The 72,089-nt window shown below is 39.8% G+C and overlaps 3 protein-coding genes across 3 annotated transcripts; 1 reads left to right on the forward strand and 2 right to left on the reverse strand.

The window, feature by feature from the left end:
• Positions 1 to 23,779: 23,779 nt before the first annotated feature.
• On the reverse strand, positions 23,780 to 25,108 carry LOC127078830 (uncharacterized). Its single transcript, XM_051019253.1, has 2 exons — positions 24,176 to 25,108; positions 23,780 to 24,085 (listed from the first exon to the last, which is right to left on the reverse strand). Exons 1-2 carry the CDS (start codon positions 25,106 to 25,108, stop codon positions 23,780 to 23,782), a joined length of 1,239 nt encoding a protein of 412 aa, XP_050875210.1.
• Positions 25,109 to 25,261: 153 nt separating this feature from the next.
• Positions 25,262 to 26,542, reverse strand: LOC127078831 (uncharacterized). The gene is made up of 2 exons (XM_051019254.1): positions 26,012 to 26,542; positions 25,262 to 25,834 (listed from the first exon to the last, which is right to left on the reverse strand). The coding sequence occupies exons 1-2, from the start codon at positions 26,540 to 26,542 to the stop codon at positions 25,262 to 25,264; spliced, it is 1,104 nt and encodes a 367-aa protein (XP_050875211.1).
• Positions 26,543 to 54,299: 27,757 nt separating this feature from the next.
• On the forward strand, positions 54,300 to 55,181 carry LOC127078832 (uncharacterized). The gene has a single exon (XM_051019255.1). The coding sequence runs from the start codon at positions 54,300 to 54,302 to the stop codon at positions 55,179 to 55,181; it is 882 nt and encodes a 293-aa protein (XP_050875212.1).
• Positions 55,182 to 72,089: the final 16,908 nt, after the last annotated feature.

A 72,089-nucleotide genomic window follows, 5' to 3' on the forward strand; every position in this document is an offset into this window, starting at 1 on the left:
ACGGTTCCTTCGTCTAGGACTTCCTTTTTGCATGAGCATTCCTAAAACACAACAAACTCATTGATTTTTATTCTCCTAAGAACACGTTAACTCCTTCTACTACAGGCGAGTAAGTCTCCAAAGGTCGAGCATCTGGTAGATTGCGTAGTAACGTCATTCATCTAAAAAACACAACCCTTAACCCCTAGTTAGCCGAACTACGCCCTGCTCTGATTCTCATTCCAGATGAGATACGTAGGCATAAGACGCGATGTCTTAGCGAGCACACTCCTCTTTAACCCATAGGTAGCCGAGCTACGAAGACTCTGATTCTCATATTCAGATGAGATACATATGCAGTGGATGCAAACTCCGTGCGAGTCATTTTCTTTTGACCCCTCTTTTAGTAAATAGTACATTAGATAAACCCACACCCTTTAGATGAGAACAACAAGAGTGGATCCCGTATAGTACTACGGATGCGTAGGGGTGCTAATACCTTCCCTTCGCATAATCGGTTTCCGAACCCGAAATTTGGTTGCGAGACCTTGTCTTTTCCTTTCCGTTTGCCAGGTTTACTTCAAGCGTTTCCTTTCCCTCCTTTGGGATAAATAACGCACGGTGGCGACTCTTCTGTCTTTTCTTTTTTCGCCGGTTGTTTTTTTGCATCCCCTTTTTTAGGTTGCGACAATATGGCTGAATGAAAATGCAGATGAATTGAGAAATGCTCTTGATCTCTTAATCATCAGATGATAAATGATATGAGAAATGCTCTTGATTTCTTAAATTCTATGAAGATGAGTTAAGAAATACTCTTGATTCCTTAATCATGAATGAAAATGAATTGAGAAATGCTCTTGATTTGTCATATGACATGCAGATGAGTTAAGAAATACTCTTGTTTTCTTAATCATGAATGTAAATGAAATATGTATGAGTTAAGAAATACTCTTGATTTCTTAATCATGATAATGCATGTGAATTAAGAAATACTCTTGATTCCTTAATCATGAATGTAAATGAGAAATGCTCTTGATTTCTTAGATGACATGCAGATGAGTTAAGAAATACTCTTGATTTCTTAATCATGAATGTAAATGGAATATGTATGAGTTAAGAAATACTCTTGATTTCTTAATCATGAATATAAATGAATTGAGAAATGCTCTTGATTTCTTATATGAAATGCAAATGATTTAAGAAATACTCTTGATTCCTTAATCATGAATGTAAATGAATTGAGAAATGCTCTTGATTTCTCAAATGACATGCAAATGACTGGGGATAAGAGAATCACGTTCAGTTGCTCTTGACTGAGATTATGTCTCTGGGATGGATCTGTTATAAGGTAACATGCTCGACTGGTCTTCAGACGTTCTTCGTTGAAGGCAGACACTCCTGGGGGAATAAATGATCATATTCAGCTGCTTTTGGCTAAAGATGTCATATTCAGCAACTCTTGGCTGAAACTGATGCATTCAACGACTCTTGGTTGAAGCAAAAACTGTAAAATAAAATAGTGTTCAGCTGTTTTTTACTGAAACCACTGCATTCAACCGCTCATGGTTGAAGCAAAATTGGGAGATAAAAATAGTGTTCAGCTGCTCTTGGCTGAAACTACTGCATAAAATAAAATGGTGTCCAGCTGCTCTTGGCTGAAACTAATGCATTCAACTGCTCTTGGTTGAAGCATAAACTGTAAAATAAAATAGTGTTCAACTACTCTTGGGTGAAACTACTGCATAAAATAAAATGGTGTCCAGCTGCTCTTGGTTGAAGTAAACTGCTGGAAAATAAAATAGTATTCAACTGCTCTTGGCTAAAACTAATGAATTCAACTGCTCTTGGTTGATGCAAATTGCTGGGAAATAAACAAAATGCTTCCTTTGGGGAATAACCGCATGTTCAGCTGCTCTTGGCTGACATAAGACTCTTTTGGGGAATGAGAAGATCCCAGAGACTTGCTAGGGAGTTCATGAAATTTTGCTGGAGAAAATACAATGTTGGAGAAACTCTGTGTGGAGTTATCTACTGGGGAAACCAAGCAGAAATTCCGTTGACACCAGAGTTCCAATGGGAGAACATCAATCACCTTGCTGGGGAAGAAAATTGCATTGAGAATCAACACTAATAATGATCAAATTCTGAAAGTACTTACTGAAGAAAATGAATGTTCTACACCTGAGAACACCCCTTGAATCTTCATACTGCTGAGGATTACACTGAACTTTCTTGAGAGGTTGCTGAACTCGACTGAGGTTTATGCATGATCTGTTTTTGTACATGATATGCAAAATGAATGTGAATGCATGAATATATTAGTTTATGCATTTTGTGGGTATCAAGATCGGATTCCCCAACGCCTTCTCTTGGATAGTGTTGTTATCATGAAGATGATTTTTTTGTTGCAAAAAAAATCTGATTTCTGCTTTTCCGCCAAGCGGGCTTCAATGAGGACTTCTTGCTTCTGGAAGAAAATCCATTTCAAACTCGCTTTAGATTATAATGATCTAGGAAATGTCCCACGTCTTGTGAACCAAATGCATTATTGTAAACCAACAAAAATTCCTTTTATACTTTCAAAATCAAAACAAATTAAAGTTTTCAAAAGCTTTGTCGTTTCCACTATTTAATGTTTTTATCTTATCAAAAATAAAAGCGACATTAAGCAGAAAAACAGAAATAATTGGTAAATCAATGTTCAACTGAACAATTTTATTTGATGAGAAGAATAACTCATACATGGGATTCATGAAGATGTAAACCCCTCTAAGAGGAGATTACAGAGAAAGAAGGCAAGTAAATGGCAACAAAAATTCAACTGATTTTCCAACGAAATACAACTTTGCTATTTTCCCCTATGTCCTCTAGTCCTCATTACTTAGCTTCTAGAGATGGTAATTGGACTGTTTTCTTCCATCTGAGCTTTGTTGCAGTGTTGACTTGTGTCGCTGCAGTATTATGCCTTTGGATATTCCCTAACTTTTGCGCGAACTGCTCCTTAAGAGTTTCAGTTCACCGAGAGATTTTACCCTTTTTTGCTTAAGCCGCCCTTTCGGGTTTTCGACTTACCGGGCTTAATTTTTGTTTATCCCTAATTTTTGCCTGAGCCACCCTTTCGGGTTTTCAACTCACCGGGATGCTCATTTTTTTTGCCTAAGTTGCCCTTTCGGGTTCTCAACTTAGCGAGCTTTTATTATCCATCTCTTTTTCTTAGGCATAATACTTTCTAACTGCATCAAAATTGACGGGGTGTGTCAACTCTTCTCCGTCCATGTTCGTGAGAACTAAAGCTCCACCAGAGAAAGCTTTCTTCACCACAAATGGTCCTTCATAGTTTGGAATCCACTTGCCACGTGAATCCTTCTGGAGGGAGATTATCTTTAACAAAACTAGTTCACCTACATTAAACTCTCGAGGTCGAACCTTCTTGTCAAATGCCCGCTTGAGCCTCCTCTGATATAACTGACCATGACACAACATTGTCATCCTCTTTTCTTCGATTAGATTGAGCTGGTCAAATCTGGTTTGAATCCATTCTGCTTCTTCTAATTCTGTCTCCATCAAGACTCTCAACGAGGGGATCTCAACTTCTATCGGTAGCACAGCCTCCATGCCATAGACTAGTGAGAAAGGCGTTGCCCCTGTTGAAGTGCGAATAGATGTTCGATATCCGTGCAAAGCAAAGGGTAGCATCTCGTGCCAATCTTTATAAGTTTTCACCATCTTCTGAATGATCTTCTTGATATTCTTGTTAGCTGCCTCTACAGCTTCGTTCATCTTTGGCCTATAAGGTGACGAGTTATGACGTTCAATCTTGAAATTCTCGCACAACTCCTTCATCATCTTATTATTTAGATTTGATCCATTATCAGTGATAATCTTGCTAGGAGTTCCGTAGCGACAAATTATCTCTTTCTTGATAAAACGAGTGACGACTTGCCTTCTCACATTGGCATAAGAAGCTGCTTCTACCCACTTAGTGAAGTAGTCAATGGCAACCAGAATGAATCGATGTCCATTTGCAGCTCTAGGCTCAATCATACCAATCATGTATATGCCCCACATTGAGAATGGCCATGGAGCTGATAAAACATTCAGAGAAGTAGGTGGCACGTGCACCTTGTCAGCATAAATTTGGCACTTGTGGCATTTCCTGGCATAGTGGTAACAATCTGTTTCCATTGTCAATCAATAGTAACCAGCTCTAAGGATTTTCTTCGCCATTGCATGTCCGTTTGCATGAATGCCGAAAGAACCTTCGTGGATTTCTTTGATGAGTAGGTCGGCTTCGTGTCTATCCACGCATCTGAGCAGAACTAAATCAAAGTTTCTTTTGTATAGAACACCACCACTTAGGAAGAAATTGGCTGATAACTTTCTTAAGGTCTTTTTGTCTGTGATGGATACATCATTTGGATACTCATGCTTCTCAAGATATCGCTTGATGTCATAAAACCAAGGCTTTCCATCTATTTCTGCTTCAACTGCTAAGCAATGTCCTGGCTCGTCTAGACGTTGAATTGTAATAACAGGTGATTCGTTAGCCCACTTGACCTTGAACATAGATGACAGAGTAGCCAAGGCATCGGCTAGCTGATTCTCCTCCCTAGGAATATGATGGAAATTAATCTCATCAAAGTAGGGGATTAGCTTCATGACATGCTCTCGGTATGGGATCAAATTGGGATGGCGGGTCTCCCAATCTCCTTTGATTTGATAGATGACAAGTGCTAAGTCCCCATACACTTCAAGAATCTTGATTCGTAGGTCAATAGCTGCTTCAATTCCCAAGATACATGCTTCATACTCCGCCATGTTATTGGTGCATTTGAAACACAACCTTTCCGTGAAGGGAAGATGAAAATCCTTTGGAGAAGTTATAACAGCCCCAATTCCGTTACCCAATGCATTTGAGGCACCATCGAACACGAGCATCCACCGAGATCCTGGTTTAGGTCCTTCTTCCGGGCCTGGAATCTCATAGTCTCTTATGTACATGACGTCTTCATCTAGGAAGTCGAGTCTCATCGATTGATAGTCCTCCACTGGCTGGTGCGCAAGGTACTCTGATAACACACTACCCTTAATGGCCTTCTGAGTTACATACTGAATGTCATATTCTGATAACAACATTTGCCAGCGAGCAATTCTGCCAGTTAATCCAGGTTTCTCGAAGATGTACTTGATGGGATCCATCTTGGATATCAACATTGTTGTATGACAAATCATATACTGTCTCAGACGACGAGCAGCCCATGCTAATGCACAACAAGTCTTTTCTAGCATGGAGTACCTGACTTCACATTCTGTAAACTTCTTGCTCAGGTAGTAGATAGCATGCTCTTTTCTACCCGTCTCATCGTGTTGCCCCAGTACACATCCCATGGATTCATCGAGTACTGTCAAATACATAATGAGAGGCCTTCCTGGAACTGGTGGCACTAAGATTGATGGTTCTTGTAGATACTACTCGATTTTATCGAATGCACTCTAGCAATCATTGTTCCACCTAACGGCTTGATCTTTTCTTAACAACTTGAATATTGGCTCGCAAGTGGCTGTCAAATGCGAGATGAATCTGGAAATATAGTTCAATCTGCCCAAGAAACTGCGAACTTGCTTCTCTGTCCGAGGTGCTGGCATCTCTTGAATAACTTTGACTTTGTCAGGATCAACTTCTATGCCTCTCTGGCTCACAATGAATCCTAGAAGCTTTCCAGATCTGACTCCAAAAGTGCATTTAGCAGGGTTTAAGCGCAATCTATATTTCCTCAATCTTACAAACAAATTCTTCAGATGAATAACATGCTCCTCTTCTGTCTGAGACTTGGCAATCATGTCATCCACATAGACTTCAATCTCCTTATGTATCATATCATGGAAAAGAGTCACCATGGCCCTTTGATAGGTTGCCCCAGCATTTTTCAGGCCGAAAGGCATTGCCTTATAACAGAAAGTGCCCCATGGTGTAATGAAAGTTGTTTTCTCCATATCTTCGTGTAGGTGTTTAATTGGCTGCATAGTATGGTAAAACACTAATGTCTTGACTGATGTCGTGACATGTATATGTAACTACATTGTAGTTACTGCAGGACTAGCTAACACAGGATTATTGAATGCTGTGACATTCATACCTGTCAACAGATACTAAGGAACAGAAGCTCTGTTAGAACTTAGTATTCATTTGCAGTCTGGTTATCAAGGAAGAACCAGACCTGGCATAAGGCCTACTGACTGAATGTCAAACTGGATGTTGTGACATTCATCATTGACAGCAGCTACTGAAGATTGGGCAGAGTGGTGTTCTGCTATACTTCAGCATTTTAGTTAGTTTGTTCTTCAAGAGAATTACAGAACTAACTTAAGGCCAACTATGTAAATGTTAAGTTGGACACTTTGACATTTACTAATGTAAGCTGGTACTGTAGTATGGTCATATTGATCATGTACAGGTCAGCAGTTTTGTACAGTCTGGTTTCTGGGAAAACAGACTCAGCATATGGACCTTGATGTCGAGCTGAATGTCGTGACATTCATGCCTGACAGCATATGCTAAATTGTAGGTTGTTCAGTTTTCTGTTACAGCTTTCTCAGGCTATTCTTTAGGAAGTCAACAGCTTAGAGAAAATCCAGGAAATCAACAACCAAGCTACATTCAATGAACCTAACAAATAGCCTATTTGTTAGCAACCTAAATATTGAATTTGAGGGAACGTATGTGACCTAAAATTCAGGAAAATACAGGTGCAAAAGCCCAGGTGCTGCAATATAAAAAGGAAGGCATTCCTCCATTCAGTTTCAGGGATTTTGAGGCGTGAAGATTTAGTGTGTCCATCATACTTCACTGCTGTATTTTTGTGAGTCTAGAATTAGACGTATCTTGTAAGCCAAGTCATTATCAAATAGATGATTGCTTTGGCATAGGGTGTTCATTGAGTTGTAAGTGTTGTGTCACTCAAAGCTTTTAAGCGTGAGTGCTGTGTATCTTGGTTTAAGCTGTGAAGCATAACCAAGAGTTGTTTTTGAAGTGTGACTTCAAAGTGTTTTTAATATCACTGAGGTGATTGAGGGGGAGTGAGTAGGAACTCTGATCTTAGGTTAAGATTGAAATTGCATTGGGTAGGGATTAAGTGATAAGTTGTAAACGGGTGAGTTTAGCTTTGAATTGATACTACTAATAGTGGATTTCCTCCCTGGCTTGGTAGCCCCCAGATGTAGGTCATGTTGGACTGAACTGGGTGAGCAATTACTTGTGTTATTTATTGCACTTACAGTTAAGTTCTGCATAATCCCTGTCTGTGCAGAATTGGATGTCATAACAACCAGTGTGACATCCAAAGTCTGATAACTAGAATTTCAATTGGCATCAGAGCAGGCACCCTGCCTGTGAAGTTCTGGGTGAGATCTAGGGAAGTTACTTTCTAGTACCATGGACAAGGATTTAGGACACTCAAACAGACCACCCATGTTGGATGGATCTAATTATGATGACTGGAAGCCTCGCATGACAGCCTTCTTAAGGTCTCTAGACAGCAAAGTCTGGAGAGCTGTCAACAAGGGATGGGAACATCCAACGAGGACTGATGAAGATAGAGTCAGTGTGCAGATTCCTGAAGAAGATTGGGACAAGGAACAAGAGGCACTAGCTCTTGGAAATTCCAAAGCCTTGAATGCACTGTTCAATGGAATCACTAAGAACATCTTCAGGCTGGTGCACCATTGTGAACTAGCTAAGGAAGTTTGGGATACCCTCAAGGTAACTCATGAAGGTACCTCCAAGGTGAAGATGTCAAAACTTCAGATGTTGACAACCAAGTTTGAAAATCTGAGGATGAAAGAGGATGAGACTATTCATGACTTTCACATGAATATTCTTGAAATTGCAAACACCTCTGGTGGACTAGGTGAGAAAATGACTGAAGAGAAACTTGTAAGAAAGATTCTCAGGTCCTTGCCTAAGAGGTTTGCTATGAAGGTCACTGCCATAGAGGAGGCTCAGGACATCAGCAATATGAAGGTAGATGAGCTCATTGGTTCTCTCCAAACCTTTGAAATGGGCTTAGGTGAGTATGCTGAGAAGAAGAAAAGCATAGCCTTTGTATCTAATGCTGAAGAGGAGGCAGAAGAAGGATATACTGGAGGTGATGAAAGTATATCAGAAGCCTTAGCCATGCTTGGAAGGCAATTCAACAAGTTCATGAAGAAGATTGATCAAAGAGGTAGACCCAATGTCAAGAACATCCCGTCTGACATTAAGAAAAGATCAACTTCTGAAGAAAAGTTCAACCATGGGAAGGGAATCCAGTGTCATGGTTGTGAAGGGTATGGACACGTCAGAGCTGAATGTCCTACTTACCTCAAATTGCAAAATAAGGGGCTAGCTATCACATGGTCTGAAGGAGATTCTGAAAGTGAATCTGAAGGAGAATCTGCCAAACATGTCACTGCACTAACTAGTGTGTGTGTCTCTGAAGATGACACAAGTGCAGATGAGCTGACCTTTGATGAACTTGCTGCAGCATATAAGAAGCTGTGTACCACCAGTGCAGAAGTGCGTGCACAAGGTGAAAAGCAGAAGAAACTCATCAAGGAACTGGAAGATGAGAGACAGAAACAACTGTCTGCCATAGAAGGGCTGAATGATGAGATAGCCCTGCTGACCTCCAAGCTGAACCAGATGACCAAATCCATCAGAATGATGAATAAGGGAACGGACACCTTGGAAGAAATCCTAAAGGTGGGACAGCAGTCTGGAACCAAATCTGGGCTAGGATTTGGAAAAAGAGCTGAACACAAACGCCCAAAGGCTAAAGTTCAGAAGCTCAAGCAGATGTCAAAACCGATGTCTCAACATCGAGGAGCTAGGATGAATGATCATCAGAAGAGAATATTCCAGAATTGGAGGTGTCACCACTGTGGCAGGCTTGGACATATAAAAGCCTTCTGCTACTGGATTCATGGCTTCCCTAACAGAGCCTCACCTGTCAGACCTAAGCATAACACACGCAAGCGATGTGTTCCCATTAAGAAACAACAATGGTATGCTAGGATAGCACACACTGCCCTAAGGGCTTCTTCCAGAGAAGACTGGTACTTTGACAGTGGATGCTCAAGACATATGACTGGTATGGAAAATCTACTGGTAGACATTCAACCTCACACCACCAGCTATGTGACTTTTGGTGATGGTGCCAAAGGAAAAATCAGAGGTGTGGGCAAACTGGACTGTTCTGGAGTGCCAAAACTGAACAATGTGCTGTTAGTAAGAGGACTAACTGCAAACCTCATCAGTATAAGTCAGCTGTGTGATCAAGGTTTTCAGGTTCAGCTTACTAAGGAGCAGTGCATTGTGACAAATGGTGACAATCAGGAAGTTATGAGAGGAACCAGGTCCAAAGACAACTGCTATCTGTGGGAACCTGACCTCTCTAACTTTTCCACAACTTGCTCCTCAGCCAAGGAAGAACAGGAGGTAAAGCTGTGGCATAGAAGACTTGGTCATCTCCACTTACGTGGAATGAAGAAGATCATATCCAAGGAAGCAGTCAGAGGAATGCCAAAGCTTCTGATTGATGAAGGAAGAGTCTGTGGAGAATGCCAAGTGGGCAAGCAAACCAAGATGTCACACCCAAAGCTGGGACATTCCACAACCTCCAGAGTTCTGGAACTGCTGCACATGGACCTAATGGGACCTATGCAGGTTGAGAGTCTTGGTGGGAAGAAGTATGCCTACGTGGTGGTTGATGACCATTCCAGATACACGTGGATAAACTTCATCAGAGAGAAGTCAGATACATTTGATGTCTTCAAGGATCTGTGCATAAGACTTCAAAGAGAAAAGGACAGTTGTGTGGTCCGGATTAGAAGTGATCATGGCACTGAATTCAAGAATTCCAAGTTTGATGAGTTCTGCTCATCTGAAGGAATAAGCCATGAGTTCTCCTCCCCTATAACTCCTCAGCAGAATGGAATAGTTGAAAGAAAAAATAGAACTATTCAAGAATCTGCCAGAGCAATGATTCATGCAAAGAAGCTCCCTATGCACTTTTGGGCTGAAGCAATGAATACGGCGTGCTATGTTCACAACAGAGTCACCTTGAGAAAAGGAACCTCCTCCACTCTGTATGAAATATGGAAGGGTAGAAAACCCACTGTGAAGTACTTTCATATTTTTGGAAGTAAATGCTACATTCTCACAGATCGTGAACAGAGAAGGAAGCTAGATCCCAAAAGTGATGAAGGCGTATTTCTGGGATACTCCACGAACAGCAGAGCCTATAGAGTGTTCAACTACAGGACCAATGTCCTGATGGAATCCATAAATGTCATTGTGGATGATAAAGAGGAAGGAACCGATGTCATGGAGGATGTTGAAACATTCCTTGATAGTCCAACTGACAGTCCAGTCAAGCCTGAAGAAGTACAGGAACCTCCTCCTGAATGTGAAGTAGAAGCACCTACCAAAGTGCCATCTATCAGAATTCAGAAAGACCACCCTAAGGATCTTATCATAGGGGATCCCACCAGTGGTGTAACTACCAGGTCAAGAGGAATAAACTCAAATTCCTGCTTTGTTTCCAAGGTTGAACCAAAGAATGTGAAAGAAGCCCTGACTGATGAATACTGGATCATTGCCATGCAAGAGGAACTCGAGCAGTTCACAAGGCATGAAGTATGGGAGCTGGTTCCAAGACCTGAAGGGTCCAACATCATTGGTACCAAGTGGATCTACAAAAACAAATCTGATGAGAAAGGAGTAATTACTAGAAATAAAGCAAGACTAGTAGCTCAAGGATACACTCAAGTTGAAGGAGTAGACTTTGATGAGACATTTGCTCCTGTGGCTAGACTTGAGTCCATCAGATTGCTGTTGGGGGTAGCATGCATCCTGAAGTTTAAGCTATTTCAAATGGATGTGAAGAGTGCATTCTTGAATGGCTACCTGAATGAAGAAGTCTATGTGGAACAACCCAAAGGGTTTTGTGATCCTAACCAACCTGAGCATGTATACAAGCTGAAGAAAGCCTTGTATGGGTTGAAGCAAGCACCCAGAGCTTGGTATGAAAGGTTAACCGAATTTCTGACCACAAATGGATACAGAAAGGGTGGCATAGATAAAACCTTGTTTGTGAAGGATGAGGAAGGCAAAATCATGATAGCTCAAATCTATGTGGATGATATAGTCTTTGGTGGAATGTCAGAACAAATGGTTAAAAAATTTGTTCACCAGATGCAATCTGAGTTTGAAATGAGTCTAGTGGGAGAACTGACCTATTTCCTTGGAATGCAAGTAAACCAAATGGAGGACTCCATGTTTCTCTCCCAAAGCAAGTATGCCAAGAACATAGTTAAGAAGTTTGGTATGGATCATGCCAGGCACAAGAGGACTCCAGCTCCTACTCATCTGAAGTTAACCAAAGATGATGGAGGACCCAGTGTTGATCAATGCCTGTACAGAAGCATGATAGGTAGTCTGCTGTATCTAACTGCAAGTAGACCTGACATTTCCTATGCAGTTGGAGTGTGTGCCAGATATCAAGCAGAGCCCAAGGTGAGTCACTTGAATCAAGTCAAAAGGATCCTCAAGTACATCAATGGGACATGTGACTATGGGATGCTGTACTCACATGGGTCTGAGCCTGTCCTATCTGGGTACTGTGATGCTGATTGGGCTGGAAGTGCTGATGACAGAAAAAGCACATCAGGTGGATGTTTCTTCTTAGGAGAAAACCTCATATCATGGTTCAGCAAGAAGCAGAACTGTGTCTCTCTGTCCACTGCAGAGGCTGAATACATAGCGGCTGGAAGCAGTTGCTCCCAACTGGTTTGGATGAAACAAATGCTCACTGAGTACAATGTCACTCAAAATGTCATGACATTGTTCTGTGATAATCTCAGTGCCATCAACATCTCCAAGAATCCCATCCAACACAGCAGGACCAAACATATTGACATTAGGCACCACTTCATCAGAGATCTGGTGGAAGACAAGGTGATCACTTTGGAACATGTAGCCACGGATCTTCAACTGGCTGACATATTTACAAAGGCTCTGGATGCTACTCAGTTTGAAAACTTAAGGAGCAAACTGGGAATATGTCTCTCTGAGACATTATAGCAATCACTGATGTTTGGGATAAACTGTTTAATATCTCTGCCTATTAAACAATTTGTACTAGGCTATGATTGGTCAACAGATCATAGCTATGCTGCTTGCAACAAGGGTGGATACAAGAGGGTAAGGAGGCACCCTACAGAGAGAAGGCCACTGTATCTGCAGGAGTTCAAGGATGCTGTTCATGCAGGAGTGGTTCTGGATGTCAGAAACAACATCATGGCATCTGATATGGTGGTACCTACTGTAAAGCAAAAGTGGGTGATCACTTGATCGAAGCTGTGAAGCAAGATCAAGTGGATGTGAACTTGGTTGAAACTGTGAAGTAAAACCAAGTCTGGAACTCTGTCATTGTGCTCTGACTATGTTGTTGGCTTTGGCAACATTTGTGACAAAAAGGGGGAGTAATAACCACCAATACCCCTGACAAACAGAGTGGGTCTCATGACAGATCTGAAGATTCCCCCTTGCAGCTGATGTTGAAGTTTAGGTGCAACTTCGAATATATGTGTGCTGCTATGTGAAGTTTTTATTTAACTTCCATGTGTGTGAGTGTGCTGCCACTCTGAGTGTATTAGCTAGTTTTTTTCCGCTGCCATGAACTCTGTTATGGGGATCAAAGTGTTTTAGCCAAAAATTTGCCAAAGGGGGAGTTTGTAGGTGTTTAATTGGCTGCATAGTATGGTAAAACACTAATGTCTTGACTGATGTCGTGACATGTATATGTAACTACATTGTAGTTACTGCAGGACTAGCTAACACAGGATTATTGAATGCTGTGACATTCATACCTGTCAACAGATACTAAGGAACAGAAGCTCTGTTAGAACTTAGTATTCATTTGCAGTCTGGTTATCAAGGAAGAACCAGACCTGGCATAAGGCCTACTGACTGAATGTCAAACTGGATGTTGTGACATTCATCATTGACAGCAGCTACTGAAGATTGGGCAGAGTGGTGTTCTGCTATACTTCAGCATTTTAGTTAGTTTGTTCTTCAAGAGAATTACAGAACTAACTTAAGGCCAACTATGTAAATGTTAAGTTGGACACTTTGACATTTACTAATGTAAGCTGGTACTGTAGTATGGTCATATTGATCATGTACAGGTCAGCAGTTTTGTACAGTCTGGTTTCTGGGAAAACAGACTCAGCATATGGACCTTGATGTCGAGCTGAATGTCGTGACATTCATGCCTGACAGCATATGCTAAATTGTAGGTTGTTCAGTTTTCTGTTACAGCTTTCTCAGGCTATTCTTTAGGAAGTCAACAGCTTAGAGAAAATCCAGGAAATCAACAACCAAGCTACATTCAATGAACCTAACAAATAGCCTATTTGTTAGCAACCTAAATATTGAATTTGAGGGAACGTATGTGACCTAAAATTCAGGAAAATACAGGTGCAAAAGCCCAGGTGCTGCAATATAAAAAGGAAGGCATTCCTCCATTCAGTTTCAGGGATTTTGAGGCGTGAAGATTTAGTGTGTCCATCATACTTCACTGCTGTATTTTTGTGAGTCTAGAATTAGACGTATCTTGTAAGCCAAGTCATTATCAAATAGATGATTGCTTTGGCATAGGGTGTTCATTGAGTTGTAAGTGTTGTGTCACTCAAAGCTTTTAAGCGTGAGTGCTGTGTATCTTGGTTTAAGCTGTGAAGCATAACCAAGAGTTGTTTTTGAAGTGTGACTTCAAAGTGTTTTTAATATCACTGAGGTGATTGAGGGGGAGTGAGTAGGAACTCTGATCTTAGGTTAAGATTGAAATTGCATTGGGTAGGGATTAAGTGATAAGTTGTAAACGGGTGAGTTTAGCTTTGAATTGATACTACTAATAGTGGATTTCCTCCCTGGCTTGGTAGCCCCCAGATGTAGGTCATGTTGGACTGAACTGGGTGAACAATTACTTGTGTTATTTATTGCACTTACAGTTAAGTTCTGCATAATCCCTGTCTGTGCAGAATTGGATGTCATAACAACCAGTGTGACATCCAAAGTCTGATAACTAGAATTTCACTTCGGGAGACATTTTGATCTGATTATATCCTGAGAATCCGTCCATGAAGGAGAATATAGAGGACTGAGTTGTGTTATCTACCAATACATCAATGTGAGGTAAAGCAAAATCATCTTTGGGACTAGCTCTATTCAGCTCTCTATAGTCTACACACCTTTGAACTTTTCCATCTTTCTTCAGAACTGGCACAATATTAGCAATCCACTGCGGATAAGTTGCAACAGCTAGAAAACCTACATCAAACTGCTTCTTGACCTCTTCTGTGATCTTGACAGCCATGTCTGGTCGAGTTCTTCTCAACTTCTGCTTGATGGGCGGGCATTCCGACTTCAACGGCAGCTTGTGCACAACTATGTCGGTGTCGAGTCCTGGCATATCCTGATATGACCAAGCAAACACATCCACATATTCATGTAGTAGCTTGACTAGTTCCTCCTTCACATTTTTTTCAAAGCAGTTCCGACCTTGACTTCCTTTCTATCCTCCTCAGTCCCCAGATTGATCACATCTACTGGTTCCTGATGAGGCTGAATCATCTTTTCCTCTTGTTTCAAAAGTCTGGTCAACTCTTCTGGAAGTTCGCAGTCTTCCTTACCATCCTCTTCAGCTTGGTTAATCAGGAGGTCGAAGTCATAGGGAATTATAGCATTGTCGTGTTCAATGGATCCAGTTATTAATGATCTGCATGGAAATGGTTTTTCTTTTTAGAGGAAGATTTCGAAAAATGAAAGTGATGTGAAATAAAAATTGCCATTTTTTTTGTTGTTTATTTGTTTGTAAATAAATAAATAAATTAAAAAGATGAAAGACAGGGATCTCAAAAAATGTGCTTTGTATTGATGATAAGGCTTAAATATTAACACAAAATGGTGAAGGTGAGAAAAACAAGAAAGGGGGGGTTTGAATTGTTTGAAAAATAAGCGCTTTTGCAATAATGAAAATCACACAATGATTTTATACTGGTTCGCTTATAACACAAAGCTACTCCAGTCCACCCGGCCAAGGTGATTTCGCCTTCAACAAGGACTTAATCCACTAATCTTGAAAGATTACAAGCAACCCCTAAGAGAGAAGAAAATCTCTTAGTCCTCTCAAGTCTACAGACTACAAAGAGTCACTTGAGGAAATCAAATAAACATTAGATACAGGATGTGTAATCTAGAGTGCTTCTAAGAAAGCAAATATTACAAACTTAAGAACAAATTTTTCACTTGATAAGCAAAAGCTTAGTGAAAATCTTTGAGGAACAAAGATGTTTTTCTTGAGCGTGATATAATTTCAGTATAGTTTTGGCTAGTTGATTTCTTGCTTACTGAAAGTTGATTTCTTCTCTATTTATAGGAGTTGAAGTAGAGTTGAAGTAGCGTTGAATCTGTTGGATATTGAGATGTAGTTACGCCATTCCATTAATAGCTTCTGCAGTAGACTTTTTCTCTTAGAAGTGACTACTTACCACAATTAGTATCTTCTCTCTTGGAAGTGGAGATTAACGTCTCTTTCTAATTGAGGAAATCCATTTGCAGAACTTTAACTTGGCTTAAACGTTACTTCATCATGATTAACAATTCTGATTAGAGTCTTCGTGTATCTGGAGAATCTTGCTTCTGATGTTATTTCTTGAAAGTTCAGATGGCGCTGATAACTTCCAGAGTTTACAGAGGGCATTAGTTCAGAGTCAGAGCTTCTAGACTTTACTTCATGTTCAGATGCTTCTGATACTTTGTAGTTTTGTCCAGAGTCAGAGCTTCTTGAATGAGATTCCTCTTTAGATGCTTCTGATACTTGAGATTTTGCATCTGATCTTGTTTTGCATCTGATGACATCATCAGATTTATTTCTTCTTTCTTTAGAACCCTGCACACTTAGAAACTTTTCGTTAGGGTGCCATTTTTGGTTTCATCCTTTGTTATCATCAAAATCATGGAATCTGTTGTAGAACAATTTTTGTTCTTACAATCTCCCCCTTTTTGATGATGACAAAACAAATAAAATTATCAGATGAAACATGCAAAATATTAGATCAGATAGACAAAAGCTCCCCCTGAGTTAGTACTAGGGAGTTCAGAAGTTCTTACCAGAGCTTTCCAAGCAATGAGATTTCTGAAAACTTTCTGCAATTTCTTAATTTTAATGTTAGAGTTATTTAATCAGAGCTATTATTTAATCAGAGCTATTTATATCAGAACTATTTCTATAATTGTTGCAGAATGCTTAAGGTTTTAGACATAATTTTCATCAGAGCTATTTAATAATTTCTCCCCCTTTTTGGCATAATCAAAAAGGCATAAAAAATAAAAAGAATAAATAAAATAAAAAAATAATAAAGAGAAAAACACTTCATTAAAAAGCACAAAGGCAAACAGCAGTCAAAACATCAGATTCAACAGAATATCAGAGCTAAAAAAAGAAGACAGAAGCAAAAAGACTAGGCAAGCAAACAAAATAAATCCTAAGTGCCTAAGGGTTTGGAGGTTGAGGAAGTCTCTGAAGCAACATGGCAAACATGTTCTGGATGTTTTCATTCAGAGCATCTTGCTTGTCCATCCTGGCACGAAGCTCATTCTGATCTTTCTTGATCTCTTGCTGATCTTGCTTTATCTCTTTCAGAGTGTTAAGAATCAGAGGGATCGCAGAGGAAGACTCCCCCTGAATCAGAGCCTGCTGAGCTTCAGCTTCAGCAGCAGCTTGGGCTTCTGCATCTGCCTGAGCCTTGGCTTCAGCTTCCCGAATCCTTAGAAGTTCTGCTTCCTTTGCCAGTCGTTCTTCTTCCAACCTCTGTGCTTCTTCTTCAGCTTCCCTAGCCAATCTTTCCTCCTCTAATCTTTTGGCCTCAGCTTCTCTAGCCAGTCTCTCTTGGAGTCTTTCCTCAGAGTCTCTGATGTAGCCATTTCTGACTTGTTCAGAGATACTCTTCAGCCTATAAGACTCAGAGGTCATCCAACTAATGACTCTGTTCCAGTGTGTCCTAACAGATTTAGGATCATCACTTACTTCAGAGTTTTTAGCCAGAGACTTGATCTTCTGGACTGAAGCTTCTGCAACCTGTATAATGGCCTCCTCAAGGGTAGGTATGGTAAGTTCAGGTTCAGGTTCAGGTGAATGAGGTGGAGAGTTTTGAGGGCTGAGATTTAGAGAGGGAGGTTCAGTTTGTTGAGGTTCAGATTCTGCTTGAAGTTCAGAATCTGCGTCTGGTTGAAGACTAGGGGATGAAGCATATAGTGGATTTAGGTCTAAAGGGTCAGAGTCTGGTCCAGGTACAGCGGGAATAAATGGTGGAGTGATATTAGAGGTGAAGGGATCAGATGGTTGAGTTTCAGAGGGTAAGGTTGTTGTTTGTTGTGGTGGAAGTGAAGTTTGGAGGGGTGAGGTTACTTCAGATTGTGTTGAGGGTTGTGGAGCGAAATTTTTAGCATAAATTTCAGCTATTGTTGGGGAGTTTGGGTCAGAGTGTTCTTGGTCAGAGGACTCTTGTTCAGAAAACTCTTGGTCAGAAGAAGGGGAAAGGTAAGGGGGTGATTCATATTCAGAGGATGAGGAAGAAGAAGTTTGTTTGTGAGTTTGTATAGGTTGAGAGGGAGGAATGAAGGTTCTGGCTATGTTTAGAACTGGTGTTGGTTGGAAGGTTCTGGTGATTGAGGGTGGTATTTCAGCGGTGGTATATATTGGTTGAGAAGAGAGAGGGTTAGAGGAAGCCATTATAGATGCAGAGGAGACAGGAGGAATAGACTTACCAGAAGAGACATTCGGAGGTGCTGAAGTTTTGCTGCCAGAAGTTTCTCCAAGTCTGGCTTTCTTTGCTCTCCTTGCCTCAGCAGCTATCTGTCTCTCAGAGACACCTCTCTTGTATCTGACAAGATCTTCTACAGAGTCCAGACAGTCTTCAAGGCGGAAATCAGAAACATCAACACCTTCTTCCAGCATACGATGAAGATAGAGGGCAACAGCGTCTCTGGGTTCATCCTTGAAGAACCTGGCAAGGCCATGAGGCATCTTCCTCTGATCCTTCAGAGCTTCCCAGGTCACATCCATAGTGGGCTTGACTCTGATGTCTTTGATGATTCCCATACTCTTCAGGTTTCTGGCATTCAGAGGCTTTCCCACGTCAATTGCCAGATCATCCATACATCTGGTCTTCTCCAGATCATCTACCAAGCCATGCTCAATGAAGACATCAGAGAGCAATCTTCCCAGAGGAATGTAGGATCTGGGCTTCATATTATTCCTCGTTTCTCTGACTGAATCTCTCAGATATCTGAAGAGGAGAGTAGGGAGGTTGATCTTGATACCTTTCTGGATGCAGTACAAAATGCATTTCTGATCTGCATTTATGTAATCTGAAGAGTTGGAGGCTGGACGATGATGGATTGTTCCCAGAATAATCTTCAGCCAAACTCGGAGGTTCTGATGAAGCTCCTTGTTCTTAGAGGGGTTTCCTTCAACATTAGGTTTAAAGATTGTAGGGTTGATGACTTCAGTGATGCGTTTTGACCTTGGAGGAATATTGTAAATCCTTTTACCTCCACTACTTTCCATATTCAACAGAGAGGCAATGGATCCTTCTGTGATCACTATCTTCACTCCCAGAACAAAAGAAACAATGAACTGGTCATCAGCATCTGCACATCTCCAGAACTCTTTGACCAGAAGAGGGTAGATTGGACCATAAAGCCTGTCGAAGTAGTTTTCCCAACCTTGCTTGCGAAGATCTTCAGTAAGATCAACACCGTTTCTTCTCAAGTTCTCAAAATCTACCAGCGATTCACACAGTACATCCAAACCTTCAAAGGGAGTTGAAAGATGAATGTGTTGTTCACGGTCAAGAATGTGAGGTTCTTTGTAGACTGGGGTCGTGGTGACGCTTATAACCGTGGGTGTTTGAGTGTTTGAGGTTTGGGGATTGGAACTGGCTTCCATTTGTTGGGAGAAGTTAAAAACTTCTTGCTCTTGAGGATTCATGAAGAAAATTGATGAAGAAGATGAAGAACTGAAGGAGTTGCAGAGAAAAACTTCGAGAGAGGGTTTAGGGTTTAAGAGTGAGTGAAGAGTGATAAGTGTGTGAAATGTGAGAAAAGTGTTTATATACTAAGGGTAAAAACACATGCAAAACGACACACATACCAGCGTTAGCACAAAACTCAAAATGGCACGCTTGGGGGGAAAAATGATTACAGCTCATAAATGAATGTCTAATCCCACAGTTTGCACACTGCTCGAGGAAAAACTCAAACGTCTGCCTTTTGAATTTCTTGACAGCTGTCTAGAAGTTCTAAAGTTTGACGCTTCAGAGTTCCACGCGTTGATGTATCTGATCTTCAGGAATACCAAGAGATTGGTTCTGAAGATTTCTAACTCAGATATCTTCTTAACTTGTAGAAGTATCAGAGTCAGAGGCAGAAGTGTATTTGTTTTTATCAGATTCTCATTTTACATGTTCAGAGCCAAATTTTACTCAGGGCAATTTTTAATGTTCAGATTTTCTAAGATGAAAAGAAATCTATCTTCAGCTAGAGGCTTAGTAAAGATATCTACCCATTGATGTTCTGTATCAATGAACTTCAGCGTTACTATTCCTTTCTGAACATAGTCTCTAATAAAATGATGTTTAATTTCTATGTGTTTGGCTCTGGAATGTAAAATAGGATTCTTACTCAAACAAATAGCAGCAGTATTATCACAAAGGATAGGAATGTTACTCTCAAAGATTTGAAGATCTTCTAGCTGATGTTTCATCCAGAGCATCTGAGTTGTGCACAGTGACGCTGAGATATATTCTGCTTCTGCAGTTGATAGAGCGATAGTTGACTGTCTTTTGCTAGCCCAGGAGATTAGATTGTTTCCCAGAAGCTGGCAATTTCCAGATGTGCTTTTTCGTTCTATTCTATCTCCTGCATAATCTGCATCACAATAACCAGAAAGCCTATACTCTGATGTTTTCTCATACATCAGGCCCAGGTTAGGAGTTCCTTTCAGATACTTAAGAATTCTCTTAACAGCTGTTAAATGAGATTCTCTAGGATCTGATTGGAATCTGGCACAAAGACAGACACTAAAGAGAATATCAGGACGAGTAGCAGTCAGATAGAGAAGAGAGCCTATCATACCTCGATAGAGCTTCTGACAAACCTTGTTGCTTACCTCTTCCTTCTCCAGAATGCAAGTTGGGTGCATAGGAGTCTTTGCAGAGTTGCATTCAGTCATGTCAAACTTCTTCAGAACATCTTTAATGTACTTGCTTTGATGAATGTACGTGACTTCTGGAGTTTGATTGATTTGAATTCCCAGAAAGAACTTTAGTTCTTGCATTAGACTCATTTCAAATTCTGCCTGCATTAGCTTAGAAAATTCTTGGCAAACAGAGATATTAGCAGAACCAAAAATAATATCATCAACATAAATTTGGCATATCATGAGATCATTATTAATGTTTTTACAGAAGAGTGTAGAATCAACTTTCCCTCTGATAAAATTTTGTTCCAGAAGAAAATTGCTCAGACGTTCATACCAAGCTCTGGGGGCTTGTTTTAGTCCATATAAAGATTTTTTAAGTTTGAAAACATGTTCTGGAAAGTTTGAATTTTCAAAACCAGGAGGTTGATTAACATACACTTCTTCTGAAATATAACCATTAAGAAATGCACTCTTGACATCCATTTGGTATAATTTGATAGAATGATTAATAGCAAAAGATACAAGGAGACGAATAGATTCTAACCTCGCGACTGGAGCAAAAGTTTCATTATAATCAATACCTTCTTGTTGACTATAACCTTGAGCTACCAGTCGTGCTTTGTTTCTGACAACTTCTCCTTTCTCGTTCAGTTTGTTTCTGAAAACCCATCTGGTTCCAATGACATGAGTGCCTCTGGGTTTAGGAACGAGATCCCAGACATCATTCTTGGAGAATTGATCTAACTCTTCTTGCATAGCTGCCACCCAATCATTATCTTGAAGAGCTTCATCACAGGACGTAGGCTCAATCAGAGACACTAGTCCCAGAGGAATATCTTCAGAAGTTCTGAAGGTAGATCTGGTTCTAACAGGTTCGTCTTTGTTTCCCAAGATCAAATCTTCAGATACGTTAATGCGACTTTTAACTTTCCTTGGAATTTTTGGAGATTTAATTTCTTCAGAGTCTGGAGTGACAGTTGCTTCTGGAGTTTTCTCAGATTCTACCAGAGTGATCTCTAAATCTGCAAACTTTTCAACTAGCTTTGACTTTTCAGGGTCAAGCTTATCATCAAATCTAACATGAATTGATTCCTCCACAATTTTGGTTTCTGTGTTGTATACTCTATAGCCTTTAGAGCGTTCTGAGTATCCTAACATAATACCTTTCTGTGCTTTGGAATCAAACTTGTTCAGATATTCTTTAGTATTTAATATAAAACAAATGCATCCAAAAGGATGAAAATATGAAATGTTGGGTTTTCTTCCCTTACACAGTTCATAGGGAGTCTTATCCAGAATAGGTCTAATAGAGATTCTATTCTGAATGTAACACGCTGTATTTACAGCTTCTGCCCAAAAGTGCTTTGCTACATTTGTTTCATTGATCATGGTTCTGGCCATTTCTTGGAGTGTCCTATTCTTCCTCTCTACAACTCCATTTTGCTGTGGAGTTCTAGGGCAGGAGAAATCATGGGATATTCCATTAGAATCAAATAATTCTTCAAAATCTTTATTTTCAAATTCTCCACCATGATCACTTCTGACTCTAACAATTTTAGAGTCAAATTCTTTTTGCACTTTAGAACAGAAACTGGTGAATACAGAGTGAGACTCACTCTTGTGCTTTAGGAATTTTACCCATGTCCAGCGGCTGTAATCATCAACGATTACTAGTTCGCTTATAACACAAGAAAGGGGGGGTTTGAATTGTTTGAAAAATAAGCGCTTTTGCAATAATGAAAATCACACAATGATTTTATACTGGTTCGCTTATAACACAAAGCTACTCCAGTCCACCCGGCCAAGGTGATTTCGCCTTCAACAAGGACTTAATCCACTAATCTTGAAAGATTACAAGCAACCCCTAAGAGAGAAGAAAATCTCTTAGTCCTCTCAAGTCTACAGACTACAAAGAGTCACTTGAGGAAATCAAATAAACATTAGATACAGGATGTGTAATCTAGAGTGCTTCTAAGAAAGCAAATATTACAAACTTAAGAACAAATTTTTCACTTGATAAGCAAAAGCTTAGTGAAAATCTTTGAGGAACAAAGATGTTTTTCTTGAGCGTGATATAATTTCAGTATAGTTTTGGCTAGTTGATTTCTTGCTTACTGAAAGTTGATTTCTTCTCTATTTATAGGAGTTGAAGTAGAGTTGAAGTAGCGTTGAATCTGTTGGATATTGAGATGTAGTTACGCCATTCCATTAATAGCTTCTGCAGTAGACTTTTTCTCTTAGAAGTGACTACTTACCACAATTAGTATCTTCTCTCTTGGAAGTGGAGATTAACGTCTCTTTCTAATTGAGGAAATCCATTTGCAGAACTTTAACTTGGCTTAAACGTTACTTCATCATGATTAACAATTCTGATTAGAGTCTTCGTGTATCTGGAGAATCTTGCTTCTGATGTTATTTCTTGAAAGTTCAGATGGCGCTGATAACTTCCAGAGTTTACAGAGGGCATTAGTTCAGAGTCAGAGCTTCTAGACTTTACTTCATGTTCAGATGCTTCTGATACTTTGTAGTTTTGTCCAGAGTCAGAGCTTCTTGAATGAGATTCCTCTTTAGATGCTTCTGATACTTGAGATTTTGCATCTGATCTTGTTTTGCATCTGATGACATCATCAGATTTATTTCTTCTTTCTTTAGAACCCTGCACACTTAGAAACTTTTCGTTAGGGTGCCATTTTTGGTTTCATCCTTTGTTATCATCAAAATCATGGAATCTGTTGTAGAACAATTTTTGTTCTTACAAATGGGCCCTACAAAGCTATCCATATGCCTTGGGCATGACATTGGATGTTTTAGAAAACAGTAAATTACTTTGAACAAGAAACTATATCCGGAACATCTGTTGCCTTCCAGTTAGTGAGAACGGCATCCGGAGGTCCACAAAACACCATCTTGGACAAATCTAGATCTTCATCTTCAAGAGCATTCACTTGATCATCACTTCGGAAACCAACTTTGGAGAATATTTCCTGGATGCTAGGAACCTTCCCCTGATGTATCTTCTGATCTTTGAAAAGTTCAATAGACGGTTAATATCCTAATCCACACTTGTCTTTCTTCTTTGGTAGTTCAATCATTGTGCCCCAACTTCCAGGGCAACCAGCTTCAATTGCAGCTTTCACACTCTTCCACGAGGTCATGACCCCCTTGGGTTCTTCAACAAGTTTCGGCTTAGTCTGGACCACATTGACCACTTCAAGGGCTTGGAGAGGAGTTTCAACAATGTCTTCACCTACTTCAATGTATCTGAAAGAAGTCAAATGGCTTACGAAAATATCTTCCTCTCCGGATACTGATACCAGCTTACCAAAAGTAACAAACTTCAGCTTCTGGTGAAGTGTCGAGGTGACAGCTCCAGCAGCATGGATCCAAGGTCTACCTAACAGACAGCTATAGGCAGGCCTGATATCCATTACCTGGAAGGTAATACGGAAAGTTTGAGGGCCAATTAGGATTGGGAGGTCAATCTCCCCAATAATTGTTCACTTAGACCCATCAAAAGCTTTCACTATCAAAGCACTGGGTCTCATCTGCACCCTTTCAATATTCAATTGTGCCAGGGTAGTCTTAGGTAACACGTTCAAGGATGAACCTGTATCTACCAGTACTCGAGCCAAAGTGACATCTGTACACTGAATGGAGATATGAAGCGCCATATTATGTTCTCGCCCATTAGGGGGTAAATCATCATCAATGAACATCAAACAACTACTAGCATTGAGATTAGCAACCACATTATCAAACTGAATAACACTGATATCTTCTTCCAGATAAGCTTCGTTCAAGAACTTCAATAGAGCAGTCCTATGAGCCTCAGAACTCATAAGTAGAGAAAGAATGAAGATTTTTGAAGGAGTTTGGTTGAGCTGATCTACGACCTTATAGTCACTCTTCTTGATGATTTTCAAGAATTCTCTATCCTCTTCAGCAGTCCCTGCTTTCTTAGATGAGCCTTCTCCTGCTTCTGGAGGATTCACCTCTTTCCCCTTCGTTGGTTCAACTGTTGGTGCACTTTCTTTGTTTGGGATCACTTCAGGAGCGAAAACCCTTCCACTTCGAGTCACACCACTAGCTCCAGCGATGTTAGTCACATCTGGCTCTTTCAAGATTACTGGTTTGTTACCCACATAAACTATAGGCTCATAGTTCCAAGGCACGGCTTTGGTACTGTCAAATGAGAATGGAGCGGGAACATGGATAACTATGGGCTTAATCTTCTTCACTGGCTCTAGGTCAACATTTCTCTGATAAGGGACCACAAAAGGCTTGGGAAGCCTCTCTTGATCAAACACAGCCACAATCACAGCAACATCCTCATCAATCTTTGCTCTAGTGAACTGAATAACCCGCTGATCCATCAAACGTTGAAGATAAATTTTGAATTCACCACACTGATCAGGGTTGGACGAACACACCACACAACTATCATGTACTCCATTCATCAATTCTGCTTCCATCAATCTAGCATGGACCACTGTTAAAAGAGTCTTCAACTTGAACACATCCTTTATCAATCCATCATCAGCTGAACTTTCTATAGCATTGACACTTGAACTATCATGTTTAGGCAAAGGATTGTTCCCCGCATTTGGAACATCAGCAAAAGACAAAATTTTCTGATCTATCAACTCTTGGACCCGAAGCTTGAACACCTTGCAATTCTCTGTTGTATGACCCTCTGAATTAGCATGAAAGGAACATCTAGCATTCTCATCATACCAAGGCTTATGCGGCTTCGGCATTGGAGGTAATGCCCTTGGCACGACAGTCCCATTCTGAATCAGATACGATAGCAATTGAGTGTAACTCATTGGGATAGGAGTGTTATTCACATTATTGTACTGTTGATATGGCCTCTGTTGATTTGGTCATTGCTGCTGAACTGGACGTGGTTGATTATTCTGTTGATTTATCTGTTGATGTTGAGGTGGAGGAGCCTGGAATTGAGGTTGTGGAGCTTGATATTAAGGAACTGGAACTTGATAGTGAGGTACCGGAGCTGGAATAGGAACAAGAGCAATTGGACGGTAAGGCATGGTTGGATATTGAACAGCTGCTACGTAAGGGTACTGATAATAAGGCACAGAAGCAAAAGCTTTGTATGGTGGTATCCCCCTCTGAGAAGAAATGGCACTAGTCTCACCCTCCTTCCTCTTGAATCCGTTGAAAGGCTTCTTCAAGATTTGTTGACTGCTGGAACCTCCCTGGATTTTACCACTCTTCAGTCCTTCTTCTACTCTTTCTCCCACGATCACCATGTCAGAAAATCCTGTGGACACACTACTGATCAATCTTTCATAATATTGGCTCTGCAAGGTTCCCATGAAAATGTCAATCAATTCACGATCAACCAGCGACGGGTGCACCATTGCAGCCAATTCTCTCCAGCGTTGTGCGTATTCTTTAAAAGATTCATTGTCTTTCTGGGCCGTACTCTGAAGCTGAGTACGGTTTGGTGCCATGTCAGTATTATATTTGTATTGCTTTGCGAATGCTTCAGCCAACTCATCCCAAGTGTGGATATTGCTACATTCCAACTGCATGTACCAGTCCAAAGATGCCCCAGTTAGACTTTCCTGAAAGCAATGGATCATGAGCTTATCATCTCTGGCATAGGCAGCCATTTTTCTACAATACATTTTCAAATGTATGTTAGGACATGTGAGTCCTTTGTATTTTTCAAATTCAGGCGCTTTGAATTTTGGAGGAATCACCACGTCTGGGACTAGACACATCTTCAAGGCACTTAAACGGGTTGAGTTATGTCCTTCCAAGATTCTTAGCTTTTCGGCCAGAGCACGACACATCAAGATAGCCTCAGAATCTTGGGCAGCAGTAGGGATGACCATTCGAGGAGCTCCATTGTAATTCTGCATTTCAAACTCGTCCTGGAGCTCTTCATCAATGCGGGGCATGACTACTTGATTAACTATCGGAGGTCCTTGCACAACGACTCCATCAGCTACTCCAGAAGTATGCGCAGGTGGAGGCATATGATTTCTTTCAGACGGTGGAACAAAGCCTGGAGGAAGACCGTAGATAACGGGATTTGGAATAGGAACTGAAGGTCCTGACTGAAGAGCAACCCCTTGAACTAGAGCATCGTTCCTTGCAGCAGCGGCAACACGAGCCTCTTCTTCCCTTCTAGCCAGAGCTTGTATAGCCTCAAAGATCTGCTCGATCTTGCTTTTGACAGAGTCCATCTCCTCTCTGAAGGCAGCTTGTTCTTCTCTAACTACATCCATGATTCTTCTTGTGTTGGAGCGAGTAGCGTATGCACGTTGAGGAATTAGCTTGAACTACTGGACATGAGGAAAAATGGAATGAGTTTTTGTTTTGAGAAATGAAATGCATGATGCATATGTTAATGCACGTGGATTTAAAAATGTCTTTTATGCTTATGTTCAATTTTATTTTCAGGGAACCGTGTTAGATTCCTTGTAACTTAGCAAGCATTCAAAGAGATCACGGGGAATAAAACAAGAATGGAACCAAACTTTTTTGTACAAAAGAAACTCAAAATCCTTCATTCATTAAATTCAAAATAGAGTACAAGGATTGAGTACAAAATATTCTTTCAAACATAAAGGAAAGTACAACATAAAAAAAGGTCAAACTGCAGGCTTCTGTTTGTTGAGATCTTCCAACTCTCCTTTGAACCTTTTCATCATGTATTCACAAAGATAAATAAATTCAGTCACTGAATGAGGGATGTTGTCATTGTCTATGTCTTCCAAAGCACATCTTAGCATCAAAGGCACATTCGTAGCCATGCCATTACAGAAGTCTATCAAACTGGAAAACTTGTCTTGATACTCATTTCTTTGTTCATGTAAAAACTGGATGGTTTCCTCGCAGGCTGCCAAACTAGCATTCACATTTTCCCTTGCGTTCATCCAATCTTCACCTTCTTGTAGCAAAGAGTCATGTCGGCCTCTCCAGTATCATTCCCACTCATTAGCATTTTCAGCCTCCTGGCACTTTCCTTTCCACATTTCAGGTGTAACCTGAGTAGCAGCCATAGCACTCTCTTTACTGCGGCGTTCTTGTTCTTCCCTTTCTTTTGATTCAAAGAGTGAAACACTGAGGTTGGCTATCTCAGCCTCAAGCGTCTCTCTTATCTCCTTCTTTTGTTTTGTGGCGAGCTTCCACCATTTCTCTTTCTCACGACAATCCCTCTCAGCCTCTTTCATTTGGCTTTTGACGGTATTCAAGCAGCTGTCAGCCTGATCTAACCCCTGTTTGACTCTTTTTCTCTTATATTCCTCCTTATCAGTCCTTTCCACATTTGCTTGAAGTTGTGTTTTCTTCCGCCCAAGCTCCCACTTATGATTATCCCTTTCTTCAGTAATTCGGAGAAGGTTCAACCGTAGCTCTTCATTCTCTTTTTCCAAACTTTGGATGATAACTTTGACCTCTTTAGCTTCCTCCATAGTGACGTGAGTAGGTTCTGGAGGATTTGTATGTATTGGAGGCTCATAAGGGTATGGTAGTTTGTCTTGAGAAGCTCTAGCTTGGACCCAACTTGTATATGGCCCTCTAGCTATACAATTCTTCTTTCCACGCTCCCTTTTTCCTTCTCTACGAACTTTAGTCCAGGCACAACCTATCCTCTTCACCAGATCAAAGTCCTTCACTCCTTCTCCCAGCAAGAAACCTTCTAATAACTTGTCTTCTGGTTTGTCATTCATAGGAAACCCAAGTTACCGCATAGCAAGCTCAGGGTTGTAATTGATGCAACCTCGAGTTCCTATGAGTGGCACTGTAACACCTCAAATTTGCACCTATCATTGTACATACATTTTCATTATTAGGTCATTAACATTTAACATAGTCCACTGCATAGCATTGCATTGTCCTTTGCCCCAAGTGCAAGATCATCAGACAGATTAGGTCAAACTGGTCAGGAGATCAGTCAGTCAAGCAAGCAAGTACAATTTCCAAGGAGACAAGGCCCTAGGATTGGTCCAACATGTTCACATGACCTAGGGATCCTTTGGAAGTGTTTTGGTCAAGGATTGGATGTTCAGAAGTCATCAGTCAATGCACAATTTACCAGAAACCCTAAAAAGTCAACCTTGGTCAACTGGGCTTGATTTTATGGATTTCAAGGTGGAATTTGGTTTGAAAGGGCTCATTCATGTCCATATAGGCCTCATATAACATGTCAAACATCATCATGGAAGAATTTAAAGCCAGACAAGAAATTTCCAAAAATAGAAAGTTGACCTGTAATTGGAATTTGCCAAAAATGGAAAGTCTTGATCCTCAAACTTACATCATGATACAAGCTTCAAATGAATTTTTGCCTAACATGAAAGTTGAAGATCTTGTTCTCCCATTTTCAAAAAGTCCAAGAACACTCAATTCCCATGTATGGTTGGCAAGTTATGATCGAATCATTTTCAGAAATTTTTGAACTTCAAAAGGCCATATCTCTCAAACCATTTGGCCAATTTGGGTGGGGTTTTTTGCAACAAGTCACATTTGATCCCCTCTTTCCAAATATGCAACCATTATTCACCTAAACATCATAGATCAAAATGACATTTTTGAACTTACATGAATTAATTTCAAGTGAGGTTGAAATTTGACTTTTTGAAATAACCATTTTTAATCATTTTGGCCAATTGAGAATGACTAGAAATCATATTTTGGACATGTTCAAGGCCCATTTTCGCAGCTACAGCTCATGCACCATGCCACTTGAGTGAAATTAGCAAAATGACACTTTTTACCAACTCCAAATCCACTTTTTCATTAACCTTGATTAGTACCATTAAACAGAGTATATATACATCATTTTCTCTCTGAAAGAAACCCTAGCAGCCACTTTGATAAAACAGAAAAAGTTGCATTCTCTCAAGAACCCTCATTTTGCATTTTGGATTTTTCTCGATAAAACCTCAAAACCCTCGAGCCAGCTTTAGTTGCTGCATCATATGCTACCATTTTTGAACCCTTTGAAGGCTGGATACCACAACTGTAAGGCTTGCTTTCACTACTGTTTTAAAGAAGCATCACTCATGGCAGTTCAGAATGGAAGCTAAAAGCAAGGCATCTGGGTGTTATATACGTGTCTACTCATCATGTGGGAACTTGAAGCACATCTGTTTTGATCAATCACTGCCAGAAAACCGCTGAGTCATCGCTGCCTTGCAAAATCAGGTGAAAATCGCGTTTAACCATTTCCAAAATCATGAGATACATCGTGTAGATCTTTTATCCATGAACTTGCTGAGCTTTGAATCGTGTGAATTGGCTAGGTATCGAGAGAGAAATGTGAAATCCAAGTTTGATAATCAAATATGTTTCTGCATGTTTTGTTCTTTTTAGCTCGAAATATTGGAAATGATGTTTAGATCATGAATAGGCATTGATTGATGAGTCGTTTGGTATGCTTAAAATTGATTTCCAAGAAATTTGTTCTTGGACCTGGGATTGTCATGATGAAGCTTGCTGCATTTGCCCAGATTTTCTTTTTTTCAATTTCTTTGTTACTGTAGATGCTGACTAGGGTTTGCATGAGGAAGGCGAATTGTGATTGGCCTTTGGAAGTGGGCCATGCAGGCATGTGACTGGCCCGTGCCATCATTGACCGAGCGTTGACCCACCATTTTAAATGAAACGCTGAGTTTCATACTCAGCGAGGGACATTTTGGTCCTTTGGTTTTTTTTTATTAAATCTTTATTCCATTAATCATTTTAATGTTGTAATGTTTATTTCATTTGCCATGCCTAACTTACAAAAATCATATCTCATCCATTTTAAATCCAATTTTCATGGGATTTTTTGCATTAGATTCATCATGATCTCTATTATTTTGTCACATTTTTTCCAGAATTTTTGGACGGTTGGTTTTTAATTGGCATTAGGGATTGTGACATGTATCCATATCTTGTACCTTTTACCAAAACCTTTGTGAAATAGTCATGTTTTATCTTTTGCTCTTGAAATTTTTTGTGCACAAACTAGACACATCCATGGTGATTTTGGTATAGAGTTCATGAATTTATCATCTCTGGTCATTGAGTTATGATTTTTTGAAGTAGGGTGTGACAATTTGTGTCACACCATTGATGTGCAACTTGATGATTTTCATAGCCATGCTTCTTGACCTCAAAATGGATTGAATTTTTGCATGATTGAGCTTGTGTATGTCTAGTTTACATGTGATGTTTTGTGGATTTGTTTATGGCATTTTCCAATTGATTGAGATTTTTGTCCCCTGTTTGGTCATATGTTGACTTTTTGTGATACATGTTCCCATTTGTCTTGTGAAATGCTCATACTTTATTAGATGGACATGAAATTTGACATGTGATTACTAGACATCCTAAGCTTTGCCATGGTTTTAGTCCCATTCATTTCTCATATGCCATCCCTGATTTATGATTTTTTCAAGTAGATGCATGTTTGGTTGACTTCTTTGAGCATGTTTGGAATTTCCTTGCCTTTCTGATTTTCATTGACCACCTTCTACTTGTCCAAATGAGATGAAATTTGACATGCTTACCATGCTTTGGATTATGTTTGACCATGATTTATTTGATGATTTTTGGAATTGTTTATGATTGGTTTTGAGTTAAGTCTTGCTGTTGACTTCTATGAGCTTCCATATGCCATGCTTTGACTTCTTTTGCTTGTGAAATGATGATGATGAATGATATGATTGTGGAACCAATTGAGTTTGTTTCTTGATTGTTTAAATATGATTTTGATTGGAGTTCATTTGCTGTTTTGACTTTCTCATCCCCTTTTGACCCTAGGCTTGTCCTAGTGGTCCTGTTACTTATGTTTGAGCTCATTTTTTCAGGTTAAGCAACAATTACCCAATGAGACCAATACAAATTGATTGAGTGTGCTTGTTTATCATGACTAATCTATTTGTTTTGTAGGTTGCTTGGCTCACATGCCTTGAACCTTGTGCATTGCACATTTATCTGCTTGTGCTGACTGTTAGCCTTTGTTTCATTCTGATTTAACTTTGACTCGTATACTAACTGTGCTTGACTGATTTCAGGTACTTTAGTTGCTTTTAGTTCCTTGTGAACTTTGCTTTGCTTTGCTTGATAAGCAATTTGCATTGAGGTATACCTTTCTATCTTCATGTAGTCTGGAAGACCTGGCCTGTTACTTGGCCAAGCAACTGTCTAAAGTCCTCCTTAAGAGGCAATCCTTGTGACTGTTTACATTTGTCCTTGTATAGAGTCAAAGACCTCCTAAGTGAAGAGGCAATTGGCAGAACCCAAGGGATATGCAATCTATCCCCTGCTATTCTGTGTGTCATCTGCTTCGCTCACACCATTGTGTTGATGCATTGCAGATACAAACCCAAGATCTTGTACAAGTGTACAGTTGAGTCAGTTTCAAATGTGTAGAAGGGTTTCCCCTTTCTGAACCCACACATTCTTGTCTTAAGCTCTCCCAGGCCAGGGATAAGAGCTGTGAAGTCTTATCTTCACTCACCTTTCATCTGCTTCACCTTAGCCCCTCAATGGCAAGGTTAAGAGCTAACACTACCCAGTTCCAGAGGTTTGTTTGTTGAGGTTGATATGACCCCTCGACTAAAACCTAGCCTTGTTTGAGCCCCTTGCTTGTATATAGTGTGTGCTATTTGTGCTTGTGTGTTTGCTTTAGCTTGCTTCCTGTGCGAGTTAGGTTTAGTTTGGCTTGCTTCCTGTGCAGGTCATGGTTAGGATAGGCTTGCTCCCTGTGCAAGTTAGCTAGAAACCTTAACTTAGGGATGAATTTGCATGATAACATCTAGGCTCGAGTCGTAGTCTCCCTAGTTGTGTCTCCCTCTGTTATCTGGTTAGGCTAGTCCTTTATCCCTGCGTAGGGGAACTACGTCGCCCTGATCCTCGTACCAGATGAGGTACGTAGGCAGGAGATGAGCTGATCTCTCCGGGCGCCTGTGTCTTTGTTTTGTCTTGTTGTGTGCTTGGAAGCTGATGTAAGTCCATCGAGTGGCATTTGGGTTCCAATGTGGGTTTGTTGGTTCGGATGCTGATGTAAGCCCAGTGATTGGCAGTCGGGCTCCATGTTTGCCTTTTTGGTGTGTGTTTTGGATCGGATGCTGATGTAGGTCCAGTGATTGGCATACAGGCTCCACGTTTGCCTTTGCCAGTGTTTGTTTGTGTGTGTGTCAGCCGAGCTACGAATGCTCTGATTCTTCTCTCGTCCGAGGAGATACGTATGCATAGGATGCGATATCCTAGCGAGCATGTGTCGTTTCCCCAGTCCGAACTACTTCGACTCTGATGTCTATGCCTGATAGACTAAGTAGGCCCAGGATACGATATCCTGCCGAGTCAGTCTTGTCTGTTTTCTTGTGTCTCCTTCAGCCAGTGTGTGTGTGTGTGAGCAGTGTTTAGCAACCATTTTCCTTCCTATTGTGCGTGGATCCCGTCGAGTACGACGGATGCGTAGGGGTGCTAATACCTTCCCTTCGCATAACCGACTCCCGATCCCATTCTCTCTGGTCGCGAGACCATGTCTTTTCCCAAGTTTACTCTGAGCGTTTCCTTTCCCTCTTTTGGGATAAATAACGCACGGTGGCGGCTCTGTTGTTCTTGTTTTCCCGCCGGTTTTTCGCGTGATGCGACAGGCACATTATGGAAGTTGCCACATTTTACGATTATGTCCATATCATCATAAACACGAGAGTACCAGGTGATGTCATTGGCAGTGAGAGACATCATTTTTTGAGACCACTTGAGGTTATCCTTGTTCTGAATAAAAGGCCCTTCACTTGGTAAGTGAGATAAGAACCATTTGTACAGTAAAGGAGAGCAACATTGGATCATCCCCCCCCCCTTCTTCTCATTTCTCCAATGAATGGAGTGATAAACATCTGCAAGCAAGGTGGGAATGGGATTCTTGAGCAAGAAAATGCGTATAGCAGTCATGTCCACGAAGTCATCAATGTTCGGGAATAAAACAATCCCATAGAGTATCAAGGCTAACACAACATTGAAAACGACCCAATCTTCTTTACTTTTGAAATCTGAAGCTTTTCCCACTAAGAACTTCAAAGTGAATCCCAAAGTGTCTCCTTTTGACCCAATATTAGCTTTGACTTCCGCTTTATCTAGATGTATAGATGAACCTATTTGTTGATGTGTAGGAAAATCCCCTAGACCGGTGTACGGGACTTCATCCTTGATACCAATGTCTGCTATATGTGAGAACTCTTCCAGTGTTGGTGCCAACTGGAAGTCCTAGAATGTGAAACACCGCAAGGGAGGATCATAGAATTGTGCCAAAGTGAAAATGGCCCAAGCATCCACCTCGGTGTTCATGATAGTCAACAGGTCACCATACTCAACACAAAAGTTGTTCCTTCTAATTTTTTTCACATCTGAGATCAACCCCTTAATCAATCCTAGCTTTGGATTCCTGAACTTGAATGAATAAGTAGTTTTTTGATTGCTACCCATGTCTTCTGAATGCCTGCAATCAAACGAGTCTTTAGGTCCCTTGAAAATATGCACATGTCATATGTGTTATGATTATGAAATGTTTTATGTTTATGTATGTATAGTTGGGCAGGTGTTCATTGGAACATTCTGATTAATTACTTCATGGAGGAAAGGTTCCAGGAATAGGAAAACCAAATAGGTAGGCTCTAGGGTTTAAAAGGTTCCTAGAGTCATGGACCCAATTCAAGAATATTATCGTCAGAACGACTAATCGTAAGACAATAATATCTTAAAAAGGATCTATTCTAGGTGAGGTCTTTGTATTAACCCAACGAGTCCTAAGTCTCGTAGGTCAATACTACACAACCATCGACTCCACGGTTCTAGACACGGTTCCCAGAGTCATGGATCACACCTGACAATATTATCGTCAGAACGACTACTCGTAAGACAATAATATCCTCAAAAATGATCTATTCTGAGTGAGGTCTTCGTATTAACCCAACGAGTCCTAAGTCTCATAGGTTAACACTACACAACCATCGGTCATAAAAGTCATAGGTTCAGGGTTCTACAAAAGGTCCTCAGAATCATTGATCGAGGTTGAAAGTATCACCGCCAAAACGACTAATCATAAGACTAATACTTTCAAGGGATCTCATCTGAGTGGGATTCTCGCATCAACCTAACGAGTCCGATGTCTCGCAGGTCAATACTACACAACCACCATCCTAACTTAAGTTTTTCTCGTAGCCACTACGCCAAAAACTAGAATAGACAGCGCACCTTAGAGGGCGCTTTATTACAAAAGCGCCCTCTAAAGTGAAGCGAAAAATAAGGAGCAATAGACAGCGCACTTTAGAGGGCGCTTTTGTAACAAAGCGCCCTCTAAGGTGAAGCGAAAAAATAAGGAGGAGATAGAGGGACAACAATACATGGCGCTTTTTAGAAAGCGCCCTCTAAGGTTACCCTTAGAGGGCGCTTTTAATAAAGCGCTGTTATAAGTTCATGTGCATTTCCAGCTTATAAAGCGCTTATGGAAAGCCTTAGAGAGCGCTTTCATAAGCGCCCTCTTAGGCCCCCTTTAGAGGGCGCTTTGTTTCCACAAGCGCCCTCTAAGGTGAAACGAAAAAATAAGGAGGAGATAGAGGGACAACAATACATGGCACTTTTTAGAAAGCGCCCTCTAAGGTTACCCTTAGAGGGCGCTTTTAATAAAGCGCTGTTATAAGTCCACGTGCATTTCCAGCTTATAAAGCGCTTCTGGAAAGCCTTAGAGAGCGCTTTCATAAGCGCCCTCTTAGGCCCCCTTTAGAGGGCGCTTTTTTTCCACAAGCGCCCTCTAATGTCCCCTTTAGTAAACATTAAAATTATAACATACTGCGCGTTTTGTTATTTCACTATCTGTTATTAGCGTTCTTTTTCACGTTAGGGTTCTGAGGCGTTTTCCTTCCACCTCTGTTAGATCTACATGCGCGTTTCCTCCTTCTACCAATCAAAGGTACACGCTTTTCCCAATTTCTGTTTTACCTTATTACTGCGCGTTTCCTCCTTCTTTTTCATGTTATTGCTTTGTTTTAGCTTTGCCCAATTTCTGTTTTACCTTATTACTGCGCGTTTCCTCCTTCTACGTTTGTTTCGACCATGATAGCGGATGCAATAGGAAATTGACGGTTGGTTTTTAGTGACCATGATAGCGCATGCAATGGGTTATACGACCTAGGTCCGAATGTGTTTGAACTCTTCTGAAATTGTTTTTTGTTTATTCTAATTAGTAATGGATAATACATGGATGTCTTCCAATCGATTGTCGAGAGAGTACGAGAATGGGGTATCAGAATTCGTTAAGTTTGCCGTTGCGCACGCCGAAGACCCCAGTAGAATGATATGTCCTTGCTTGGGTTGTTGTTATGGAAAACGGGTTGACGCAGTTCAGTTGACATCGCATCTAATGAGGCATGGAATTGATCGAAGTTATACATGTTGGAATTTGCATGGTGAGAAAAGTAACGATAATGTTGAACCGGGGGATAGTACGACCTATGCCTCAAACTATAGTGGCGCAGATACATACGATTGTGATCGAGTTGAAGAGATTGCAGAAGCACTTGAAGGAGATCTTAAGGATTGTCCTGAAATGTTTGAGAGGTTGGTAAGTGATGCAGAGAAACCTTTGTATGATGGTTGCACTAAATTCACAAGATTGTCTGCGGTATTAAAGTTGTACAACTTAAAGGCGGGCAATGGGTGGTCGGATAAAAGTTTCACAGAGTTATTAGCCCTTTTGAAAGATATGCTTCCTGAGGATAATGTTCTTCCCAATCGAACATATGAGACCAAAAAGATGTTGTGCTCTATTGGCATGAGCTATGATAAGATACATACATGTCCAAACGATTGCGTTTTGTTTCGAAATGAGTATGCATCGTTAAATGAGTGTCCTAAATGCGGTGTCTCGCGATATAAGAACAAGTTGTCTCCAGCAAAAGTCTTGTGGTATTTTCCTGTTATTCCGAGATTTAGACGCATGTTTCGTAGTGAAACCGATTCAAGACACTTGACCTGGCATGCAGATGAAAGAATTATAGATGGAAAGTATCGACATCCGGCAGATTCACCACAGTGGTTGAAAATTGATAATGATTATCCTGAATTTGGAGAAGAATCAAGAAACCTTCGCTTGGCATTATCTACTGATGGAATGAACCCACACGGTATCCAGAGTATCTCACACAGTACATGGCCTGTGATTATTATGATTTATAACCTACCTCCATGGCTATGTATGAAGCGTAAGTACATGATGTTGTCTATGTTGATTTCTGGACCTAAACAACCAGGGAATGACATAGACGTGTACTTGAAGCCCTTAATCGAAGATTTAAAGATTTTGTGGGAGACCAGTGTGGAGGTTTATGATGGATATAGGAAAGAAAGTTTCAACTTGAGGGCGATGTTGTTTGGCACAATTAATGATTTTCCAGCATACGGAAATCTATCAGGGTATAGCATAAAAGGTCAATGTGCGTGTCCTATTTGTGAAGATAAAACAGATTGGAAGCGCTTGGAGTTTGGTCAGAAGAATGTCTTTCTCGGTCATCGGAGATTCTTAAATTCAAATCATCACTACCGTGGATGGAGAAAGGCGTTCAATGGAGAGACAGAACAAGGCAGAGCTCCACCTATATTGATGGGTGATCAAATTTTTGAAAAGGTGAAAGATTTGGATACTCAGTTTGGCAAGCCTTTTGCCCACACACTTGTCAAAAGTGGGTGGAAGAAGAGGTCAGTTTTTTTTGAATTGCCGTATTGGAAGTCCTTGTATGTGAGACATTTTCTTGATGTTATGCATATTGAAAAAAATGTATTTGAAAGTGTTATTGGCACGTTACTCAATATACAAGGAAAGTCTAAGGATGGCCTTAAGGCAAGAAAGGACTTGATAGCGATGGGAATAAGAACTGAATTAGGACCCTTGAAGAAAGGAAAACGAACATATCTACCTCCTGCTGCTTATACTCTATCTAGAAAGGAGAAAAAAACATTGTGTAAGTTTCTAAGTGAAGTTAAAGTTCCAGAAGGGTACTCTTCAGATATTAGAAGACTTGTGTCTATGAAAGACCTCAAGTTAAAGAGTTTAAAGACCCATGATTGCCATGTTATAATGGAACATTTTCTCCCAATAGGTATACGTTCTATTCTTCCAGAAAAAGTAAGAAGCTCTATAACTAAGTTGTGTTCTTTCTTCAAGTCAATTTGCAGTAAGGTGATCAATCCTGCGATCTTACCAATGTTGCAAAAAGAAATCGTTATTACTTTGTGTGAGCTTGAAATGTTTTTTCCTCCATCATTTTTTGACATAATGGTACATCTAGTTGTTCATCTTGTGAAATAGACACAATTGTGTGGACCAGCTTATATGAGATGGATGTACCCTGTTGAACGTTATATGAAAATATTAAAAGGGTACGTGAAGAACCGAAGTCGACCAGAAGTTTGTATGGTTGAAAGATACATTGTTGAAGAAGCGATTGAGTTTTGTACTGAATATTTGTCTAATGTTCAGTCAATCGGACTCCCCAAGTCTCAGCTTGTCGAAAAGAAAGAAGGAAAAAATCTAATTGGAAATAAAATCGTGGCAGTATCAAGGGTCGAACGGGATCAAGTGCATTTGTATGTTCTGCACAATGAGAATGAGGTTGAGCCGTATGTTGAAATTCACAAGGATGTTCTCCGAGGTTTAAATCCCAATAGAAATGAAAATTGGATAGTACGAGAGCACAATCGATGTTTTATACCTTGGTTTAAGGATCATATTTATTCAAAGTATTATTCAGATCCCGCTTTAATAACAAAAAGGTTGAGATGCTTAGCATATGGTCCAAGTTTCCATGTTTTTTCTTATAGCGCATACGCGATTAATGGATACACATTTTATACCAAAGAACAAGATGATAAAAGTACTATGCAGAATAGTGGTGTCACCGTGGTAGCTGAAGCAATGCACATATCAAGTGTGAAGGATTTAAACCCCAAATTTGCAAATCTGTCGTATTTTGGTGTTATCGAGCGCATTTGGGTGTTTGATTATGAGAAGTTTCAGATTCCTATATTTGGTTGCAAGTGGGTTGAAAATAATAACGGCATTCGAATGGATAAGTCAGGATTTTTGCAAGTGGATCTTAATAGGGTGGGATACAAAGATGAGTCTTTTATTCTAGCCTCTCAAGCTAGACAAGTGTTCTATGTCAATGATCCGAAAAGTACGAAATGGTCTATAGTTCTTTTTTCCAACAAAGTAATTGATGAAAACACTAGAGATCAAGGTGATATTGATGTTGAGATTGAATCGTTTACCATAAATGATCAAGATAAGAATATTATATCAAATGATTCATATATTAGAAATGATCATAATGAGGGTATTTGGATCAATCCAACCGTCCGTGTTGTTAAGAGACATGTAGAACATATTCCAACCAAGAAAAGAAAGAGAACTTAGTGAAAAAGGTACAGGTCAAATGATTTTAATTGTTTTCTTTATTACAGGTAAAATGACTTTTATGATTTTAATTGTTTTTACATTTGTCATCTGATTTTAATTGTTTTCTTTATTACAGGTAAAATGGCTATTATGAAGTCAATTGATATTTGTTTAGGTGGAGATGTTCTATTGTCGTCAAGCCTCATTCGCGTAGATGATGATGCTGGATATTTGAAAGTATCCCTCTACGATAATGGAACATCTCCATCTAAACAAATATCAATTCTATCTTCAAAAGATAAGGGTGTAAAATTTGAAGTACATTGGAGTGCTGAAGACCAGCTAATTGAGCCTAACGGTTCAATGTTGGCAAGTTACATTGGTTTCCTTGTTCGACAACATATTCCGATTACATGTGATAATTGGAGAAGTCCGGACTTGAAGGTTGGCAAAGAAAAAATATGGTCGGAGATACAGGTACTTACCATATATTGTTATATGTTTTTTGTTGCATCAACTTTGCAGCCCTGTATTGTAGGCAGAATTTAGGACTTCTCAAAGTTGATTTCTTGTTGCTTTGTCGTTCATAAAATACACCACTAAATTCTCTGAGTTTAATTTTTAATTTTTTTTCATCAGGCTTGTGTCTCAATAGAGGATGGGTATCTACCTAAAGTTACTTTTGTAGTGGTCCAAAAGAGACATCACACCCGTCTCTTTCCTGTCAACCCCAAAGAGACCGATAGAAGTGGAAATATTATGCCAGGTTTTTTCAATATATTTCTCAACGCAACTGGTATATATTATCATTTGAATTTATCACTTTTTGCTGATATTGTTGTTCTAAATTCTCAAAGGAACCATGGTAGACACCAGCATTTGTCACCCTAGGGAATTTGATTTTTACCGTAACAGCCATGCAGGAATTCAGGTAATATTAGCTATGTCATTTAACTTTATGCCATTGTTTACTATTTGTTGCTCAATCGCCTTTTGACAGTTCTGTGTTATTTGCATTTGGACGTGTTCTTTTTGCAGGGGACTAGTCGACCAACGCATTATCATGTGCTGTATGATGAAAATAAATTCACTGCAGACCAGCTACAGAGTTTGACCAATAACTTGTGCTACACGTAATGGATGTGCGATAGAACTACTAGACAGCTTTTGGATATACAGAACATGTTTGCCACCATGGGTGGATGGGCGTTATTTTGTTTAGTATTTGTTAGAACTACTAGACAACTTTTGGATACAGTGGTCACTGTTGGTTGCTATGTTTTATTCTCTTAAATGTATATTGTTGATCAAAGAATCATATATTAATGTTGTATATATGGAGGATTAATGTTGTATATAAATGGATTCATGTTGTATATATCAATGGATTAATGGTGTATAACATTGGATTAAAGGATGAAATCAATATGAATTTTACACTTTTGCAGCATGCGAACAGGTTACCAATTAAATATATATCCACTGTTTTTCAAACAATTTTTTTAAAAATAACTAACACTTTAGAGGGCGCTTTGTCCAGAAAGCGCCCTCTAAACACTTTACATTGACAACTTTAGAGGGCGTTTTTTCCTGAAAGCGCCCTCTAAACACTTTACATTGACAACTTTAGAGGGCGCTTTTTCCTGAAAGCGCCCTCTAAACACTTTACATTGACAACTTTAGAGGGCGCTTTTTCCTGAAAGCGCCCTCTAAACACTTTACATTGACAACTTTAGAGGGCGCTTTTTCCAGAAAGCGCCCTCTAAGGTGTCCCTTTATGGACCACTCCAGAGGGCGCTTTTTTCTAAAAGCGCACTATAATGTGGCCACTTTAGACAGCGCTTTCTCCAGGAAAACAAAGCGCTGTCTTTACCTATGCCAGCGCCAGATTAGAGGGCGCTTAAAAGCGCTGTTATAGGCCAAAATAAGCGCCTTCTTTTCCCTTATTTGGTGTAGTGAGCTCGGGTATAAAGCTTTTCCTCATACAAATGCCAATAGTCCAGAAAGTTCCAATGATACAATATATCAATAATACAACAATTGGAAATACAGATAATAAAGGCATATATAGATAGAACAAATAAGAAGTAAATAAACAGATAAAAGAAACACTCAAGCACAAAATAAGCTAAACTAGGGTTGACTCGCATAGGAGATCATAAATTCCCTCCCCAGCAGAGTCGCCAGCTGTCGCGGCGCGAAAAATACCCAAGCGTAAGGAACACTCGAAATATAAACGAAATAGAGTCGCCACCGATCTTTATTTATTCCCAGAGAGGGAAAGGGGAAATATCGATAAAACCCATAAAAATCAAAAAGAAATGGTCTTCGCAACCAAATCGGGTTCGGGAGTCGGTTATGCAAGGGGAAGGTATTAGCATCCCTCACATCCATCGTACTCGATGGGACCCATCTAGTTAGTTTCGTGTAAGAGTGTTAGCGTGATATCATTTGCGAACTTCTACTTATCGAGTGAGGAAAGAGAAAGAAAGAAACGAAAGACTTAGGGTTTTTAATATTAATGTGCCTGACAAGATTTCGCAATCCTGCTCCTACGTATCTCCAGGTGCTATGAAGAACTCAAGGCATACGTAGTTCTACCCAAAGAGAACTACTGGGTGAATTGCTTTTAAAGAGAGTGATGCTTGGATCACATTTGAGCGATTAAACCTTTACTTGCTGCTCACTCTCGGAGGCTGAAGTCTTTGTTTGTTTCGCATCAAAATGGATGTTGCATACTCTTTTCTGAAAATGTTTTTGGAGTCGCACAAGGGCGGAAAACAAGTTTGATGAGTTTGAGTTGATTTTAAGTAGAGACAAGCATCTAAGCAGGGAGCTCTACTGCAGTACTCAGATGCTCGAAAAGGAAGAGGCCTAAGCCCAATCACTCTATTTTCATCCAAAAGTTTATTATGAAAATGTATGGCAAATTAGGCCAAAGTTCATTAACGGAAGACGATTAGTCAGACAGAGAGCTCTACAGCAGTGTCCAAATAATCGGGAAAGAGAAGGTCGATACCTAATCAATCTTTTTCTTCTATAAGAGAAATGACCTAATTCTGGTAATTACTGTATGTTAATATGGAAGACGAATGTTTGAACATTGAGCTCTACAGCAGTATCCTAACATTCGAAACAGAGAAAGTCTAAACTTAATCAGTTTCTTCCATTTTTATTTTGAAAAGCTTTTAAAAACAGGGGGAGGACTTGACGTTGGATCAAATTTCAGAAGTTGACTTATGAAAAATAATTTGGATGTGGCGGGGGGTGGTGCTCGACTTTGCAATCAATTTGGATTTGATTTAGGAAAAAAAGACTCGACGTTGGATCGAGTGTTTGTTTTCTGTTCTTTTCTGAAATGGTTGATTTTAATCTTTTATTAATAATCAACTGGTACAGTAAAGTAAATGAAAGCGGTAAATTTATTACACATTTTTGGGACCGGGGGTACAATTTGTCGAATGGGGATACAATACGATAATTAAATGATATAAGTTTTGAAAGACAGTTAAAAAATAAAAGAATCTCGTTGTAAGAAGGCCCAAGAGAAAGCCAAGGGACTCGAAGTAAAACTCAGAAATTAAACTTAAAAAGAAATTTAGCACAATATTAAGCAATTGTCAAGCGATGTAAGAATCACCCTATCCGAGGTCGGTCAACAAAACTCAATGCGTGTAAACAATTTCTAAAGTTAAATTGAATTTTTAACTATAAAATTGCTACGCAACCGTGAAAAAACCGATCAGACAATTACATGATTTTTTTATATTTTTATATTTAATAATTAAAAACGAATAACTAATTAATCAATAAATAAATATGATATTAATAACAAAATTAATAATAATAATAATCAATACAATTAAACAAATAATAATAAATATTGATAAATAAAATTAATAAATAAATAAACAATAATAACAACAATTGATAAGAAAAAAAAAAAGAAATCAATAAATAAATAAATAATAATAATAATAATAATTAAGCAAAAATAAATTAATAATAATAAATAATGATAAATAAGATAATAATAATTAAAAACAAATATCAGTTATAACTAATAATAATGATAATAAAAATCAATAAAATAAATAAATAAATAATAATGACAATAATAATTAATCAACAATAATAATCAATAATAACAATAATAATAATAATAAATAACAATGAATAAAAATAAATAATGATAATAATAATAATAATAATAATAATAATAATAATAATATTTAGTAAATAAATGATAATTAATAAATGATAATAAAAACTAATTACAATAATAAACAAAAAATGATAATAATAGTAATAACAAGAAGTTAGTAATAATAATAATAATAATTAAAATTAATTAATGATAATAAAATAATAATAATAATAATAATAATAATAAATAATAATAGTTACCAACAATAATAATAATATATAATAAACATAATCATAAATACAAATAATATAACAATGCTGTTAGTAATAATAATAATGATAATATAAACCAAAATAAAAATATTAATTAATTAAAGGAAGAAGAAGGAAAGAAAAAAAAAGGTAACTAGAGGGGAATCGCCCCTTTTTACCATCCGACCCATTTTTCTCTTTTTTTTTTGTTTATTAACTTCCTGTTATGGATATGAAATCCAGTAATAAATAAAACTCACCAATATTAATCATTTAAAATCATTAATATTATTAATAACATAATAAAAGACAACATAAACTAAGCAAATAAAAAAAATAGCAGATACGTGATGTTTAGAAAAACAAACACACAGAGAGAGTTATCTATCTCTCTCTCTCTTCCGTTGACTTCCATCATGAGTTTTCTTTTAATGAAACAAAACTAAACAGAAAAAGTGCAATCAAATCTAATCAACATGGTCAATGAGATGAAAAGAGTAAAAGCATAACAGAGAAGGGAAGAGAAACGAACGGAAATGGTGGTGGAGGTTTGTCGTCACGGTGGTGAGCGGAAGTTGTTGTTTCGGTTGACGTCGAAGCGACGAGGAAACGGAAGTGGTGATGGCACGGTTGTTGAGTGGTGATGGTGGATGTTCGTTTGTAGTTTGGATTTTCTTACTGTGTTCTTAGTTTGAAGATAAAACTTAAAACAAAAAAAACACCGGTGAGAAACATGTATTTAAGTGTGTTTATGAAGGGAGATGGTTCATGTGTGTGATGACTTTGTAACAAGGTGATTGCTGTTATGGTGAGAGGAAAAAAATAATAAGAAGTGAAGTAGTCTATGTATGAGTCTTTGAGAGGTTCATGAAGAGGAGAAGGAAAATACCCTACGTGCAAACCCAATTTTTCATCTCTGCATTTCTCTTCTCTTCCCACGACGTGTCCTCTTTTCTCCGGCCATTCATCTTGAGTTGTTAAAAAAATAAGTGGATGAAAAACAGGCCACGTGAGAGGATACATTTTTTATATTTTTTATTAATTAAAAGACTGAATTTTAAAAGCTTAAATAAATAAAAATCATAAAGAAAAAATGTTAAAAACCAAATCTTTAAAAACAAATAAAATCGTATTTAAAAACACAATTCATTTTAATAATTCTACTCATTTAAGAATGTTTAAAAACAAAATATTAGGCGAAAAAAATGAATAAAATCGGGCACAAAAAAAATGCTTAAATAAAATAAAATAATAAACTGAATGCGTAACACTGATCAACGCAAAATAAACTTCTCAGAAGCATACATGTTTTGATCAAATTTTTAAATAATAAAAAAAAATGACCGGTTAAAAGGCTCAGGTTGATTAAAACACAACCAAAAAGTAGTCAAAAAATTTTAACGAGCTCACCAGGTTAAACTATGTGAATCGTTAGAAAAAAAAACTGACGTCCGCAAGCTCAATTTTGAAATTTTTCGACCACTAATTTGATGCATAGTTGAGAAACGATTCAACTGGTCTATCTGTAGATCCGAAAAATTATTTCGAGTGACATTTTAAGTGTTATGCGAAACAAAATGCATTGTTGTAACAAGTATAAAATGCAAACAACTTTTAAATGCATTGAATTCATGACTGAATAATCGTGAGAAGATAACCAAATGCAAATGAATTGCTCTTGGATCATTTACTGCTGATTCTCAAACACAAACAAAACCTATAAAGATTCAAACGATGATAACACTCTTGATTATCATCTTCTGAACCTCTGAAACAAGATGCAACATAATGAATGATGCATGGAGATTTGAGAAATCAAGTTTTTTTTTTATTTCTTAATCAACAGATAACTGAATGAGTGTCATCAAGACCAGATAAAATGCCAGAATTCATGACTTTTCATCTAAACTCTGATAAATGCTTTTAACTTATGAAATACATGACAAAATGGATCAGTTTTACTCTAAGGATGCAAGTGAAAACTCAGGGTATGACAAACTCGTGCTCAAAAGGTATTCTGCCATTCACTCAGACCCACGAGGAAAATGGACTCCCAACTATGAAGGACCTTTCGTCATTAAGAAGGCCTTCTCAGGTGGGTCTCTAATCCTCACAACAATGGATGGGAAAGACTTGCCCTCGCCAGTGAATGCAGACATAGTCAAAAAGTATTATGCCTAAAAAGAAATGATGAAAGCCCGCTAGATTAATCTCAGCAAGATTAATCTAGGCAAAAATGGCTACCCTGATGGACCAAAAAATGAATTGTCCATGCAAAAGTTAGGGAACAAATACAAGGCTTGCTAGGTCGAAAACCTGAAAGGGAGGCTTAGGCAAAAAGGAGCATCCCGGTGGACAAAAAAATAATCAAAATGTCCAAGAAAAAGTTAGGGATAAAGGCATTGACTATGATCCTTGGTCCCATTATGCTACAAGCTAGATATTAGACGGCTGAGGACCGATCCGATCACCGTCAGCCGAAGCAAGGTCTCAGAATTCAGATTCTACAAGTAGACTAAGGCCAATGTTATAATCAATGGAAGAAAATATATATAAAATATTTCCCATTTCCATTTCATTTATTTTTCAATTTTTGAAACACCCTCATCAAGGGTGTCTGTATCTTTGTATAAATCACCATGTACAGTCTCATATCAATAAAATCCAGTTATTCCATCAAATATCTTTCTTTTGTGTTTTGTATGCAAAATAATTGATTTATCTTACTTGCATAATGCTTTAAAATTTTGGGGAATAATAAAAAGCTACACTAAAGAGAAATATTTTGCATTACGATAAAAACCCAATAAACTGGAAAGATGAATGGTGACTCAAAAATGGTTTTACTTGAACACCTGTGACATCCAATCAGCTGGGATGCAGCGTTGGTTCTAGCAGTTCAGTGTTCCTCAACAGGCAGACGATTCCTGGACAACAGTGCTGGCATTACCTAGATTCCACAACAATTATCTTCCAATCTTCGATGACGTGTCGGAGTTCCCATCATAATAAAGACTCATATCCCCCCAAATAACAAATAAGCAAACAAACATGCATCATAAAAGACAAGCATACATCATGCACTACATATATCATCTTCCCCACCATTATACCTTATGTAAACATCAAAAGTCTGGGATGACTTCAACCACTTGTTCAAGCAAATCTTGGATACGTCGATATTTAATCCCCTTCCACCTCGAATACCTGAAAAGCTCCCGCAATTCTTGTATTCAGGTCCAAGAAGATTAAATAGGGGCAACTGTTGTACCCCAAAATTCGCCCTCCCCTTTTCCTAATTATTCATCCAATCACTTGGTCTGAGGATCACTTACGTTCATAATTCATCCACATGCATCATCCCTCCACTAATTAATCATCATGGATTCACAAACCCGGGGCTTGTGAAGCTAGGGTTTGTGTGGAGATCAAGCTTCAAAAGCATGGTCTGCTTACCCATCAAGAATAGGGATGTGAAACCCTAATTGTGATGGTAGAGGCTTGAATTCAACAAGGACTTGTCCAGGGCAATCCTCTAGGGTCTTCAAAACCCTAAATCATCAAGGTGTGATCCCATGGAGCTTCCCTATGCCTTGTCTTGGCCTTCAAACCCCTAATGCAAGCTCACACATTGGAAGACTGATGGTTGGAGCTTATGGCTTGACTCAAAAGACTTACTTGAGGGGTAAGCCTCAGGATAACCCTAATCAAAGAGATGGTGAATCATATGGACTTGGTGGTTTGGCTTTGCATCCATGACACCCGATCTTCACCTATCATGAATGTACTTGGTCTAATCCATCTTGGTCTCAAGGCCCTATTATTGTCCAGTTGATTGTGGATGCATCTATGGTCTTGGTCATCCAAGCAACCAAACTTCTTATGTCACAAGCTAATTACAAGTCATGCCCATTGATTCATGGATGCTTCATTCAAACCCTAATCTTATGCCCTAAGTTCATGGCCTTGTTAACATATGTATTACCAGTCAAGTCATGTTCTTTTCAAATTCAAGCATTCAAGTCATAAAATAAACCAATTTCAAACCATTTGTCAATCCATTTCATATCATTCTAAACCATCACATTTGATTTTACATAAAAATGTACAAGTCTTGACAATTTTGACCAATTGTTGACTTTGGTCAATTATTGACTTTTTGGTCAACTTTGACCAAAGTTAATCCAAAAACCCTAAACCCTAAAATTACCCATAACCATTAATTCAATGTCCATTTACAAAGAAAATTGAATTTTGACCATTTGTTGACTTTGGTCAACAGTTGACTTTTGGTCAATGTTGACCAAAGTCAACTTTCACTTGCCCTTGATCATCCAAACTTGACCTAGCCTTTTGCTTTGATGTGTCACCCAATCTTCATGCTTGGTTGTGGTTTCTTTTGATTGCTTCATTTCCAAGTAAATGACATTATGCACACCATGTTTATTTTGACATTTTGAATCACTAACCATTGGCCTTGGTCTGTCCCAAATCAGTTCCAAAGAGCTCTCTAACATCACAACATTATCCCTTGCTCACCATTCATTGCTCTAGCCAAAGACAATACACTATAGCCAAGGAAATGCATGATTTCACCATGGGAAAATCCATGGTACAACAATTCTGGCCCTGTTGCTGCAGCAAGCCATTCAACATCCTACATCACACCATTACCTTGCTTTGGACCCTGCAATGGACATCACCACCAAGCCTCATCTGAGCCAAAACCTGAGTGGCAGCATGCTGCATAAATGCGCCTGTGAACCAGCACCTGTTACCAAAAATCCAAATGAAATTATATCCAAGCAATGAGGTTACAAAGAAGAACCTACTACCAACTGCAATCATCATGTAGAAGCACCACAATCAGATGGACCTACACAACCATTTTGACATGCTAACACATGCATTTCTCCTTGAACTTATGATGACGAGAAGAGCTCATGAAGGCTGCAGTAATGGAACCAATCTCTCTGCAAAAAACAAAACCAGCCAGAAGCATTAATGCATAATCCATGAATGTGTGTGTCAATGACCAATCTACTGCGGGCACAAGTCAAGCCATGACGGATTGAACCAAATGGAGTTAACCTGCTACAGAACTGCATCCAATCCATTCACATCCTCTGATATCCACAAACTGCAATGCATAGTAATTGTGTTAGGCATACAGGAAATGCACCTGTCTCATTGTTGGATGAAGCAAGTTCATCAATTGGATCAAAGCCTTGTAAACCAGTCCAGACCTGCTACAAAACCTAACAACCATGGTCATTAATACCTGCTTCATGTCCACAAACTGAACTCATGCCAATTATAGCCAAATGGAAACAATCAGACATACTTCATGACCTTGCAGTCCATCAAGGTCTTGGTCCTGTGCAACATCACATCCTGCTGCCACAATCCAAATGGGACCACACCAAGGCATTGGGTTTGCAGGACTTGTCACCATGTTGCATTGGCCTTAAAATCTGCAGACAATGAAGTCAAAAACATATAGAGCTGCAAGACCATGATCCAGGAATTGGGAAGTGAGGTACAATGGAAAATGCATTGGTCCTGCATCCTGCAAGCCACCAGCAAGATCACAACATGAGCTCACAAGCATTCCCCATGTACAACCAGAACATAACCATATCAATGGCAAGCTAACCTATTTCCAACTCAACATGGTTGTTATCTTGCAATTCAAGAAAAAAATCAAACTTAGTAACCTACCACATGCTGAACTGGAAGAAGGATTCAACATAATATGCATTGCAAGGCCAAGTGTGTAGCAGTAGTGCATCTTTATCGCAGTGAAACACACACCTCAAAGCCAAACCTATTCCAAGCTAGCATCAAAAAGCTACCACTGTCAGTTATGGCTAAACACTAATTTGAACTTGATTTGCCAAACACATTCAAGTACGCTACAGTAAAACCAATGAGGGAATGAATACAAGCAGTGAGATTAAACATGTGAGGCATTGAATCAAATCATGAGCAAAGGTAATACTCATCTGTCAAGGACCAAATTGCAATTGCCACAAGCAGCCACTTAAAAGCTCAACCTGCAACAAGTTCAACAGGTAACTAAACCAATCCCACATGACTTCAATCTAACCACAACCTGCAATAGCCAGTCAAGTGTCAAAATCATTCATACATTAACCAATTAACCAATATAAACTAACATAACTAACTAAGTTTTCAGTTAACTCAGCGTGTCAAGTTCAACTGATCCCAAGCCATCCCTAACTAATTCTAGACCTAAATCCAAACCTAACAAAGTTTCTAAACGTCACTTCTATTTAATGAATTCACCTCTCACATTCAACCACCCCTGGCATTTGCTCGAATTTTCACTCTCTCTATTGCAATCTCTCTTCCCTCACCTTACTCAAAGCTCTCTTTCTTAGAAGCCATTGAAGCTTCACATTGAAGCTTCAATCTGCTTAAGCTAAGCCACTGCAATCTCATTTCAGCGTTCCCTAGTTCAAAATAATAATAATAATAATAATAATAATAAGAAGAAGAAATATGAAGAAGAAGAGGACGAATCAAGTTCAAGAACTCACCGGTGGAATTTTCTGATCGTCTTCTCCGGTAAGTCGTTTCCCTTTCGTAGTGTTTTCTTACTTCAAGCTCACCAAAGTGTATTATCTAGGGTAGGGAATGAAAGCCCCATAGTGGTAGAGATTGTTTCGTGCCAAGCGTCGTTTAATTTGATTTTAGAAGGCTAGGGTTCTTCCACATGTCCGTTCGATTCGACCAATCCAAGAACCGTTTCCATATTCGTCTTTAGCATAGCTTTGTGCATCCAATGTTGGTGGTGGTTTAGGTGTATGCCACCACCGTCGCGGGAAACAGCCACTGGGGCGGTGGTCCATGGTGAACGGACGGTGAGGCTAGGAGAGAAGTTAGCGTGCATTGAAAACCAATTCAAACCTGTTGACTTGGACAAGTCAACAGGAAGGGTGATTGGGCTTAATCTGTTAAGGCCCAATGAATTCACGTTTCACACACCATCATTGCATGTACGCCCCCAATAGCTATTGAAAGAAATGAGAATTGGGCTTAGCCAAGCCCATTGGCCCTTCTTTTGGTTCACCCTACGTTTACAGCGTACACCTCCAAGAAACGAATGAAATGATGATGGGCTCAGACGCAACCCATGTGTCTTTTCTATTTCACACCCCACCTTCATTTTTGGAATAGGCTTCCTGTACCAAAAACTGTTTTGGGCTCACCTGCAGCCCATTAGGAAAATGTTGTTTACACCCCATTTCCTAATTCAAACCTCCCATTTAACTCCATTTCTTTTATGTTTCTTAATTATTATTTTTTGCAATTTGATTAAATTAATTAGGACAATATCGGATTAACTAGATTGATAATTGACAATTAGGAATTCAATCTTGATTTTTAGGATATTAGAATTTTCATTAGGATATTAGGATATTAGGATTTTAATTAGGATTTCAAAAAAAATTAGTTGGAATTTTAATTTGACTTTAGAATTTAATTAATTTCTAAACATTAGGTTAGTATAGATTTTAGAACTTAATCAATTTTTAGGTTTTAATCAGAAATAAATCTTTTGATCCTAATTGCATATTTTGTAAATGACCAATTTGCCCTTATTGGCTTATTTTGTTATTTTAGTGATAGAATGACATGATCCCATTTGGACTAGAATTGGACAATAAGATTTAACCATTCCCAAACAATTGTAGGTTACTTTAGGACTTATACATAGGGTTTTTAATCAAGATTTTGACCAATATGTACACTCTCCCTTAGGAATTCTAACTTATAATTTTCAATCAACTTTAGTCAAACAATGACATGATCCCTTAGGGTAGTTTCTAAAAATTACTATCTTCTAGAGTAGCATTAACCTAGTTCCCTAAAACCAAAATGAAACCCGTGATTAAATTCATCAAAAGAAATTTTGATTAATCAAATCCTTTGAACTTGTATAATCCCGCAGTCTAAATTGAGTGACCAAAAGACCCTTGGTCACTTAATAATACTTTTCTTCTAAGTTGTGGAGCTCAAGACCTCAAGACAAGATCTTCAATCAAGGCATCCTCAGTCACACCAAGTAGTGGATTATTTAAGCACATCAAAGGTGGGAACTACAAGAACTTGTTAAATCAAAATCAGAAGTGTGGGGCATGAGCCTTAAGCAATAGAGAAGGAGTGGGAATGAGAGTATTCCTACCCCCATTCTGAGTATCTTTGGGTATGGGACGTATGACCCAGCGCTCATCGTGTTCACCCCTATTCATAGACTTTAGCACAATTCTATTCATACGATTGACAAGTCTCTCACTACAAAGCAAAAACAACCAAGCAAGGACTACGTCGACAACTTATCAATCATGAATCAAGTTGTACAATACGAGCCTTAAGTAATGGAGAAGGAGTGGGACTAGAGTATTCCTACCCCCATTCTGAGTCTCATTGGGTATGGGACGTATGACCCAACGCTCATCGTATTCACCTATATTCATAGACTTTAGTGCAATTCGAATCGAACGATTGATAAGGTCTTCATCATCAATGCAAGAAAAAACTACAAAGACTCTTCTCTTTCCACTTGAAAGTCAATACGAGAATTACATGCCACGAGCCTTAAGTGGTAAAGAAGGAATGTGACTGGATCTTTCCTACACTCATTCTGGATATCTTTGGGTGTGAGACGTTTGGCTCGTTGCTTATCGTATCCACCTTTACTCATAGACTTTAGTGTGATTCTCATCCAGTAACTATCAAGTCTATCCATTATCCATTCTATTCAACCCTCTCAATCATTTTCATTCAATCATTTCAATCATTCATTTCTTTTTCCTCTTCAATCATCTTGTTTTCAACCCTAGTGGGCTGAACTATGAAAGCTCTAATTTCCTCATTGCACTATGAAGGTACGTAGGCAGGAGAACCCGATTTCTCCGTGAGCTATCTTATTTATCAATCCACCTTCTCTATCCAATGGGCCATTCTCTATTCATTTAATCATACCATATTTTTGAGATCGATCATACTTATCCTTGGACTCCTTGTCTATCCTTTTAGGACGATAACGACAGTCCACCTCATCAATCAACAGTTGTTTGGCCCGTAACCCAAACATTTAATTCATTCTTTTTTGGCTAAGACGCCACTTTGCTCTTCGATTAAGAGTCTATCCTTCTCTTGGATCCAAGATACTATCCTGATTTGATCTCGAATTGTTGATTCCCCAGCAAGTGATATACCATTCTTTGTACTATCAAGTACTATAATCCTTCCTTGAAGAGGTGTTTGTCTTGTGAGCCCCAGTTGCTTAGAAAAATGTCTTTCTCTCTATTATCATAGTTCTGAACTACGATTGCTCTGACTTTCTCATGGCACGATGAGTGTACTTAGGCATGAGGATGCGAATCCTTGGCGAGCATACTTCTAATTATTCCTCCTTCGCCTTAGGGCATCATTCCTATCTTTCACTATCCATTACCTGCCTTCGATCATAAATCATTCACCCAGTGACATACTGTCCCTTTGACATCGAAATATACTTTCCTTGGAATTCCATATACACCATTTTAGGACGCCTAATGAATAGTCCATATTTCTACCTATAGTTGTTTGGCCCTTAACCCAAACACTTAATTCCTTCTTTTTTTAGCTAACACCCTATAGTGGCGGCTCGTAAGTCCACATATCGGTTAACGTTGTTTCCCTCTATGGTAGAAATCCCATTTCTCTTATGGATTCCAATACACTTTCACCTTTCGATTTCAAACAACACTTCTTCATTCACTTATCACCAAATATCCAATTTTGTGACGTCGGTCACTTCATACCATTCATCTCCATGATACATTCATAATCTACCTTCATTCACTCCATGTGATATACCTCATTCTTTGAGCCAAATACATTATACCTTTGTGCTCCATCTTGTACCTCCTTGTGAACCAAGAGTTGTCTGGCCCTTAACCCAAACCTAATTCATTCTTTTCCGATTGTTCCAGTATAGTGACACAGCGCTGTAGGCCCTCACTTGTTATTTCATACCTGTTTACTCTTGGGTTCATCCTTCACCCTTTTTGGAGTTCAAAAAACACAATTCTTTGGTTTAGACCATACTTCTATCACACCTCTTTTCATCTCCCGCCTCTAGTTCCTTGAACTACGAAGCTCTGAGATCCTTATTTCACTATAAGGATACGTAGGCATGAGGGCCCCAATCCTCACCGAGCACTTTATCTATTTCTTTTCCTTTTCCCATTCTTTTGCGAGTAATCTTAGATATCACACCTATTCGAGCGAGAACAATCAAAACGGTTCCCATGGAGTACCATGGATGTTTGGGGTGCTAATACGTTCCCCTTGCATAACCGACTTCCTTACCCAATATATCTCTTTCCCCCGGGTTTTATCGATGCTTTCCCTTCCCTTTGGGGATAAATAAATTTCAATGGCGACTTTGTTGTATGTTCGAGCGTGCAATACGTTCGAGTATATTTCTGCTAGCCTCAGCTGGTGACTCTTCTGGGGACACTTCACTACTTGGAGTATTTCCTAATTGCTAAAAGGAGTCGAGCCTAGTTTAGGTTGTTCCCTCGCTAGTATAGGTCTTTACCTTTATAGATTTACTCCCTTTTATTTATCGCGTTTCTTACTCGCTTTATATTATGGACATTATCTGTTATGTTGTTGTTCGGATGGGTTAGAGTACATGAGAGGAAAGCTCTGTAACCGAGCTTAGTATACACATAGGTGAGACTCGTGGATAGTCGTGTGTGCCTGTGTTTCGCGCGTTGGGTTGTCACGAGAGCCACACTCAGACTAGATTCACTTGGAAGTACTTTTGTCCTGTGAGTATTCACTACGGTAGGGTATTTGCATTTCGAGTCGATGACTCTATGAGACCTTCTAGGGACCATCTTGGAGCATAGTCCACACCTGTGAGGGGGATATGGGTTTTATTGCAGGAAACCATAGACTCTACCTACCTTGATACTCAGGTTATATCGAACCTTTGAACTTACAACATGTGACACATACAGATTGTTCAGAACATACCAGAGTTTTGAATCCATGTGCCTTATATCATCCCATCATTGCATTATCATTCATCATGACAAAAAATTTGCATATGCATTTCTTTTCCTGGAATCCAATAGTCCAGTTTGTTTACCAAGCATTCAAAGCGAAGCATGAATCCCGAGAGAAAGAACATCCACAATTACAAGTTCGTGGAACCTCAGTTGGCTGTCTTGAGAGGACTTGGGGCACATTTAGACATGGGACTCAAAGATGATCTCAAGGCGTCTTATGGTAACCTTCTGGGAATTCTGAACACCAAAGTCAACATCACTACTATGCACACTCTGGTGCAATTCTACGATCCTCCATTGAGATGCTTCACATTCCAAGATTATCAGTTGGCACCTATGTTGGAAGAGTATTCACACATTCTGGGTATAAGGATCAAGAACCAAGTGCCTTACGTTCGCACTAAGGAACTTCCCAAATATCAAGACCTTGCTGAAGCTCTACACATAGGAAAGAAGGAAGTGGAATTAAACTTGAAACCTAAGGGTGGAATTCATGGCTCCACCCCTAAGTTTCTAGTGGACAAAGCCATTGCCTTCTCCGAAGCTGGGAGTTGGACGACCTTCAACGTCAATCTAGCTCTACTTATCTATGGGATCATGTTGTTTCCGAATATGGAGGAATTCGTAGATCTAGCTACTATTCATATCCTCCTAACTCAGAATCATATTCCTACTCTTGTTGCTGATACTTACTACTCCATCCATGTGAGGACTCAGAAGAAGAAAGGGACTATCGTCTATTGTGCCCCTTTACTGTATAGATGGTTTATTTTGCATCTACCCAACAAAGGTCCTTTTGTTGAGAACAAAGATAACTTGAAGTGTTCCCAATGGATCATGTCCTTGAACGCCGAAGACATTTCTTGGTATTCTCGAATCTACGACGGTGTCAAGCTTATCCTCAAATGTGGAGATTTTCCTAATGTACCTCTTCTCGATATAAAAGAGGGAATCAATTACAATCTGAGGTTAGCACTATGACAAATGGGATACCCTATGGTGGACAAGCCTGACCTCACGAGTGTGGAAGGTTTCGTCTTATATGAAGGGGTCGAAGAGCCAAAACTAGTCAAGAAAATTATCAAGGCTTGGGCAGCAATTTATCCTCAAGGAAGAGCAGAAATGGGTAAGAAGAATTGCATCAAGGAAGCTTACACCAGATGGGTCAAAGACAAAGTTAGCGAGATTTTATTGTCATTTCCGCCTGAACCGTCCATGAACATCAAGCCTCTTGAACCAGTAATCCATCAAAATTTTGTAGTAGATGAATTGTAAAAGGTTATCAAAGCCCTAGAGAAAGAGAAAGCTGATCTCAAATCTAGACTTGGTAAGATCTCCTTGGAGAAAGAAAATTTGAAGTTCAATCTGAATCAGAAGAGAGATAGGGTTCGTCAAGAAGATGATGAGGTGCAAATAGAGGTATTCAAAAGACTCAAAGTGGGTGACACACTCAAAGGGACTTATACCAGTTTGATAGCCAAGAAGAAGCAATTAGCTGAAACTCAATACCGGGCCAACAAAGCGGAGCTCTAACATATGGAACAAACCAAGAAACTCCAAAATCTACTAGAAGCTTGCAAGAAAGAGATGAAGGATGAGAAAAGCCACAACAAACAACTAGAAGTCACTCTCTGCCAAAATCAGTACGAGCTAAACCAGAGACTAGAAGAGATTCACGAGCTGAAAGAGAAATCACGTAAGAACCTGGAAGACACCAACACACAAGTGAATAGGCATCCTGAAGATCTCCCCAACCGAGAGGAAACAATTGTGAACAACGTTCCAAGCAAACTTAATCATGACCTACCACCTGAAGGGAGTACAATATTGGGAAAGTGGGGCACATGCATGTCCCCAAAGTCTCAGACTTATTATGAAGAGTTGTTATCAAGATGTTTATAATTACTACTCTTTAAGTTTGAGTTGTAATTCACTAGGTTGAGGTCTGATAGGGTTAATATTGATACTCTTGTAGCCCAGTGGGCAGTTTCTTGATATGTACTTGTATTCCGTCTTCTCGATATTGAATAAAAGAGTTTCTCATCTTTTGGCTTCATAAACTATCTCTCTTTATGCTTTGTATTCTCTTATGTTAAATAAACAAACTCACGGATTTCTTGGAATTGTTTTCCTTTGCAAAAAATGAATATAATGTAAAAAAAATGTACACATAAATCTTTTCGCATACATACATGCATCCACGCATTTATTTGTCACAAGCCGCCAGAAAACAAAATGCTTACTCTCGCCATTTTTCCACAGCAACAACGACGACTCGTCATCAATACTTCACACGTTCCAACAAATCAAAGATAATGGCTGAATACGAAGTTGACAATGCTGACGTTCGCGAGTCCCTTGCCCAGGTTCAAGGCGAAATAAACCTCTTCAGGGGAAACATGGAGACCATCCTAGAAATTCTCCAAGCTCAGAGGGCCCTTGCCTCTGCCACTGCCAATGTCACCCATGATGTTGGGGTGACCAATCATACTACTGCTGCAGGCACTATCGTCTAAACTCTGACGGAGACTGTGGTACCAACCACTGGGAACCGTCAGATGGTCCCTGCTGACGCAACTAGGCTTGTTGCAGCCTACCCGTGGGGAATGCCCCTACACTTTGCTGCTCATTTCGCCAATGGGGGGTTTTCTTCCCACTCGGCTCTCTCGGCTTCTGTTGCTGCTGAAAACACTGGTTTCCAGTGGGGTGTCCCCACTGTCCAAACTCCTCCGGTCGATGTTTCCAACCCATAAACCAACCAAGGTCAAGTCCCTGACGACACCCATGATGTTGAGGATGACTACCGAGGCCCGCGCCTTAATTTTCAGATCCCCACTCAGACTGCTCAAGCTGCGAGCGCAAGTTAGTTCCCAGCCGTTCCGTTTGGTTATCCTGGGGAGACCTCCACGCCCATGTGGGCTTACGCACCTACCAATCCTGCACTCCAACATGTGCAGACAGGGGCACCTCAGGCTCCTAATGCTCAGGCTAGAGGACAGTATCCTCAGATGGTTCATGTTGCCAAAATTGTGCCTCCGGGTTTCTTTTACCTACCTCAAATGTGGTTTACCCTAAACATGCCCGCACAAATCGCTCTAGAAACTTCCCGACCGGCCAATCAGGTCACTCCTCCCACTGCTTACCCGACCAGACCGACGAATTATCAACTCTTAGACGATAGAATAAGGGCCATCGAGGGTTTCTCCGCCTTCGGCATAGATGCTCGAGACCTCTGCTTGGTCGCGAACGTGGTACTCCCGCAGAAATTCAAGGTGCCTAACCTTCTAAAATACAAGGGCCTCGGTTGTCCTCGCAGCCACATCACCATATACTGCCGAAAAATGGCCTCATACATCGATAATGACAACCTGCCTGAGGGGTTGCGTGCAAGAACTGATGAATCAAGGTTTGATACAGTTCTCCAAGTCTAAAGTAGCAGAAGAGTTGGTCGTAATTGAACCAATAACAATTATGTACAGAAAGAAGAAGGTTGAAGCTCCTCCCAAGAGGACTCATCTGATTCATTTCCGTGTTCCCACTTTGTTCCCGTATCAGAATACCAAGGCAGTGCCTTGGAATTATGAGACTACAACGTATTTGGAAGGAAAAGAAATCCGTATTCCTGACACAGAAATCGTCAACATTTCTGGAACGGGAGGCATGACTCGGAGTGGCCATGTATTCACCCCAAAATATACTCCTAGGGTGGCTCCATCACCCACAGTTATCCTGCCTAAAAAGAAGGCCATTCCTACTCCGACTCCGCAGGCAGGGGCAATTGTACTACCACTCCGAGCGTGACGACTGCTCTAGTGCCGACGAAGGTTATTGACAATAAAGTTACAGAATCTGAAAGGTCTAAGGGTAAAGCGCCGATGGTTGAGAAAGAACAAGTTGAAGATCACAAGAAGAGCATCACTTTTGAGGAAAGCCAAGAATTCCTCAAATTGATCAAGAAAAGTGATTTCAAAATTGTTGACCAGTTGAATCGGACTCCCTCCAAAATATCAATATTGTCTTCACTATTGATTTTTGAGGCTCATCGTAAGGCATTTCTGAAAGTTATAAATGTCGCTCATGTAATGCAAGACATCACGGTCGATCAATTTGACGACGTGGTTGCCAATATCACTGCCAGTAGGTATATGGGATTTAATGAAGCAGAGTTACCTCCTGAGGGAAATACCCACAACAAAGCACTACACATCTTAGTCACATGCACTGACTCTCTTTTATCTCGAGTCCTCGTTGACACTGGTTCTTCGCTTAATATGTTGCCAAAATCTACATTAAGCCAATTGTAATTTAAAGGGCCCGAGATGAGGACTAGTGCACTGATCGTTCGAGCTTTCAATGGTTCCCGAAGGCAGGTTATTGGGGAAGTCAATTTGCCTATATGTGTTGGAACCCCCAAGTTCAGCATCACCTTCCAAGTCATGGATATCAACCCAGCTTACAGTTGTTTGTTGGGCAAACCATGGATTTCATGCCGCTGGGGCAGTCACTTCTACGTTGCACCAAAGGTTGAAGTAGTTGATTGATGACAAATTGATAATTATGTGTGGTGAGAAAGATATGTTGGTCAGTGAACTCTCCTCTTTCAGATATGTTGAAACAGATGAAGGGATCGTCGAAGTTCCGCTCCACTATTTAGAGTTTGAAGAAGTCAGTTCCGCTACTGCCAATCACAACCAATCTTCCACTACCATCATATCCTCATCGAAAAGTGCCAAGAAAACATTGGAGAAAGGCCCACTTCCTGGTTGGGGTAAAGTCGTCAATATGGCAGAGAAACGTAACAGGTTTGGTATCGGTCATCACCCAGCAGCACGCGAGGTGAGCCCGAAGAAAAAATAGTTCAACCCGATCAAATTCAGCAGCGCCAACTATCAAAATGAGCATACTGAGGTAGTTATTGGAGAGCCCAACGGTAGCAAACCAGGGGCACCCAGCCTCATTCGCAAATGTCCTCCAGGGTTCAAGCTTCCCAATTGGATGTCCATCGTGATTCCCATAGTGTACTCGGAAAAAATGTAATGCATTTTGTTTTCTCGATCCCTCGTCCTCGCCTGAGACGAGAGGATAGCTTTTAAGGGCCTCCATGTTTATTAGTATTATGTGAATAAATAAAAAGTACTTTTTGCATGCAAAACTTGAGTTCCCTTTTCTTTCAGTTATTTTCCTTTTCACTAAAAAACAACGAAATGGCAAAAGATTCCTTTTTCCTTTTTCCACTTTTCTCAAAAAAGCATACTAAAATAAGCTCGTCATATGCAGAGCAAACAAAACTATTGATTACAACATGGCTAAAATCAACTGTAAATCTGGATTTCTGATCAACCAAGCTGAAGACGGCAGTGAGGAAGATTGTGAATTACCAGCTGAACTAGCACGGCTCCTTGAGCACGAAGAAAATGAGATTCATCCATACAAAAAGCCAGTGGATGTCATTAACTTGGGTTCCAAAACTGACAAAAGAGAAGTCAAAGTTGGGGCATCTCTCGCCGAGCATGTACACTCCGAGTTAGGGGAGTTATTACATGAATATGTTGACGTCTTTGCTTGGTCGTATCAAGATATGCCAGGATTAGACACCGGCATTGTTGAACATCACCTGCCACTCAAGCCTGAATGTCCTCCGATCAAGAAGAAGCTCAGAAGGACTAGACCCGACATGTCCCTCAAGATCAAGGAAGAGGTTAAGAAGCAGCTTGATGTTGGATTCTTAGCCATTTTTGAATATCCGCAGTGGGTTGCTAATATCGTTCTAGTTTCGAAGAAAGATGGTAAAGTCAGAATGTGTGTAGACTATCGAGACCTCAATAGAGCGAGTCCAAAGGATGACTTCCCTTTGCCTTATATTGATGTTTTAGTTGATAATACAACTCAATTTCCGTCTTTTCTTTCATGGATGGGTTCTCCGGGTACAATCAGATAAAGATGTCGCCAGAAGATATGGAGAAGACAACTTTCATCACGTCTTAGGGAACCTACTGCTACAAAGTCATGCCATTCGGCTTGAAGAATGCAGAGGCAACATATCAGTGCGCCATGGTAACCCTCCTCCACGACATGATTCATGAAGAGATTAAGGTTTATGTGGACGACATGATTGCCAAATCCAGAACTTAAGAAGATCACTTGGGGAACCTGAGGAAATTGTTTATCAGACTCCGAAAGTTTAAGTTGCGCCTGAATCCGGCTAAATGTACTTTTGGGGTCCGATCTGGTAAACTCTTGGGTTTCATAGTCAGTCAGAAAGGTATTGAGGTTGACCCCTACAAAGTTCGAGCCATCCAAGAAATGCCAGCTCCCCAGACAGAAAAAGAAGTGTGAGGCTTCCTTGGGCGACTTAATTACATCTCTAGATTCAAATCACATTTAACGGCTACCTACAAACCAATATTCAAACTGTTGAGAAAGAATCAATCGATTGTATGGAACGATGATTTTCAGGCGACATTCGATAAAATAAAGAAGTACTTGCAAGATCCATCAATCTTGATACCACCGATTCCTGGTAGGCCTCTCATTATGTACCTCACAGTGCTCGATGAATCTATGGGTTGCGGTTTGGGTCAACACGACGACACGGGCAAGAGAGAACATGATATCTACTATCTCAGCAAGAAATTCACTGAATGTGAGACCCGATACTCACTTTTGGAGAAAACTTGTTGTGCTTTGACTTGGGTTGCTCGACACCTGAGACAATATATGATTTGCCATACTACTTTATTGATATCCAAAATGGATCTAATAAAGTACATCTTCGAGAAGCCTACTGTTACTGGTAGAATTTCCCGGTGGAAAATGTTGTTAACCGAGTATGATATTCAGTATGTGACCCATAAAGCAATAAAAGGGAGTGTTTTGTCTGACTACCTTACTCACCTACCTGTCTAAGGTTATCAATTGTTGAGGTTTGACTTTCCGGATGAGGACATCATGTTTATCAGAGACTTCACCATGCCAGGCTTCGAAGCAGGCCCTGAGGAAGGCCTCAGACCAGGATCACGATGGACGCTCGTGTTCGACGATGCTTCCAATGCTCGAGGCCATGGCATATGCGTGGTTATCACTTCTCTAACTGGTTTCCACCTTCCATTTACCGCTAGATTGTATTTTGACTGCACCAACAACATGGCAGAATATGAAGCATGTATCTACGGTTTAGAGGCGGAAATCGACTTAAGGATCAAGATTCTTGAGGTATACAGTGATTCAACTCTGGTAATCAGTCAGGTGAAAGGTGATTGGGAGACTCTGGATAGCAAGTTGATACCTTATAAAGAGCATATCAGAAAACTGATACCCTATTTTGATGAAATCTCTTTTCACCATATTTCTAGGGAAGAAAATCAGTTAGCAGACGCTCTAGCCACGTTGGCATCTATGATCAAAGTCAAGTGGAAGAATGAAGCACCATCCATTCATATTGACCACCTAGATGAACCAACACATTGTTTAGAAATTGAGGCCGATCCTGATGACAAGCCTTAGTTCTACGACATAAAGACATTTCTGGAGAAATGACAATATCCTGAGGGTATATCTGTAACACCCTTCTAAAATACCCCAATAATTAATTAAAACAACAAAATATAAATCAGAGTAGATATGCAATTTCAGGGTGTCACACTTGACACTTCACACCATTCACCAAAATAACTGATCATGCTCATTTATTAATCAAAACAAGGCATTGCACAATCCGCAGCGGATAGAAATCTAACAACATGCAAACCATGTAACACATTACATGTAAAGTTGTTCAATCAACCAAAATGAAAACAAAGTAAAACATCCCGTCCCGATGTTACATAGACCAGAGCATGACCCACTAAGGAACTACACTAGACTCCAAGCACTAGCTTCTACTCAATCACTGCTCGTTACCTGAAACATAGTTGTAAGGGTGAGTTCCTCAATCGATATAATAAGCATTATAAAATATCATGTAATGCTAAGTAAATTAACACATTCATCACCCTAATCAGATCACACATTCAGCAACGGCAACATCAACTCAAAATCATACTCAACACAAACACAAAACACACGTATAATATTGGAATACATCCATTCATATTATACGCCATACATACATTATGCAATGAGACTCCATGCATGCGGTACCGACTATTCGTGAACACATAGTTCAACCTCACCGATCAAACCCAGATACGGCTACCAAGCTCACTAGTCCCACTCATTTGAGACCTAGTGACTCACTCACTAATTCCTCACCATGGGAATTAGCTACCACCATAAAGGCCATGCTATGCACGCTAAATCACCTAGCATGCAAACATCAACAACAATCCACAATGGACATATGCTCACACTCTAAGCCATAAACAGTCCATCCACAATCGCATACATAATAGATATATTCACAACATTATGCATATCATCATACATCATCAGCATGTTTATCACAGAATCATATCATGTCATGCCAAATAATAATTCACAGTATTAGCACACTCTACTAATACCTATACTTCTCAAAACAACGGGAAATGATCCCTAATATATCATACATCAGCTAAATTACATCACTCAGCTGAAACAACCAAAACTGCACAACACCAGCTCAGACAAAATTCAAACTTCTGCCCATACGCGTATAGCCTGTCTCATACGCGTATGATACGCGTACCCCTTCTCCCATACGCGTACCAACAGAGACAAAACTACGTTAGAACATCATCTTCTTCATTCATACCCGTATGGCCTCACTCCATACGCGTACCAGGCCATCTCATACGCGTACGGCCTAGTGTCATACGCGTATGACCAGAAACCAATCTCCAGATCTGCTATGGGTTTTCTCTGCTACGAGATTTCTCAAATCCAACCTTCCACAGCCCAATTCTTACACAGCATTCGTTCATATTATCTAACACAGATCATACCCACTCAATTTCACAATTTCTAACCTTATTACATCTAATTCCTACGAATTTTCTTCAATTATAGACCCATATCTCATTCATCCACAAATTCACAATTTGCAACATTCATCATCCTAATTAGAGTCGATTCAATGGTTTATTACTACCCATTACATGTTAACCCATAATACCCATTAAACGACGATAAACCCCCTTACCTGAATTAATCCGGCAAATCCTTCTTTGACCTTCAACAATCGTGAATTCTCCTCTTGAGCCCTAGCCTCTTCTTCTCCCTTTTTCAGTTTCTTCTCTTTTCTCCCAATTATTACGTGTTCTCTGTTTTCACGTGTAAAAACCCTTTTTACCAAATGGGACTTTTTACTGATTCCAACTTTATATTCCAATAATAATAATCCAATAATATTCCAATTATTTAATTAAATTAATAAATATACTATTAACTTAAATTAAATAATTATCATATTTTATCGGGGTGTTACAACTCTCCCCCACTAAAAGAGTTTTCGTCCTCGAAAACATACCTCAAGCGAATAACTCTGGATAAGACTCCTTCATCTGACTCTCAAGTTCCCAAGTCACATTGCCACCTGCTGGTCCTCCCCAAGCTACCTTTACCAAGGCAATCTCTTTACCCCGCAACTGATTCAACTCTCGATCCTCGATCCTCATAGGTGATGTTTCAACAGTCAGGTTATCTCTCACCTGTACATCATCTACTTGGACCACATGCGACGGATCAGGAATGTACCTCCTCAATTGAGACACATGAAAAACCTCATGCAAATTCGCAAGTGACGGCGGTAAAGCGATACGATAGGCTACCTCTCCTATCCTCTCCAAAATCTGATAAGGACCAATAAATCGAGGTGTCAACTTCTTCGACTTCAAAGCTCGACCAACCCCAGTTATCGGAGTAACACGAAGAAACACATGATCTCCCTCTTGAAACTCAAGTGACTTCCTCCTCTTGTCGTGATAACTCTTCTGACGACTCTGAGCAATCCTCATCTTCTCCTGAATCATCTTAATCTTTTCCGTAGTTTGTTGAACAATCTCCGGTCCAACCACAGCACTCTCACCGGACTCATACCAACATAAAGGTGTCCGACATCTCCTACCATACAAAGCTTCAAACGGTGCCATACCAATACTCGAATGAAAACTATTGTTGTAGGTAAACTCAATCAAAGGTAAATAACAATCCCAAGCACCTCCCTTTTCCAAAACACAAGCCCTCAAAAGATCCTCCAGTGACTGAATCGTCCTCTCAGTCTGACCATCAGTCTGCGGATGATATGCAGAACTCAATCTCAGCTTAGTTCCCAAAGCCCTCTGCAAACCTTCCCAGAACTTCGATGTAAATCTAGGATCTCTGTCCGAAACAATACTCGACGGAATACCATGCAAACTTACAATTTTCTCAATATACAACTCAGCTAATCTCTCTAACGGATAATCCATTCTGATCGGAATGAAATGAGCCGATTTTGTCAATCTGTCAACAATCACCCAAATAGCTTCAAAATTCTTAATTGTCCTCGGTAAACCAGAAACAAAATCCATACTGATACTATCCCACTTCCACTCTGGAATAGCCAGCGGTTGCATTAGCCCAGACGGCTTTTGATGCTCAATCTTTGACTTCTGACAAGTCAAACAAGAATAAACAAAACTCGTAATTTCTTTTTTCATTCCCGGCCACCAAAATAACTTTTTCAAATCATGATACATCTTCGTAGCCCCAGGATGAATACTCAGGCCACTACGATGTCCTTCCTCAAGAATACTCTTCTTAAGTTCGGTAACATCCGGAATACACACCCGATTACCAAATTTCAAAACACCATTCTCATCAACTCTGAATTCACCACCTTGACCTTGATTCACTAGAGTCAACTTATCAACCAAAAGCACATCGGATTTCTGACCCTCTCTAATCTCATCCAGAATACCACTCGTTAACTTCAACATTCCCAATTTAACACTATTGTGAGTACTCTCACATACCAAACTCAAGTCTCTAAACTGCTCAATTAAATCCAATTCCTTAACCATTAACATAGACATATGTAATGATTTCCGACTCAATGCATCAGCCACTACGTTTGCTTTACCCGGATGGTAATTCAAACCAAAGTCATAATCCTTCAGAAACTCTAACCATCTCCTCTGTCTCATATTCAGCTCTTTCTGATCAAACAAATACTTTAAACTTTTATGGTCACTGAAAACCTCAAATCTTGACCCGTACAAGTAATGCCTCCATAACTTCAGAACAAATACCACAGCTGCCAACTCTAAATCGTGTGTCGGATAGTTCCTCTCATGAACCTTCAGTTGTCTCGAAGCATAAGCTACAACCTGCTTATTCTGCATCAAAACACCACCCAAACCCAACAATGAAGCATCACAGTAAACCTCAAATGGTTCCGACGGACTTGGTAATATCAGAATAGGAGCAGTAGTTAACCTTCTCTTTAACTCTTGGAAACCTTCTTCACATTTTGAGTCCCAAACAAACGCTTGCCCCTTTCTAGTCAACATCGTCAACGGTAACGCCAACTTAGAAAATCCCTCAATGAATTTCCTATAATAACCTGCAAGTCCAAGAAAACTCCTTATCTCAGAAACTGATTTCGGAGCTTCCCACTTAGATACCGCTTCTATCTTAGAAGGATCAACAGCAACACCACCTCTTGAAACCACATGACCAAGAAAACTAACCTCTTCTAACCAAAATTCACACTTGGACAGTTTAGCAAATAACTTCTTTTCTCGTAGAACTCCTAAAACCACTCTCAAATGTTCAGCATGCTCTACTTCAGATTTCAAATACACCAAAATATCGTCAATAAACACCACAACAAACTTGTCTAGGTACGGATGGAAAATCCTATTCATATACTCCATAAATACCCCAGGCGCATTAGTCACACCAAAAGGCATTACAGAATACTCATAATGTCCATACCTTGTTCTGAAAGCAGTCTTCTGACTATCCTCAGTTTTCACACGTATCTGATGATACCCCGATCTCAAATCTATTTTGCTGAACACACTCGCACCAACCAACTGATCCATCAAATCATCAATCCTCGGCAAAGGATACCGATTCTTGATCGTCACTTTATTCAGTTGCCTGTAGTCCACACACAACCTCATAGTACCTTCTTTCTTCTTAACCAATAACACTGGTGCGCCCCACGGTGACACACTCGGACGAATAAATTTCTTATCCAACAGGTCTTCCAGCTGACTCTTCAATTCAGTTAACTCAACAGCAGACATACGGTACGGAGCCATCGATATCGGCCTAGTACCAGGTACCAAATCAATCGAGAACTCAACTTCACGCTCTGGCGGTAATTCATTCACTTCTTCAGGAAACACATCAGGAAAATCACACACCACGGCCAGGTCGCAAATCACCAGTTTATCTTTAGCCTCCAAAGTCACTAACAGCATAAACAACTCTGCCCCATCTACTACTGCCTCATTCACCTGCCTTGCTGATAGAAACAAACTCTTTCCTTCCTCAATCTCAGGAAAGATCACAGTCTTATTAAAACAGTTGATATAAACTCGGTTAAACACCAACCAGTTCATACCCAGGATAACATCAATCTGCACTAGGGGAAGGCACACGAGGTCCATCCCAAAGCCTCTACCAAAAATACTCAAAGGGCAATTTAAACAAACTGAAGTAGTAGTCACTGAACCCTTCGCAGGAGTATCAATCACCATACTCCCATGCATCTCAGATATCTCTAGTTTAAGTTTCACAGCACAATCCAAAGATATAAAGGAATGAGTCGCACCTGTGTCAATAATAGCTACAAGAGGAAAGCCATTAATATAACACGTACCTCGGATCAAACGATCATCTGCAGAAGCCTCAGAGCCCGATAAAGCAAAGACCTTGCCTCCCGACTGGTTCTCTTTCTTCGGCTTAGGACACTACGGACTGATATGACCCACCTCTCCACAATTGAAACAAGTCATAGTCTTCAACTGGCACTCTGCAGCCAAGTGACCACCTTTTCCACACTTGAGACACTTCTTCTCAGTACTGGTACACTCATGGATACGATGTCCAGCCTGACCACATCTGTAACACTTAGCAGGGGCACTGGAGTCTCCCCCACTAGGTCTCTTCATCCCACTCTGTCTCTGGAAACCTTTGTCAGCTGCATACGGTTTCCCACGATCATTCTGATTCTTGCCTTTCCTATCAACCCTCTGCTGATAGCTCTCCGCTCTGGCCTTGGTATCCTGTTCAAAAATCCTGCAACAGTCAACCAAGTCAGAAAACACTCTAATTCGCTGATACCCAATAGCCTGATTGATCTCGGGACGTAACCCTTTCTCAAACTTCACACATTTTGAAAATTCCCCAGTAGCCTCATCATAGGGAGTGTAATACTTCGACAGCTCTGTGAACTTAGCAGCATACTCAGTAACAGACCGGTTGCCCTGCTTCAATTCTAAGAACTCTATCTCTTTCTTTCCTCTGACATCCTCTGGAAAGTACTTCCTCAGGAATCTCTCTCTGAACACCGCCCAAGTGATCTCAGCACTCCCAGCAGCTTCCTACTCAGTGCGGGCAGCAACCCACCAATCATCTGCTTCCTCTGACAGCATATGCGTACCGAACCTGACCTTCTGGTTATCGGCACACTCAGTCACTCGGAAGATCCTCTCGATCTCCTTCAACCACTTCTGAGCACCCTCTGGATCGTATGCTCCCTTGAACATTGGAGGATTGTTCCTCTAGAACTCACTCAGTTGACGAGCAGCTCCTAATCCCACAACATTCGGATTCCCTCCAAGTACTCCAGCTAGCATACCCAGAGCCTCAGCAATCGCAGCATCGTCTCTACCTCTTCCAGCCATCTCTATTCTGAGTTAATCCAACAAGCTAAAACAATAAGTACTGATAGGGTTACACAACACCTATCACATACAGGGAAACAGAATAATTACGACTCGACTCGACCGACTATGCTCTGATACCACTAATGTAACACCCTTCTAAAATACCCCAATAATTAATTAAAACAACAAAATATAAATCAGAGTAGATATGCAATTTCAGGGTGTCACACTTGACACTTCACACCATTCACCAAAATAACTGATCATGCTCATTTATTAATCAAAACAAGGCATTGCACAATCCGCAGCGGATAGAAATCTAACAACATGCAAACCATGTAACACATTACATGTAAAGTTGTTCAATCAACCAAAATGAAAACAAAGTAAAACATCCCGTCCCGATGTTACATAGACCAGAGCATGACCCACTAAGGAACTACACTAGACTCCAAGCACTAGCTTCTACTCAATCACTGCTCGTTACCTGAAACATAGTTGTAAGGGTGAGTTCCTCAATCGATATAATAAGCATTATAAAATATCATGTAATGCTAAGTAAATTAACACATTCATCACCCTAATCAGATGACACATTCAGCAACGGCAACATCAACTCAAAATCATACTCAACACAAACACAAAACACACGTATAATATTGGAATACATCCATTCATATTATACGCCATACATACATTATGCAATGAGACTCCATGCATGCGGTACCGACTATTCGTGAACACATAGTTCAACCTCACCGATCAAACCCAGATACGGCTACCAAGCTCACTAGTCCCACTCATTTGAGACCTAGTGACTCACTCACTAATTCCTCACCATGGGAATTAGCTACCACCATAAAGGCCATGCTATGCACGCTAAATCACCTAGCATGCAAACATCAACAACAATCCACAATGGACATATGCTCACACTCTAAGCCATAAACAGTCCATCCACAATCGCATACATAATAGATATATTCACAACATTATGTATACCATCATACATCATCAGCATGTTTATCACAGAATCATATCATGTCATGCCAAATAATAATTCACAGTATTAGCACACTCTACTAATACCTATACTGCTCAAAACAACGGGAAATGATCCCTAATATATCATACATCAGCTAAATTACATCACTCAGCTGAAACAACCAAAACTGCACAACACCAGCTCAGACAAAATTCAAACTTCTGCCGATACGCGTATAGCCTGTCTCATACGCGTATGATACGCGTACCCCTTCTCCCATACGCGTACCAACAGAGACAAAACTACGTTAGAACATCATCTTCTTCATTCATACGCGTATGGCCTCACTCCATACGCGTACCAGGCCATCTCATACGCGTACGGCCTAGTGTCATACGCGTATGACCAGAAACCAATCTCCAGATCTGCTATGGGTTTTCTCTGCTACGAGATTTCTCAAATCCAACCTTCCACAGCCCAATTCTTACACAGCATTCGTTCATATTATCTAACACAAATCATACCCACTCAATTTCACAATTTCTAACCTTATTACATCTAATTCCTACGAATTTTCTTCAATTATAGACCCATATCTCATTCATCCACAAATTCACAATTTGCAACATTCATCATCCTAATTAGAGTCGATTCAATGGTTTATTACTACCCATTACATGTTAACCCATAATACCCATTAAACGACGATAAACCCCCCTTACCTGAATTAATCCGGCAAATCCTTCTTTGACCTTCAACAATCGTGAATTCTCCTCTTGAGCCCTAGCCTCTTCTTCTCCCTTTTTCAGTTTCTTCTCTTTTCTCCCAATTATTACGTGTTCTCTGTTTTCACGTGTAAAAACCCTTTTTACCAAATGGGACTTTTTACTGATTCCAACTTTATATTCCAATAATAATAATCCAATAATATTCCAATTATTTAATTAAATTAATAAATATACTATTAACTTAAATTAAATAATTATCATATTTTATCGGGGTGTTACAATATCCCTTACCGATAAGAAAGCTTTGAGAATAATATCTTCCAAATTCTTCCTAAATAGTGATGTGTTATACAAGCAGAATTATGATTCTGTACTACTCAGATGCTTGGATAGACACGAAGCTAGTACGATCATAAAGTCCATACATGAATGCTGCGAGGGTGTACATGCAAAGTTTCCTGCTACGGCCAAGAAGATTCTTCGGGTTGGGTATTACTGGACGACAATGGAGGTCGATTGTTACAACTTTGTTAAAATATGTCACAAATATCAAATATATGGTGCAAGATCTTTGTGCCACCAACTCCGTTGAATGTTCTGACTTCTCCATGGCCTTTTTCTATGTGGGGCATCAATATGATTGGTATGATAGAGCCCAAAGCTTCCAATGAGCATCGATTCATCCTAGTCGCCATCGACTACTTCACGAAATGGGTCGAGGCTGCTTCGTATGCTAATGTCACGTGACAAGTGGTTACCCGGTTTATCACTGACAACGCCAGTAACCTCAACAAAAATATGATGAAGGAGTTGTGCGAAGAATTTAAAATTGAGTACCATAATTCTTCACCATACCGGTCCAAGATGAATGGTGTCATAGAAGCAACTAATAAGAATATCAAGAGAATCGTCCAGAAGATGTTCAAGACATACAAGGACTGACATGAGATGTTACCCTTTGCTTTGCACGGGTACAGAACCTCAGTCCGCACATCCACTGGGGCAACTCCATACTCTTTGGTGTATGGGATAGACGTTGTCCTACCGGTTGAAGTCGAGATTCCCTCACTCAGAGTCATCATGGAGGCTGACCTCGATGAAGCTGAATGGGTTCAATCATGGTATGACCAGCTGAATCTCATCGAAGAAAAGCGTTTGACGGTCGTCTGTCATGGTCAGCTATACCAAAGACGTCTCAAACGAGCTTTTGACAAGAAGGTTCTTCCTCACGAGTACCGCGCAGGAGAACTCGTGCTCAAAACGTATTCTGCCATTCACTCAGACCCACGAGGCAAATGGACTCCCAACTATGAGGGACCTTTAGTCATTAAGAAGGCCTTCTCAGGCGGGTCTCTAATCCTCATAATAATGGATGGGGAAGACTTTCCCTCGCCAGTGAATGCAGACATAGTCAAAAAATATTATGCCAAAAAAGAAATGATGAAAGCCCACTAGATTAACCTCAACAAGATTGATCTAGGAAAAAATGGCTATCTCGATGGACCAAAAAATAAATTATCCATGCAAAAGTTAGGGAATAAATACAAGGCTCGCTAGGTCAACAACCCGAAAGGGCGGCTTAGGCAAAAAGGAGCATCCTGGTGGACGAAAAAAAATCGAAATGTCCAGGAAAAAGTTAGGGATAAAGACATTGACTATGATCCATGAGCCCATTACCTACAAGCTATATATCAGTCGGTCGAGGAACAATCTGTAACACTGTGGGAGAACTGACTTTAGTTAAATGTTGCGGATAGCAAGAGTCGCCACCGACTTTTATTTTATCCAAAAGGAAAGGACATAAAAGAACAGGAAAGACCTTAAAAAGATTTTGAGTTCGGGGGGTAGGTTATACAAAGGGAAGGTATTAACACCCTTTATATCCATGGTTATCCATGGGCTCTTAGTTACTTAGCTCACTTTGTTTGTTTGCAAGAATGTAGTGTGTGATTAGAAAAATTTCTTTAAGTACTTTGTAATGACCCTCGTATGGGTGTATACAAAGCCTAGTTTAGAAATTGTGAGGTGTAAAAGTAATTTTGAAAAGTGTGAGCAAGTAACTATGAGATACCTACCCTAGATTAAGTCTTTCGTGTTCTCGTATATTCTTTCAATGGTAAGACTGTCCCTATTATTAAGGAATAGGTAGTCATTACCTTGGATGTGTTTAAGGGAAGGGCGTAGGGTCATCGTATGGTCAATGAAGGCAACATAAAGGGTGTCTTTAGCAACTCGTAGGGACTATCATCATATTTACCAAAGGGACAAGATCATTATATCGTAGGCAACCTCGTAGGGACTTGATCTTTTAAGTTTATAGGGACTTGATGATTTTTCTGTTTGAAGGGACTTTGCTTAAGACACCCCTATTTTCGAG

Source organism: Lathyrus oleraceus, chromosome 5, assembly GCF_024323335.1.
Source record: "Lathyrus oleraceus cultivar Zhongwan6 chromosome 5, CAAS_Psat_ZW6_1.0, whole genome shotgun sequence".
Lineage (NCBI taxonomy): Eukaryota > Viridiplantae > Streptophyta > Magnoliopsida > Fabales > Fabaceae > Lathyrus > Lathyrus oleraceus.

Bases quoted from the DNA above. Each gene is read 5' to 3' on its own strand.
- LOC127078830 (XM_051019253.1), bottom strand. From the start codon at position 25,108: ATGAGTTACACTCAATTGCTATCGTATCTGATTCAGAATGGGACTGTC. The intron at 24,086-24,175 runs GTCGTAGATCAG...GCTCTATTGAAG, and splicing joins TCAAGAAGAGTGACTATAAG to TTCTTGAACGAAGCTTATCT.
- LOC127078831 (XM_051019254.1), bottom strand. From the start codon at position 26,542: ATGGATGTAGTTAGAGAAGAACAAGCTGCCTTCAGAGAGGAGATGGAC. The intron at 25,835-26,011 runs GTGATTCCTCCA...TGGTACATGCAG, and splicing joins TGTGTCTAGTCCCAGACGTG to TTGGAATGTAGCAATATCCA.
- LOC127078832 (XM_051019255.1), top strand. From the start codon at position 54,300: ATGAATCCCGAGAGAAAGAACATCCACAATTACAAGTTCGTGGAACCT.